Source organism: Theobroma cacao, chromosome 4, assembly GCF_053813885.1.
Source record: "Theobroma cacao isolate CCN51 chromosome 4, ASM5381388v1, whole genome shotgun sequence".
NCBI classification, from domain to species: Eukaryota; Viridiplantae; Streptophyta; class Magnoliopsida; order Malvales; family Malvaceae; genus Theobroma; species Theobroma cacao.
This window is the reverse complement of record NC_142642.1, coordinates 19,153,153-19,225,241: the sequence shown is the minus strand read 5'-3', so window position 1 is coordinate 19,225,241 and position 72,089 is coordinate 19,153,153. Positions and strand designations below refer to the sequence as shown.

At 33.9% G+C, this 72,089-nt stretch overlaps 2 protein-coding genes, 3 long non-coding RNA genes and 1 pseudogene across 6 annotated transcripts; 3 read left to right on the top strand and 3 right to left on the bottom strand.

The window, feature by feature from the left end:
- Nucleotides 1-19,471: 19,471 nt before the first annotated feature.
- LOC148763147 (uncharacterized) lies at nucleotides 19,472-21,467 on the top strand. The gene is made up of 3 exons (XR_016026020.1): nucleotides 19,472-19,595; nucleotides 20,242-20,326; nucleotides 21,197-21,467. It is a non-coding gene; the product is annotated as an uncharacterized LOC148763147 (long non-coding RNA).
- Nucleotides 21,468-31,284: 9,817 nt separating this feature from the next.
- Nucleotides 31,285-33,141, bottom strand: LOC148763146 (uncharacterized). The gene is made up of 3 exons (XR_016025719.1): nucleotides 33,044-33,141; nucleotides 32,305-32,390; nucleotides 31,285-31,465 (listed from the first exon to the last, which is right to left on the bottom strand). It is a non-coding gene; the product is annotated as an uncharacterized LOC148763146 (long non-coding RNA).
- Nucleotides 33,142-42,194: 9,053 nt separating this feature from the next.
- Nucleotides 42,195-56,826, bottom strand: LOC148763145 (uncharacterized; annotated as a pseudogene).
- A 39-nt stretch (nucleotides 56,827-56,865) lies between these two features.
- On the bottom strand, nucleotides 56,866-59,486 carry LOC148763144 (uncharacterized). Of its 2 annotated transcripts, none has more exons than XR_016025870.1 (3): nucleotides 58,834-59,486; nucleotides 58,579-58,683; nucleotides 56,866-57,098 (listed from the first exon to the last, which is right to left on the bottom strand). It is a non-coding gene; the product is annotated as an uncharacterized LOC148763144 (long non-coding RNA). The 2 variants fall into 2 exon arrangements; XR_016025869.1 differs by having other exon boundaries at nucleotides 58,579-58,678.
- Nucleotides 59,487-61,420: 1,934 nt separating this feature from the next.
- LOC18601365 (putative prolyl 4-hydroxylase 7) lies at nucleotides 61,421-64,407 on the top strand. The gene is made up of 7 exons (XM_007032288.3): nucleotides 61,421-61,749; nucleotides 61,844-61,901; nucleotides 62,000-62,104; nucleotides 62,991-63,048; nucleotides 63,142-63,317; nucleotides 63,461-63,521; nucleotides 63,941-64,407. Exons 1-7 carry the CDS (start codon nucleotides 61,592-61,594, stop codon nucleotides 64,246-64,248), a joined length of 924 nt encoding a protein of 307 aa, XP_007032350.2. The 5' UTR covers nucleotides 61,421-61,591; the 3' UTR covers nucleotides 64,249-64,407.
- A 750-nt stretch (nucleotides 64,408-65,157) lies between these two features.
- Nucleotides 65,158-66,929, top strand: TDF1 (Duplicated homeodomain-like superfamily protein). The gene is made up of 3 exons (XM_088805544.1): nucleotides 65,158-65,290; nucleotides 65,388-65,517; nucleotides 66,086-66,929. Exons 1-3 carry the CDS (start codon nucleotides 65,158-65,160, stop codon nucleotides 66,927-66,929), a joined length of 1,107 nt encoding a protein of 368 aa, XP_088661670.1.
- Nucleotides 66,930-72,089: the final 5,160 nt, after the last annotated feature.

Sequence of the window (72,089 nt, the reverse complement as noted above, 5' to 3'; positions counted from 1 at the left end):
CATTAAACCTCCACACTCTAAATTTAGATAATCGCAAAGTTATAGCTACTTTAATGAATGCTAAATATTTTAACTCAAAACCACATGTAAGCTCTATTAAAGCTCAAAAAAGAAAAATACCAAAATGTAAAGAAATACTGTTGTCAGCTAGAGAAAACCTCCACGCAAACAATGGCTGTAGGAAAAAATGTACAAAAGAAAAAACCAAAACAAAATTGACAAATTTAATACATGAAAAAAATAAAAAAAACATGCATAAAAAGAAAAGAGTAAAATTAGGTGGAAGAGATTGAGAATATAGAAAGCAGAATCAATTAAGAAGAGCATTGCTGGTGAGAGAATGTGGATAGTAGAAACAAAGAGAACACAACAAAGAGAAGGTAGAATAACCCAGGATACCAACAGTTGTGAGAAAACGTTGAAAGGGAAAAGAAAAACCAAACAAAGAAGCGTATGCAGCTGATAACTTTATTATATAGAGTTATTTTGACACATTTTGTGAGATTAAGTAGTTAGATCTTTGCGATTTTAGATTTAGATTTTAGCATTTTAAATAGTTTTTTAGTTTTAGTTAGACTGCATGTTAAGTAGTTAAATTAATTTATTTTATTTTAATTTTACTTCGTTTATGTTTAAATTTACTTTAACAATAGTTACTGTTCATTTCTCTCATTGTTTTTGTAGGATATTTGATGAGAAAGGTTCATTTAGTTTAAAACCACACGAGTATGATGATGGCTTTATTCATAAATGCTATAGTATTTCAATGATAACTTGAGCTACCAAAATCTAATTGATGAGATTCTTGATCCATTGGAAAGTTAAGAGAACGGGCTACAATTTTTATGTTTACCACTTTGCTTAGTTCAGATCCGATCAAGGTGAAAATCGCATTGAAAAATGCTAGATGGCTATAGTTCTACTCAAGGCAGTATGTTAATCGGAGGTTGCGACCTTGAGTTACTCAAGATTGTAGCATTGAGGTAGTTAAGGTTGTAGCATTGGGAAGAGCATGGCCATAGCGATGGACATGTTGAGTGCACCATACAAATTCTCGAGATGCGGAAGCCGTGGAGCTAATGAAGTAACGTTGCAACGCCAAAAAAAAACTACAGCGTCTCGATGCCAAAGAGGATGAGGCCATTATTAGTATATGCTCTTGAGCCAATTGGATTGGTCAAGGATGCATATTTAATCACATAATTATATGTGATAGAGGTTTTCCTTCACGTGGGTGCAATAATAAGGAGTTATTAAGTACTAATTGGATGAAGCCCATGGAACATAAAAGCCTTGTGAGAGAATTGTAAAGTTGTTACAATTATGAGATCACTATGCATCAAAGCCATGTTCCTAAAATTGTTCCTAGTCATTGTATTGTCAATACAGGGCATTGACAATGCTCAAAGACTAATACATGTTAAGCCTCCTTACTTGGGAAGTAAACAATCGATCTCATCTATTGAAGTATATGGGATACTTGAGGATAACATGCAGGTGCCTGTTAAAGAACAAGTTCACTGAACATTACCTGATATGAGAACTCCATTTGGTATTTCACTCAAGTGTCTATGGAAAATGTTCTCATGTGATAGTCATGCAAATTGTCCTTGGACTTGAGACATTAAGTCATCTTGTATGGGAAATGACATACTTTGATTTCACCCCTATGGGTTTGGAAACGACCAGATGCCTAAACAGGGTGTTTTTGGATATGCCATAAAGCATACGAAGGTGAATGAGTGGTCAAGAGAGGATTCATCACCCAAGTGATATGAGGGGATGTATCTCACTTGTTCTCAATTCTTGATTAACTGTATAAAGTCTTTGGCCAAAGCATGATGAATTTGAGGAAAGTTAGTTTTTTAAATTCATAAAGTTAGTCATGAATTATGAGAACTAATATGAAACGTTATAAGTAGATATCGAGCCATGCTTTATGACATATCCGGGATATTTGATGAAAGGATCGTATTGCACTACGAGGCTTATCACTGAAAGGCTTTGTCAAATTCTTTAATTGGCTCTCTAACATATTGGTGGTCATGATGTATTGCTAGATATAGCTCATGACTTATAAATATAAATCAATTATCAAATTGATATTTGATTAGGATTTATATTTATTGCCAACATGTTAGAAGCCTAATGGGTCACATACATTAAGTGACATGATTGGGATTAAATAAGGATAATTAATTAAGTTGGACTCAATTGAAAAAAACCAAAATAAAGTGAAAATTAATTTAGTTCACAAAGACTTAATTAAATGAAAATACAATTGTTGTATTTAGGGTTACAAATTAGTTTGGCTATATAAATATGTTATGTTAGCAAACTAAAACTTCAAGCCTCCAGCCACTTATCAACCGTTTCATAAAATAAGAAAAGAAAAATAGTTTTCTTTGTCTGACAAAAATAAGGTTTGACAAGAATTTTTGATCTTTTATTTTAGAAACAACACTTTCTAGCACAATTAAAATCCTACCTTTGAGAAAGTCTTATTCAGTCATTGTGTGGATTACTGTTGAGGCCAAACACTTGGGTGACTGAAGATTTGATAAATCCTAAAGGTGAAGATGTAAAACCCGACCCTATAAATACATGTCATGACATACATGCATTGAGTAGCATGTTATTACGCTAGAAAAGCACCTAAGAATAGACGAAACATGATATTGTACCTAACGGTACACTTAAATTGATTTAACCTCGAACTAGTTCAAATAGGAATTGTAGGATGAAATTTAATATTTTATAGTCCAGGAATGACTAAAAATTATTGTTCGGAGTTCGAGGGTTCATTTGGGGTAAAATTGGAAATTTTGATATTCAAGGGTAAAATCGTCATTTTGCCACCTAAGATAATAATTTGATCATGGAGTGAATTTTTTTTACCAAGATTAACTATTTGGAGTATAATTTAATGATAGGAAGTGAAAAAGTTTAATTCTAGTGATTTCTGGAGTGTAGGGGCAAAATCGTAATTTTACCATCCACGGACAAAATTTGAGATTTTGAGAGAATTTAGATCAAATTTGACAAATTGGAGAATGGTATGAGTATAAGGGATGAAAAATATGTCTATGGGCAATTTTTCAATTTTTGGGGCAAAAATGTAATTTTTGACTTTTACGGGGGCAAAAGTGTAAATTTTAAAAATTACTCCACCGAGACTTTGGATAAGTCTGAGAATTTTATCTAAGCTATGGATATGTGGGACAAGTGTATGGTGAAAATTTGGAAACAAATGGATGACATTTTAAAAATGGGCCAATGGGAAAGTGACACGTGGCATTTTTTTAATGAAATAATATTATTTTAATGAAAAGTCAGCCCATTTAAACCCAAATTTTGAGTGCTGGCCGGCCATAAGGAAGAACAAGAGAGGAAATAGAGAGGAAAGGAAGAAAAAAATAAAAACCAAAGAGAAACAAGAAAATTCAAAGGGAAATTCGCGTTTTTCGCCCATTTACGCATCTAACGGTAAGATTTTTCGATTTTACCTTGATTTCTACCTTTCCTATGCCTTTATTTCCATTTAGCATGCTTGAGGAGAGAGATCAAAAAGTGATATCAAGGTCTGGACGAAATTCTAGGGGAGAGAAATTGAAATTTTTAGGTTTTGATTTTTAGTTAAATTGATAGTTTTAGTTAGTTAAATGTGTGTAGAAATTAAATTGGGCAAGAAATCATTAAATTTTCACAGTACCCACTCTTGGCTGGATGCTCAATGCTGTACAATGATGATGAATTGATTTTATTCTAAGGGAAATGAAGAGAAAATGATGAAAAACGATTAAACGTGATAGAAAAACAAAGTAGAAAATTAACCGAGTTAATGTCCCATTTTTGGCCAAATTTTCCAAAGAAGGGAGTGAGCTGATTTTGTTGTTTTTAGAAGGTTATTGGCTGATATTTAATGGTTAGAAATGTTGGAGAGAGAATGGGATGATTTAGAGCTAAAATGGAGCGCGTTAGCAATTTATCGGGCAAAGTGCCAAAAATAGGTTAATACCGCGTTTAAGCCATTTTAGGCTATTGCATTTCATACCATGCATTAGTATAGGATTTAAGTTAATTATATAGTGATTTAGCATCAATGTGATGAATTGTGTAAATTTTTGTAATGTGTCTAGGAGGAAAGCCTTCTGAAAAAGGCAAAGAAGTCGTACCCGACGAGTAGTGATCGGGGCGCTTAGAAAGCTTTTAGTTTGTACAAACGGTGAGTAAACTTATTATTATTGTAAATTATCTAGAGTTTATTTTTAAATGCCCTTTATGTATTTTATGAAATGAGAACGAGATTAAAACGGGATTTTTAATGTTTTAGGAATAAATGTGACAAATAAAAATATATTGTATTGATTATGAAATTGAGTAATTGGAGGCTGCAAATTGACTTGAAAAATATATATTTTCCTAGGAATGGCTTATGAGAAATGAGTATATGTGGCTATATTTTGTGAGTGCATTTGGAAAAGTTATGTAAGTTGATTTTACTATGCAGGCTGGATAAATAAATAAAAGCCATGTTATATTGTCAAAATTTTATTAAAATTGGTGGGTTAGTCACTGCAGTGACGGGTTTCCGTGGACTGCCTATTAGAGAGGCACGGTAAACCCAGTTATATAGTTACTCCAGTTGTAGAGGCGAGGAGGGTAACTCCTGGGGTAGTATTAGAGCTCACTTCACGTCGAACCCCCACGTGAATGTGTAACTCGGCCAACGCCAAGGAACGGCTGGTTTTTAAAAATAAAAATGTGTTTCACGTGTGAATATTTTAACACCCTTGGCAGACTCAGTTAGATGCCTCGGCCAAGGTATCCCCGAGGATTAGTTTTGGCTTGGGCCTTGTTTTAATAAAAGACATAAGCCTTAACAATTGTTTTGGTAAATTATAAATATTTTATGGTTTAAGAAATAAATTGAAAACATTATGAAATGGGTTGAAATTTATTGTTTAAACTTGCCTCCATTTTACTCGCCTTTAGATATTTATGATAATGTCTGTTTACTCATTGGGATTGCAAAATCTCACCCAACTCCTTTCCACCCATTTCAGGTTCAGTATAGACTGTAGATAGCTGATCTCATCGACGACTACCATTGGATCTGCATTTTCCAAATCGTAGGTTCACAGTCCTCTTTACTTTTGTTTATTCGGGGGCCCTCTTGTTATTGTAAATTAAATTAAATATTTTGGCTTACTGTATTTCAGTATGTATAAATTTATTTAGCTTTTACGCTATAAAAATTATTCACGTATAACTCTACAAATATTGTTTTATAAGAAAATAAAATATTTTCCTTAATATTTCTTTTATTTTTTTATTATATTCAAATAACCGTAATTTCGTTTTAAATGAAGATTTTAGACTTTTAAACTCATTTTGAATATGAATTATGTGTTTTGTACTTGTATATTACGTTTTAGCCAGTTTCGAAATTTTTGAGAAAAAAATGACCAAAATACCCCTGTGTGGCAAAAATTTTATTTTGATTGTTTTTTATCTAAAATAGTATATATTCTCTAAAAACTCGATATTTAACAATGATTACTCACAGGAAAGGAAAGAAACTGATATGTAAGCCTTACGGAGTTCCGGTTGGCATTCCGAATAATGAGTGTCAATCGGGACGTCGCGGCGATTGTCATGGGCCTGAGGGAGGTTCCGGGTCGTGACAGAAGAAGCAAAGATTTTGTAATTAATTGGCTCTTGATTACGATATCTAGAGCAAGGTATGTAACTCTTAAACTTATGAGTGTTCATAATTAATTTGAAAGTTACATGAAAAACTCAAACATTGATCTTGTAAGATTCTATTGTTTCTCTGATTAAATGTTAGTTTATTTTTTGCTGTGTTATATTTTTAATTTATTGATTATTTTCATATTTGAGCATGAGGTCGAATCCCAACATTGGTATCAGAGCCTTTATTTGATTTTTTCATGTAATTTGCATGCTTGATTCTTGGTGATAATCAATAGGATTGATTTGTGTGTTGATTTAGTATATATCAATTTTAAAGGCTTTTTTTAAAATTTGTTTTTCTATTTTAATTTAAATCTGGGTAGCATGTAATTAATTCATTAAAACATGTTTTAAAAGGTTTAAAATCATGTTTAAGTGAATAATTAATGAATGGATTAAAAGGCTTGCGAAGCCAAGTTAAAACTGAATAGTTTTGAGGTGTTTTGAGGACTAATGTGTTGATAATTTTTTACTAACATTGGGTAAATGTTATGAGCAGTTTTTAATTGTTAAAAATTAGTTTTATTAAATTAAATTACTGCATGTTTCGACTAGACTTGATTTAGTATGAAAAGAATCATAAAATCATGTTTTCGGGTTCTAAAAACAACAAAGATTCAAAGCAAAAAATTTTGGGCAACTATGATCAGTTTTGGTGGCTTAATTCTTCATGAATTTTTTGTTTAATTATTAAACACACTTGCTGGAAATTTCTAGCAGCTTTTTCATGAGTTTGACTCATGATTTATGAAGTTTTAAGAGCATTTAAATACCATCTATTTTAATTTTGGGTAATTCATAAAAATAATTAGAAAATTGTTTTCTACTTGAAAAGCAATTCCTAAAATTAAGGATAGAATTTTAATTTTGAGTGATTTATAAAAAATAAAAAATTGTTTCCCACTTTAAAAGAAATTCCTAAAATTAAGGATAGTATTTTAATTTGAGAAATTCATAGGACATAGTTTCCTACTTTACAAGAAATTCCTAAAGTTATGTGATAGCATTGAACTTTCCTTAAAATCTTGGTTTGACTAGAAGTTTCCAAAATTTGTTAAGTCACCATTTAGGTAACTTGAACAACATACAATTTAGGAAACTAATCCATGTTTTAAATGTTAGAAATTAAAATGTTGTTTTAGATATATTTTAGGAAGTTTACCTAAAATAAAAAGGTTTCCAATATTAAATGGAGTTTTAATTATGGAAGGAATTAAAAGGAAAGTCTTAAAAAGGAAAGATTTTATTTCAATAAATTTCTAAAATGAAATACAGAGTAAAATGTTTACTTTAAGTGTTTTGAAAATGAGAATATCTTAACCACTAAATTGAAATAAAGCAATATCAAGTAATTTGAGTCTAGCACTTTAAGTGAATTAATTGATGCTTTTCTCAAATAACACACAAGATCACCAAGTGATATTGAGCTTGCATTTATTTCTATGCTTTTGATTATGATTATAAAGCATGAGGATGATTATGGACTTAGACCTTAGAAGATTAGGTCATGGATGGTTAAATTTATTTCTTATTGTATTTATTTTAAAATAGGGTCTGCGCACCTTACCTTATCTCTATTTTCTCTGGGTTGTAAAATTCTTTTCTCACCTAGCTCCCCTCGAATGTAACTCGAGGTTTCTTGATTATAAAGTGTAATTAGTTATATCAAAGTGTAAAACTAGGGTTAGATAGAAAAATTTTTGTAACTTGAAGATGAAGATCAAAAGAAGCCATGGAGATTCAAGGAGATTACAAGCAAAGCTTGAAGACGATGTTTGTGTAAATCCCCTAGGAATTTGACTAATTGATTTCCTTAATGGCTCAAGGAAATTAAAATTAGTAAAGTCCATAATCATCCTAGTAGTTGGGATGAGATAGATTTATTTTTTAATATATATATATATATATATATATATATATATATATGTGAAATGCGATAAATGTATGTATGTCAACAATGCCAAATCAATGAGATCTTAATTACTGAATTAATAAATAAAAATCCCTCATTAATATATTGAGTCAAAAAGTTGCCTTCCACTATACAACAAGATAACCAGGCTGCTCTTTTAATTGGAGGCTTGTTGAGTCACTCAAGACCAAACTTTTACATGAGTACGTTTGAGTTATTGGTGGGTCTTACTCAACTAGTACCATGTGGTTCGGATGTGTCACACATGACCGCATAGTATTAGAGGCATAGTTAGGCAAAATGTATATCATACATTTAGACAAGGAGTTGTCACCTAACTGATCTAGGAGTTGTATAAGATATAATTGGTAAGCTAAGTTACCTACTTAATTAGTTTCATTATGGCTTGTTGAGTCACTCAAGGTCATGGTGGGATGAAAAGGTTCCTAGCTCAATAAAAAGTTTAAAGGTTAAATTTCTCGAAATAATAAAAGAGGGCTATTATTTTGATAAAATATTGAAAATAATCATATAAGATTCTAAAACCTTTTCTTTATGATTATATAATTTGCGTTAATGACTAATAATCATATATGTTGGTTTATATAGGATATAAATCTATTATGGTGAATAGTTTGTCGCTTAAAAGCATACTTGATGCAAACAAGTTGACAGGCCCAAATTTCATTGACTGCTTTGGCAATATCAAGATTATCTTGAAACAAGAGAAAAAGGCTTATGTCCTAGATGGTCTTGTTCCCAAGGAACCTAGTGATGATGCTACAAATGAGGAAAAAAAGGTTTGTAGAATTTATATGGATGATCTCGATCAAGCCACATGTGTGATGTTGGCTAGTATGGCTCTAGATCTTCAAAAGCCACATGAGCTATGAATGCTCTAGATATTATCCTAAACCTTAGAGAAATGTTTGATAAGGAAAGTCACATAAAGAGATTTAACATTTCAAGGGAATTGTTTCAATGTAAGATGTCTGAGGGAAGCCTAGTAATGTGCTTAAAATGATAGGATATATCATTCAACTTGAGCAGTTGGGTTAGGTTATGGATCATGATTTGAGCATAGACCTTATAGTTTTTTCATTACCAGAAAGCTATTTATAGTTTGTGTTGAACTTCAACATGAACAAGATTGAGGTAACCTTTTTAGTCTTATTGAATATGCCCACACAAGCTGAGAACACCATTGTGAAAGAGAAGCCTTCAGTTCATTTTGTCTCTTTTAAGAAAAATAAAAATAAGAAAAGAAAATTTTCTAAGAAAGACAAGGATGAAAATGCATCAACTTCAAAAGGTATAAAGCCTACTCGAGGGGTGAAGAAGGACAAGGACAATGACAAATGCTATTTCTGCGACAAACTAGGGCATTGGAGGTGCAATTGCAAGGATTATCTTGAATCCATCAAAGGGAATAAACAAAAGTAAGCTTCCACATCAGGTATGAATCATATGATGATTTATTTTTCACCATTTGGTATATGATACCTTACTCTTTATTAATGGTTTTAATATGTATGACATATTGAAGGAACTAATGACAAGGAGCAGTGAAGAATAGGATCATGAAGGGACAACCTTAGTTGATGTGATTAAACTTGTCGACCTAGATTAAATTGTGGAACAATAAATAATTTTAGAAAGTGAAGAAGAGGGAGGGGAGAACCTCCCCTTTATGTGTTGCATTTTAATGGTATTTTTTAGCATGTTAGTTAATTCATTCTTTTTTTTAATTTATATATACATGGTTGATTAATTAATAGAAAATTTAAAAATCAATATGATGGTTAAAAATTTGTAACACTTCGTACTCTCATTTAACCGTCAATAAGACCCTATCAATAAAACGAAGAGTCACTTGATGTAAATTAAGGGTCGAAAAGCGATTACAGGTGAAAAGAATATTTTGAAATAAAATATTATTTTATGAATAAAATAATATTAAAATAATAATATTTTATTTATTATAGGAATTAGTCATGAAAAATGATTATATGACTAATCTAAGTGGGGGAGAAGAAATAAGAAAGAATTTTGAAGAAAAACGACGATAATTGTGCCCACGTTATTTTATTAAATCGAGTTAGCGTGGGTAAGTAAATATTTAAAATATCATGGTGACACTGCGTTGGAGTGAAATTTCGATATTCTGGTTGTACGCGTGTAAAGGAAGAGAGATAGATGGAAATTAGAATTTTTAAATGCATCAAAAAGATCGAATTTTAAAATACGAAAGTTGAAGGGTTGTGTAGTAAATAAAATGAAATTGAGGATTTACATGTAAATTTTAATAATTAAAGGGAATAAAATAAATACTAACAATAAAAAAAATTATTATAAAAGATCACATGGGCAGCTGCCCATGTGTGGATAAGGAGGCCAAAATATAATTTTTTTTAAGTTAAATGATGGTAGGGGCCGGCTTAAGGACACAAGGGAGAAAGAACAAAAAAAAAAGAGAGGTCGGTTAAGTGATATACAAGAGATGAAAGAGAGAAAGGCAAAGAAAAGTCAAAACCATTTAAACGAGGAGTAGCCAGACTTTAGAGAGAAAGAAAAAAGAAGAAAGGAAAAACGAGTGGGGGAACATTGACAAGAAACTTGTCATTGTCGGCCCCACCATGAAGCCATATCAAGTATAACCTTTCTTTGTCTCTTTCATTTTATCATCAACCATTTTGAAAAAAAAACAACAAAGAAAGGGAAAAAGAGCCAAAATGTGAGAGAGAAAGGAGGAGGTATCGCTGGTTGAGGGGAGAAGTTTTTGGGTGGTTGCAGCCGGTTTGAGGAGAGAATTCCTTGGATGGTTGCAGCCGTTTTTGAGGGGAGAAATAGAGAAGAGAGGAAGCCATTTATGGAGCAAAATAAAAGGAGGAAAGGAGCTTATTTTTGATAGAGGAACGAGAGGCCTTGTACTATCGATTTTTGAGAGGAAAGAGAGACCTTGTGCTGTTGGATTTTTAGGAAGGAAAAAAGAGAGTAAGCTGGGCTGTTACGGTGATCGACGGTGAGAGTGAAAGTAGAGAGCTTGTTACTAGTGTTGGGAGTGAAAGAGGAAGGAGGAAGGATGAAGGCTGTAGCAAAAAGGGTGAGAAAGAGATCAGGTGAAGGAAAGGTAATGGGGGCATAAAAAGAAATATATATATATATATAATAAAATAAAATAATATATATTTAGTGGGTTTCAATATTTAAGAGAAATAAGTAAAGGTGGTACATTATGGTGGCAGGCCGAAGGAAATAACGAGCGACCGGTAAAAAGGAATAAATAGATACGTCTTCGAATTAATAGCGATGTAGTGTCCCACTATTTTGAGGTGAGTAAGGGGTGCCAATTTTAAAATTCCCATAATAGTGTAAATGTACGTATATTTTATTTTAGATGCAAAATTGTGGATAGCATGTGTTGGTAGAAATTTTAAGGAATTGTGAATGCAAATTATTTTCAAAAATTGTTTTGAATATATATGTATAAATTATATGTAAAGTGTTTTAAAAATCGGGAAACAAGCCTTTCGCATTGTTGTGCCTCAAAATCTGTGCCTTATATTTGTGCAGTGTGCATTCATGGTTATATTTCTATTCGCCATGCAAATTATTGTTTTGAAATTCATGCATAAATATATTTTGAGAAAATGATAGATTTTATCATACCCTATGTTGAATACTTTGGAAAATAATTTTGAGATGAGCTTTTAAGAAGATAACACAATTTCAAAATAGTTTTACAAACCGAGAGATTCGAGAGTAGGCCGGTTGTCACTTTGGTTAAGTGTGACCCTCGTGCATAAGTGAGCTCTAGTTAGAGGACCTTTGGGTCACCGACGAACGGTTAGGTATGGTAGGGACCACGGCCTAAGATATATGTATGCGTGGCTAGGCCACAAGATGATTATGCGGTTGCGAACGCTTGATTCTCCGATGTTGGCCAACATTGTTGAGACTGCCATGGCATGTGGGATTCGGTGAAGCGAAGCTCCCGGAGGTTATTACATGGTATCGGGAACACAAATTTTATTTGATTTCCTACTCGAGACAAAAATCTCTTTGAGTTTTCAGACTCTTATTCCTTGCATGGTGAAAACGAAATTATGCGGTTTCCTACAGCTCCTCCTAGTTTTACTGTTATATGAATTTTACCCTCGAGTGCGAGGCGATTTGCGAATTGTGTATAAACTTGGTTACTATTTGGTTTCACGAAAGCTTACCCAACTTTATTGATTTGATTTGAGTATTACAAGAGATAATTTTGATTGTAGAGATCTTTTACAAACACGAGGTTTAAAATGATATTTTACAGATTTAGTTTGAAAATGGTTATTAACCTTCTCGCTGCACAAAAGTTTACTTACTTGATTTGATATACATTATGGTTGATTACGACTTACAAGAGATTCTCGATATTTTCTTATATATATATAAGGCACAAATCTCCGTTTGAATTAAATATTTTTATCTACTCTTGCAAGTTTTATTATTCAAAATCTCAACCTTATTGCTTGTTTCCCATCTATCCCCTGCTCATGAAGCCGATGATCACTGAGTCTGTGAGACTCACACCTCTTTTTTTCTCCTTTTTACAGATAGAGATTGGCCTAACATGTAATCATCAGTGTATATGGTCCACCGCAAATAGGTAAAGGCATCTCATAGCATTTATCCTAAGTCGCTCCGCTATTAGTGTGAGACCTTGACTTTTATAGACTCATAGTTAGTAATATACGCGATATCCCTGATTAGGGGTAATTTCATCATTTCCTTAGTAAGCCCATAAAAGTAAGATTTTAAACAATATTATGGCCTAAGTAGGCCTAAGGCATAAATGAATGATGAAATTAGGGGTAAAATGACAAGAAAACAAAAATTTTGATGATTTTCACGATAAGGGCAAAATGGTCATTTTTCACCTCAGGTTAGAATTTTTAAGTTTTCATGAACCTGAGCATTTCTAAAGCATTATGGACCTTGTCCCAGTGTCAAAAAAGTAAAAAAATTGCATAAAAAGATTGGAGGAGAATAAGCTAATATTGTGGAGGGGCATTTTGGTAATTTAATGGGAGTGGATAAGCTTTGGTTATAAATATCTTCTCCTTCCAGCAGCCTCTTGAATTTCCAATAGCTTCTTTTTCTTGTTCTCTTCGCATCCCACATTGCTTCCGTCCTCCATGGAAGCTTGATATGGAGCTTGCATAATTTTTTCTCTCTCTAGCTTTAATTTTCATACCTTGGTACCTTTTTGACTAGAATCTTTGTATTCTTTCACTCTTTCACTTTAAAACCCTTGATAAATCTTAATTTTATACTTTCTCTCACTAATTGGGCATTCTAGAAAGAGAAAGAGAGAATTACCCCATTTGTTTGGAAGCTATTGGAAGAGAATTCAACTACAAAGAAATCCTAGGGTGAGTGATGAACTAAGCTTGGTTTGTTAGTTGTGGATAATAGCTAGTAATTGGGATTATGAGCTCTTTTATTGTTGAGGATGTTCATTCATTTTATAGTGATTAAGATAGTGAACATAGATAGCCATTTAAAGTAGCAATTGAAAGCTTGCTAAGGGATAGCTTTTAGAGTTTATAAGTATGAATTGACACTAAGGTAATGTTAATTTGATGGTAGGTTCTAACGAAGCCTCATCACCCCAATTGAATCATTAGGGGAATTAGAGTCAGCTAAAGGCTCAACAATATATCAGTGAGTGAATTGCCTTCAAAACTTGTTTTGGGGAATATAATGTATTTGCCACACATTTGAATGAATTATCAAGTTTTTCATAAAAACAAGTGCCTTGGGAACAAGCTTTTGCTAAATGGTTTTATGTTGTGATATGTGATTGCTATGGATTCATGCACTATTGCATTATAATGATATATATATATGTGTGTGTGTTGTGCATGATGATTGGTATTGTGTATGATGACTATAACCGTGTGTGTGCATGATGTGGGGGATGCACATGCCAGTGATGATGGTGGCATGAGAGATGGATGATGATAGTGCTCGTGTGCACGATGTGGGGGGATGTACACGATGGCACTGATTATGCACGATGTAAGGGCATGCACACGATGGCACCGGCTATGTGCACAATGTGGGGGGATGTACATGAGCCGGGTGTGATTATGATGATATTGATGTTTATCTATATAATTACGTATATCTATACTTATGAAATGAAAGTTCATGAATATGATATATGATTGACATATATGTGAAATTTGATACATTGCACTTTGGGAATTTTCATGTGTTTTATGTTGATTTTGTTGGTTTGGCAGGATGACCTTTTATTGAGTGAAGGGAAACCTTTTTCTTGGTGCTCTGTTTCTTGCTGCAGCAAGATTTATTTTCGCTGTAGCAAGAAACTCTTGAGTTTTTGGAGGGTGGCTGGCCGAAACTTGCTGCAGCAAGAAAATACTATAGCATTCTTGCTGCAGTGAGAAAGTTTCTGTCTTGGGGTAAAAATTTTGCTACAGCGAAAAACTTTTTGTTTTATCTCACATTTTGATCAATTGTTGCCCTATTTTTCACTTCTTTGCTACCATATTTGAGCATGGATTTCCAACATTAAGGAATAAATGAATTAAGCTTAGTATGTGGAGGTTTGGTGAGAAACTTTTGGCTAGTCAAGAAACCCTCGATTAATTGATAATTTAAATCAAGTGTCGCTGCAGCAAAATTCATTCTCGCTATAGCTAAGCTGCAGCGAGAATGCCTTTCCGTTGCAGCGAAGACCCGTCGTTTATTTGACTTGATTCGCATGAATGCTATTAAAGTTTTCACTCTCCAAATCTTTTGTTGAACATGGACCATTTCATAAAGTGATTTACTCATGTGGGGTTTACATGAAGGGTTTTAATAATAACAAAAACAAATTGCATTGTTTTGAAAAAGAATGCATCATGATTTCGTTAAACATTCCTTATGGTATGCTTGTTCCCTTTCTTGTTCACTCATTGGGTTTATACTCACCGTTTTCAACTTCATGCTTTCAGATCACGAGACTGTTGGTAACTAGGTCGAGGTGCCCTTGTAGACTCGACTATTGGTAGGTGTCTCGGCATTCAGTAGCTGTACATTCGTCGAGTTTCTCCGCTGGACATCGAGTCTCCTTTTGATATGTATAGACAAACTTAATGTAAATTATTAGAATACATGTTGTAGACAATGTATGTATATTTTAAATGAGTATGCCAGTATGAGGTGGCAATGTTTAGTATTATTTTGATCCTAAGTTATGAAATGTGACTTAGCAGTTTATGATGGAATGATGAACTCGTCAGATTAGTAGGCTTGCTTGGGCTTAGTGGACTACGTCCATTGGGCCCACGTGTCAGTCATGGCCCGAAATTTGGGTCATGACAATTAGAGGTCGAGTCGTAGCACTTTATTTATTAAGTTGTAACAGATATTGATTTTGTTATAAGTAAATAATTGAAGAATGTGAATTTCGATGTATATACTTGTGATTAAATGGTTTAAAGCTTGAATCGATTGTTATGTTTATGGTTTAAATCATGGTATGAGAGTATATTGTTTTTAGTATCAATATGGAATGAGATCGTATATAGTGAACTAACGGGCATTTTGAGTAAGGCTTGTTTGAGACTTGGCGGGATCTTTCTCGGAGGTCTAGAATGCCGGTAGCTACCGAGGAGGGGTCGTTACGAAGGTGGTATCAGAGCTTTAGTTTGAGTCAAGTCCTAGGAATTCTCATGTCAGTCAGCGAAGTTGTAGGAGTTAATGTAGAGTCTTGTTTATGGTTTGTGACTACAGCACAAGTCATGGATAGTAGGCTATATAAACTCTTGTTCCTTGCAACCTACCCTTCTTCTAATGTCATGAAAAATTCATAAGTGGTGTCGTTGTCCGGGTTTGAGATCCCACCCGGGACACAAGCTGTTGTTGGAAAGATTTTAAGCAAATGTTCCTAATGAAAGGTTGATGTAATGATATACTCCTCCAACTGAGGGTGAAGGAAAGTGGAGCTGGACTAATAGGTCCGTAATAACTCATTCATTTTGTGGAGTTAAAATTTGAGCCATGATTGTCAATGGGAAGAAATTTGATGATTATGGGTGATATTTGAGGTTAATATAAAGGAGAACATACGATAATGGTAATAAGAAGCATATTTTGACTAGAATAAATAGTGATTGTTGAGATTCATTTGAGGTATATAAATCTAAGTATTAAGGGAGGTGTAAATTGATACTCACATACACAGAGGTAAGTGCATTATGTTAATTGAGTTTGCTCTGCCTATATATAAATGGTGTTGGGCTTCCGAAATCTTTAGTATGCGAATTTGTGTGGAATATGTGTATGACAACTTAGATGGAGCTGGTTTGGATTTTAATCAAGTGATTGCGAGATTCCAAGGTTTAATTTGAAAATATTGACTTTGCCTATTATATGTGATAAACACAAGATAATATAAATGGTTATGGAAATTGTGACGTAAGCTTGGAGGAAAACCAAACAGTTGAGGATGATCAATGTAGTAACCTTAAATGCGGCCGAATAGCGTTGGTCAAGTAAACTCTAACTGCCACCGCGCCGCAGAACTAGGAACACCTCATGTCTAGGACGCATGAATGAGATATGAAAAATGTGAAGTTAAACTTACGAGCTGAATTATGGTCATTGGACTTGATGTTAAGCTTCGTTAATTGGATTTTTAAGATCTTGGAAAGTCTTTATACGAATGAATAGAGAAGTTTCTAAATTGCTATGTGAAATATTAAGATTATCATTACGTAGATTAAAGTCAAGTCCTAAGAATTAAGGGAGACGAGAGATTAAGCCTTGTTAAAAAGCTAAGGAAAGAGTGAATGAAAAGTAAGATGAATGATGGGAGAAATGTGAGACCCTGTCAAGCTCGATTAAAAGACGGTATTGTATCGAGTGGTACAACTAAGTTAAATCGAGCCTTGAACTAGTTCAAATAGAAATTCTAAGAGGAATTTGAAAATTTTAAAACCAACAGAATGGCTTAGAATAGTGATTTGGAGTTCAAGGTCCAGTTTGCAGTCCATCAGAAAATTGACCAATTAAGGACAAAACGGTCATTTTACCATTTGATGATAAAATGGAGATTTTTAGCAAAGATTTGATCACATTTGACCAAGAATAATTATATGAAATATAATTATGATTATTGGAGTATAAAATGATGTTTAGTAGTGAAAAATTGTGATTCCCGGTATTTATGGAGCAGAAGGGTAAAATGGTAATTTTGCCACTAGAGGACTAAACGAAAATTTTTTTAAACAATTTTTGCCCCATTTGGTTAATATTGATCAATATTAGTGTTATTTTAGGTTGAAAAGTAGAAATAATGAGATTCCGATACATTTCAGAGTATAAGGGCAAAATCGTAATTTTTTTGTCTCGGGGGCAAATTAGTAAAATTTTCGGCCCAGCACTTGTCAAGACCAAGGGATTTTAATTGTGGTAGGATTTGATAAATACCAGAATATTTGTGGTGGAAAATTAAGAAGAAAAAGTCAAAAAGTTAAAAATTGGGCCAATAAGCATGTGACACATGGCATGCTTGATTATTTTATTATTTTCTATAGAAATCAGCCCATTAAATCCCCAATTCCCTCACCATATTCGGCCTAGACATCCAGCAACAAGAAAAAAGGAAGAACAACAGGAAAAACAAGAAAACCTAGGTGGAAATTCAAAGAAAAAGTGAAGAAATCAAGGAAACAAGCTAGGTAAGTTAAAATTTCTTTAATTCTCCTTGATACCTAGCTTACCCATGCTTTTGTTCTTGATTTCTATGGTTGAATATTGAGTTATCATGATGAATTCAATTCTGAAAAATGGGTATGGAAGAGGAATTGTTGTTGGAATAATTTGATTTTAGACTATGTTAGTGTTTAGGGATAGTTAAGCATGGTTATGAACAAAAACACAAAAGAAATATTCAATTTCTCTAGGGTTCCTTGTTGGCCGAACCATGAGGGCTGAATATCAATGGGGGATTGTTTTTATTTCTAGGAAAATGGCATGGAAAATGATGAATTAAAGTGAAACGGTTATGTAGAAAAAAATTCGATGCTAGTGCACCAAATGACCAAATTTTTCTATAAGGAACTGTGAGGGTTCTAATGTTGAATTTGGCTTTATTTAAATGAATGTGGTAAATTAAGGTATTAGAGGAGAAATGAATTAATTTGGAGGTGATTTGGACACAATCGCTAATTAATCGGGTGATCGGTCGAACTTAATCGATACCGTGATTAAACGATAATCGGACATATTTTTGCATTTACATATCAAGCATTAGTAATTAAAATTAATTTATATCAATTTAGGGACAATATAGTAAATTCCTCGACTTTGTTATTTGTCAAGGTGGTGAGACGTCCGGAAAAGGCAAAGGAATTACGCCTGAGGACTATTAGTCAGAGTTCACCCGGAATCTGAATTTTCGACACCTGTGAGTGGACTGCCTATTAAAATTGTTTTAGGAATATGACTGTTTTGAACAAAGTGTTTGAATGATTTTATAAAAAAATTTTTATGAAAATGAATGCCTTGGGAACAAGCTTTTGAGAAAAAGTTTATGTTATGAAATGTGGTTATTATGGATTTCTATGTGGTTGTATTATGTTGATATACATATACACTTGAATATAATGTTGTGTAATTATGTTGACTCGACTATGTGTGAAATACCCCATACTTTGATATGGTGATAAATAAAATTGATTAAATGCAAATTGAGGTCAATTAAAATGTTTAGAAGTGATAAAAGACGAAAGGAGTAGTTTAGGATAAAGTATTTCGCAAGTGAGAAAATAATAATAAAATAATAATAATTTTATCGAAAGAGAATTGATGAGATAAAAGGCGATTCGGAAGTCAAGTGAGACATAATAAGGTATTTCAGGTACCAAGGAGACAAGATAAAATTTTTAAAATATTAATATTTAGTCGGATGTCGAAATCAGTCATGAACAAAGATCATATGGTTGATCCAAGTGGGGGAGAAGATGACAAGCCCGACTCTATAAAAATATTTGTCATGACATACATGTGATGAATAGCATGTTTGCATTCTAAAAGAGTCCCGAAAAAAAAAAATTACAAAAGTCGGTATTGTATCTAAAGGTACAACAAAGTTGAGTTAAACCTCGAACTAAATCAAATAGAGAATTTATGATGAAATTAAGAATTTTAAAGTCCTAGAATGGTTTAATATGGTGATTCGGAGTTCAAAGATGAATTTGGAGTCAAACCAAATTTTCGTTATCTAGGGGTAAAATGGTCATTTGCCACCTGGGGACAAAATGGAAATTTTTAGAAAAGATTTTTGGCCCCATTTGACTTATTGGAGTAAGATTTGAAGTTTAGAAGTGAAAAATTTTAATTTCAGTATAATTTAGAGTAAAAGGGTAAAATGGTAATTTTACCATCTGGAATCGAAAATTTAATTTTTGAAAGAATTTTGATCAAATTTAATTATTTGGAGTGTGAAATGAGTATGAGGAGTGCAAATTATGCATTATAGCAAATTTTCAATTTTTGGGGCAAAAATGTAATTTTTGAAAAGTTCAGGGGTAAAAGTGTAATTTTGAAGAATTTGCTCCACCAAAACTTTGGAAAAATCTGGAAATTTCACTTAAGACTTGGATAAGTCAAAGGGAATGCATGGTGGAAAAATTAGGACAAGTGGATGGCTAGAAAAAAAAATGAATTAATAAAATATTCAAAATATGAATAAAATAATATTATTTCATTAAACAATAAAAAGGCATAAAAAAATCAGCCCACCCATTCTTCTTCTTCAACATTCGGCCAAGCAAGAAACAAGAGAGAGAAAGGAGAAAATAAAACCCTAGCCAAGAAATTTAAAGGGAAAATAGGTGGAAATTCAAAAATCAAGTGAAAAAAGGTAACATTTCTTAAATTTGTCTTGTGCTTTACCTTTCCCATGCATTTCCCATCATTTTCCATGGTTGAATCATGTGATTTGAAGATGATTTCAATTCTGGTCATATGGGTTTAGAGAGAGAAAGTTGTTAGATAAATTTGATTTTGAGCTATGTTAGTGTTTAGTGTTAGTGTAGCATGTTTATGAGTAAAACAACAAGAAAAATATTTATCTTCTCCATGAATTTCCCTAGGCCAAATCTACCCAATAGTATGTGAGGATGAGGTTGACTTTATTTTAAGAGAATTGGGTGGAAAAATGATGAATTATGAGGTTGGAAATTAAATGGGAATTTTCGGTGCAATAAATTGAAATTTTTACCCACTAGGGGTAAAAGCGTAATTTTATAGTCCGAACTGATAAATTGGACCAAATTCACAGTCATTGAGGTATTGTGGATATAATTGGATAATTGAAATTGAAATGGATGGAATTGGAGTCGAATTGGGGATTTTAGGACTTTACACCGTGTATAGGCGAGTTAGGTCGAACACCGCAATTAAGCGATTGTTTAAACATTTCAAATCCTATCTAGTGCATACGCATGGATAAGAGCCTGAAATAATTTATGATAAATTGACACAATTTATTGAATTTTGTGTCATAGATTATGGATAGGTGGTGAGTCAATTGTTTCGGGTAAGAGACTGCACCCGAGGGCGGAAGATAGGAGTATTTCTACTCCTAATACTGTGAGTAAACTTATTATCGTCTTAATTATCTAGAGTAGTTTTATCCAACTGTGTGATTTTATGGAAAATGGGTTTAAATGGTAAATTGCTATGTTTTAAGAGAAATTGTAATTTTATAAAATGATTTTATAAATTTTCTAGAAAATCGAATATTGGTTTTGAAAATAGAGTAATTGGAGACTGCTAGTTTGTGTTTCAAATTTATGGTTTTGAATTGAATGGCTTATGATAATAAATGAGCATGAATGGCTAAACTGATTTTGGTGTTAAAATTATTTATACTGTGTTTTCAGCCTTGAGAGGCTAGATTGCGATAAATTGCCATGTCATGCTAGAATGAATTTTATTAAATTGGTGGAGTATATATTAATTATTTACTGCAGAGGGGGTTCCGTGGACCAGCCTATTAGAGGGGCACGGTAAATTCCATTATATTATTACCTCGAACGGAGAGGCGCGTAGGGTATCTCCTGGGGTAAAGCTTAGGGTTCACTTCACGCCAAACCACCACGTGAAGGGGAACTCAGCCAACGCCAAGGAACGGCTGTATTTTTCTCAAACTAAAAATATATTTTAAGTGTATACAAAATTTTAACAGCCTTGGAGGACTCGGTTGGATGCCCTGCGCAAGGTATCACCGAGTATGAGTTTTGGCACGAGCCAAAGTTTTAAGAAATTCATAAGCCAAGTTGATTACTCGATTTATATGGATTTATTTTATTTGGTTGAAATGAACTGAAAGGTAATGAAATTACAGTATGATGACTTATTTTAATTGTCTCCATTTACTCGGCTTTAGATGCTTTAAATGGTATCTGTTTACTCACTGGGATTATAAAATCTCACCCCTTCTTCCTATACATTTTTCAGGCTCAGGACAGTTTGTAGATAGTCGAGTAAGACGAGAACTAAGCTCGGAACTGCATTATAGAAAGTAAGAGTTCACAGTCTTACATCCTCTTGGTCAATTGGAGCCCACGTGTCATTGCAGATCAAAACTTATATTTTGGTTATCTGTATTTCTATTCATACAATTTTTACTTTACTTTCATGTGCGAAAAATTATTTACGAATATTTTTATAAAAATTTATTTTATGAGAAAATAGAATATTTTATTTATTATTTTTGAATAGTACTAGTTGTCAACAATTTGCTTTCAAATGAATGTTTTAGATACTTAATTGTTTTTAAATTATTAAATATATATTTTCTGCTTACCTACTACATTTTTAGCAAGTTTTGAGATTTTTGACGAAAAATTACGAAAATACCCCTGTGAGCCAGAAAATAATATTTTATTGTTCTTATTTAAAAATTACTTAAGATTTTTTTGAAATGCGAGATTTAATAACTGTTGCTCACCGGGGAGATGCGAAAGTTGATGCTAAGCCTTGCGGGGTTTCAATCGACATTCGGGGTGAAGAATGTCTGTCGAGGCCTCGCGGCGGTTGTCACGTGCCCGATGGGGAGTTCCGGGTCGTGACAATTTTATTGGTATCAGAGCATGGTTTAAAGATCAGATATTTTGATTTTAAAGCTTTGGATTTAAAAGTTTTTGGTTTTAAAGTTGTTTTAAGGAATCTACACTGACACTGCGTGGCCCCAAGTCCAGTTAAGTTAAGATAAGTTAAGTTAAGTTAAGTTAGGTTAGATTGAATAGAATGTATGCATCTACATATAGAAATCTACCTACTTTTGAGATGCATAAATAATTAAACAATTACTATTTGATTGCATATAGGTTTTGAGGTGCGCTGGTGACACATACACCATGTCTAGGAGAGACGGTAGTCCCGATGCCTCTCATAGTATTAGCGAGGGATCGCTAGATTCTACTGCTAGGAGCCAATGGCAGTCCGAATCGAGTAGTCCAAAAAGTGCAGATAGTGATAATATTAATGTTAGCATGAGAGGTTCCCTTTTGAGAGAATCTAAGGAACATGTTAAAGAAATGGGGAAATAAATGATAGCCGAAAGAGGTATTCGTTCTAGGAAGAGCGTGATAGTAGTTCGACACTTTCCACCAGGCTGTGGGAGAAATGTAAGGGAACAACCAGAAAAGGATAAGGAGAAAGTAACAGTGGCAAGTAAACCCCTTAGAAAAGTGTCAGGTGTACGACATTTTCCTCCCGGTTGTGGAAGAAATGCTGCACTGGTGAGTGATGAAGAATATAGGAGAATACAACAAGCCTGGATTGAGGAGCAAAGGAAAAAATCTCAGGAGGAGGAAAACCCGAAAGAGGATCTTTAGGAGGACTCGGAGTAGAATCTTTCGATAAGATCAGATTAAGATGATGATCCCAAGGACATGTAATATTTTCGTAGGATTTTACACTACCTTAACTCTAAGTAGATGTTGTGTAAAAGAGATAATAATTATCTATACAAAGAAGTAAAAATAGTTTGGCTTTTAAAGTATAAGACTAGAATGTATTATAAAATGGTTGTTTAAGTAACTGAAGGTATATGGGAATCTTTAGTATGATAGAGATAAATTGGTAATATAATTATTGAGGAAGGTTATAGAAGGAAGCAATAAGGTTATAAATGACATTCGGAATGGATAATGTGATTACGTTAATGATTGTAATTTAAGCATGAAGGGGATTATTCAGTGATGTTATGACACAATGAGATAATAGTTGGGCACAAATATAAACCAATGAAGTTAAATTATGGAATATGGGGAATATAAAATTTTGATTCAGTAAGGATTGCGAGAATAAAGTGAGGAGGAAGCCAGGCTATTTTCATAGTTAATTATACCGAAAGTCAATAAGATTATTGGAGTATAAGACAAAGAAGATAATTGGATAGGGATGATAATAAATTTGAGGAAAGTTGTAGATAGTAAACAACTTATGTGTAGAGTGGTATATGTATCATGAATTTATTACACTGTATGGAAAGAATGTTATGAGGTGAAATTTTATGAATGTTGATAAAAGTCAAAAGATGACATGAGATGAAAGTATTAATCTGGCTTAGTGTGTATGACAAGAAAATAGAAGGTACCTATACTTATGGAACTCATGATATATATCTAGAAGGGAAACCACTGGTTGAGAATGATTGATGTGGTGACTTTGAATGCAGACAAATAGCTTTGATGAGAAAATTTCCAATAGCTACAGTACTTCAGCATTGACTGTTCAATGTTATACTGCTCCGAATACCTCACGCCTATGATGCATGAGTAAGATGGGAGTGACACGATAATGAGCTTACAAATTGAATTTTGGTTGTTGGTCGTTGTGTTTTGTTATCTAGGAGTCTTAAATATTTTGGAGAATGTTTACCCAAATGAATTGAAAAACTTCTTTATTGCCTTGTATATAGGCATATAATTAAAAGAAAAAAATTTAAAAGATTCTTGAGATGACTATATTGAGATGAGATACCAAGTAATGAAAGTGTGAAGGAAGAATTACGAGACTGGTATAGAAAATCAGTTTATATAGAATATCATTATGAGAATTTGTAATATCTGTTTTGATACAGTAAAATGACAAGGGTTAGTAAAAACATGAGGCTAATTGTGTGGCACCCTAGAAACCTATGAAGATTAGTTAGGGATTGAATGGATGAGTACGTATTTATATATCTTTAAGATTAAGTGTTTTAGGAATACATAAACATCTTTGAGAAGAGATTATAATTATACACAGCAAGTATGAAACATAAAATTTTTTAAAACTTGCTGAGAAGCCTAACGGCTAAATCACAAGTTAAGGGATCATATGCTGTGAGACATAAGTTTAAGATAGATATTCCCAAGGAAAAACTCAAGAGAAGTTTTACTTTAGATCTCGTTAAAGCAAGCACTAAGTTATGTGTTTATAAAAAGGACGCTGTAAGCTGAGAGTGATATTAGTATTAATATTGAAAAATACTTAAGGAGAATCTAGTTTTAAGTTTTACAATTTCAAGTACAATTTATAAATTGGTTAAGGAAGAATGATGTTATGTTCATACGAAGGAGTGGAACAAAGGATAATAGAAGTTGACCCTGAAAATGAAGTTAGATAATGAAACTTTCCCAATATATTATGGAAATTGGAATTCGAAAATGCTTAAGGCATACATGATTCAAATGGGTTTGAGTCTTAAGTGACAAATCAATATCGTAATGCAAGAAATATACAAGGTAATATAGAGGCATGAAAGATGATTAAGGACAAAAGGATGACTCTTAGGAATTGTGGTATTGCATGAGATCCAATGATCAAGTTGAGATAAATCTTTGAGGCATCAATGGGATTATAAAGCATATACGCATAATGGATTATAATTCAATGGAGATGACATTGTGATGAATGATATATAGTATAAGGAAACTCAAACATATGGTTGGAAATGATATGAATGATATGAAGTTATACACAAGTATAATAAAAAGGTTGACATGCACTATAAGAGTTATTATATTGAAACTAGGATTGGGATACGGATGAATAAAGGGGGAATGTAGTCCAAGGCATGTGAACACATGGATTCCTATATATAAAGAGAGATGTTGACATTTGAAAATGCATGTATCTATGTATATATGAAATTGATAATTTTACTAACTAAAGTGAAGAATGGTTCTCAGTAATTGGGAGATTTTGAAATAGTGTCCAGAGAGGTCAGTGAGCTAAAGTGTTAACGAACATGCAATGAACGATTAAAGTTATGAATGACTTTGAAGGTAAACCTTGGATTGTTTAAGTTCTTAATGGAACTCTATTAAAGGAAGTGTATAGACCAGTATAAGATGGATGAATCAAGATTGAGAAATTTGGTACGGAGCGAATTAATAAAATGATGATTAGGTATACATAAGTAAGTATGATATGTGATCGAAATCAGTATAATTGAGGTGAAGTTATGGTTCAAATTTAATAATGGTGATAAAGGCATGCTTAGTGTCTCGATATAAGAGATCATGGTTATGAAAAGTATTACTGATCCAGTTCCAAAGGATGATAAGTGCCATAAATAAAGCATTTAATTGAACTGAAGGTGAACGAGGTGAATAAATTGAATGTCCCTATAGAAGAAACAAGGAGTAGGATCATAGAAGGAGATTGATAACGCAACATCGACGGAAATTCGAGGACGAATTCTATTTAAGTGGGGGAGATTGAAATACCCCATACTTTGATATGCTGATAAATAAAATTGATTGAATGCAAATTGAGGTCAATTAAAATGTTTAGAAGTGATAAAAGACGAAAGGAGTAGTTTAGGATAAAGTATTTCGCAAGTGAGAAAATAATAATAAAATAATAATAATTTTATCGAAAGAGAATTGGTGAGATAAAAAGCGATTCGGAAGTCAAGTGAGACATAATAAGGTATTTCAGGTACCAAGGAGACAAGATAAAATTTTTAAAATATTAATATTTAGTCGGATGTCGAAATCAATCATGAACAAAGATCATATGGTTGATCCAAGTGGGGGAGAAGATGACAAGCCCGACTCTATAAAAATATTTGTCATGACATACATGTGATGGATAGCATGTTTGCATTCTAAAAGAGTCCCGAAAAAAAAAATTTACAAAAGTCGGTATTGTATCTAAAGGTACAACAAAGTTGAGTTAAACCTCGAACTAAATCAAATAGAGAATTTATGATGAAATTAAGAATTTTAAAGTCCCAGAATGGTTTAATATGGTGATTCGGAGTTCAAAGATGAATTTGGAGTCAAACCAAAATTTTCGTTTTCTAGGGGTAAAATGGTCATTTGCCACCTGGGGACAAAATGGAAATTTTTAGAAAAGATTTTTGGCCCCATTTGACTTATTGGAGTAAGATTTGAAGTTTAGAAGTGAAAAATTTTAATTTCAGTATAATTTAGAGTAAAAGGGTAAAATGGTAATTTTGCCATCTGGAATCGAAAATTTAATTTTTGAAAGAATTTTGATCAAATTTAATTATTTGAAGTGTGAAATGAGTATGAGGAGTGCAAATTATGCATTATGGCAAATTTTCAATTTTTAGGGCAAAAATGTAATTTTTGAAAAGTTCGGGGGCAAAAGTGTAATTTTGAAGAATTTGCTCCACCAAAACTTTGGAAAAATCTGGAAATTTCACTTAAGACTTGGATAAGTCAAAGGGAATGCATGGTGGAAAAATTAGGACAAGTGGATGGCTAGAAAAAAAAAATGAATTAATAAAATATTCAAAATATGAATAAAATAATATTATTTCATTAAACAATAAAAAGGCATAAAAAAATCAGCCCACCCATTCTTCTTCTTCAACATTCGGCCAAGCAAGAAACAAGAGAGAGAAAGGAGAAAATAAAACCCTAGCCAAGAAATTTAAAGGGAAAATAGGTGGAAATTCAAAAATCAAGTGAAAAAAGGTAACATTTCTTAAATTTGTCTTGTGCTTTACCTTTCCCATGCATTTCCCATCATTTTCCATGGTTGAATCATGTGATTTGAAGATGATTTCAATTCTGGTCATATGGATTTAGAGAGAGAAAGTTGTTAGATAAATTTGATTTTGAGCTATGTTAGTGTTTAGTGTTAGTGTAGCATGTTTATGAGTAAAACAACAAGAAAAATATTTATCTTCTCCATGAATTTCCCTAGGCCGAATCTAGCCAATAGTATGTGAGGATGAGGTTGACTTTATTTTAAGAGAATTGGGTGGAAAAATGATGAATTATGAGGTTGGAAATTAAATGGGAATTTTCGGTGCAATAAATTGAAATTTTTACCCACTAGGGGTAAAAGCGTAATTTATAGTCCGAACTGATAAATTGTACCAAATTCACAGTCATTGAGGTATTGTGGATATAATTGGATAATTGAAATTGAAATGGATGGAATTGGAGTCGAATTGGGGATTTTAGGACTTTACACCGTGTATAGGCGAGTTAGGTCGAACACCGCAATTAAGCGATTGTTTAAACATTTCAAATCCTATCTAGTGCATACGCATGGATAAGAGCCTGAAATAATTTATGATAAATTGACACAATTTATTGAATTTTGTGTCATAGATTATGGATAGGTGGTGAGTCAATTATTTCGGGTAAGAGACTGCACCCGAGGGCGGAAGATAGGAGTATTTCTACTCCTAATACTGTGAGTAAACTTATTATCGTCTTAATTATCTAGAGTAGTTTTATACAACTGTGTGATTTTATGGAAAATGGGTTTAAATGGTAAATTGCTATGTTTTAAGAGAAATTGTAATTTTATAAAATGATTTTATAAATTTTCTAGAAAATCAAATATTGGTTTTGAAAATAGAGTAATTGGAGACTGCTAGTTTGTGTTTCAAATTTATGGTTTTGAATTGAATGGCTTATGATAATAAATGAGCATGAATGGCTAAACTGATTTTGGTGTTAAAATTATTTATACTGTGTTTTCAGCCTTGAGAGGCTAGATTGCGATAAATTGCCATGTCATGCTAGAATGAATTTTATTAAATTTGTGGAGTATATATTAATTATTTACTGCAGAGGGGGTTCCGTGGACCAGCCTATTAGAGGGGCACGGTAAATTCCATTATATTATTACCTCGAACGGAGAGGCGCGTAGGGTATCTCCTGGGGTAAAGCTTAGGGTTCACTTCACGCCAAACCACCACGTGAAGGGGAACTCAGCCAACGCCAAGGAACGGCTGTATTTTTCTCAAACTAAAAATATATTTTAAGTGTATACAAAATTTTAACAGCCTTGGAGGACTCGGTTGGATGCCCTGCGCAAGGTATCACCGAGTATGAGTTTTGGCACGAGCCAAAGTTTTAAGAAATTCATAAGCCAAGTTGATTACTCGATTTATATGGATTTATTTTATTTGGTTGAAATGAACTGAAAGGTAATGAAATTACAGTATGATGACTTATTTTAATTGTCTCCATTTACTCGGCTTTAGATACTTTAAATGGTATCTGTTTACTCACTGGGATTATAAAATCTCACCCCTTCTTCCTATACATTTTTCAGGCTCAGGACAGTTTGTAGATAGTCGAGTAAGACGAGAACTAAGCTCGAAACTGCATTATAGAAAGTAAGAGTTCACAGTCTTACATCCTCTTGGTCAATTGAAGCCCACGTGTCATTGCAGATCAAAACTTATATTTTGGTTATCTGTATTTCTATTCATACAATTTTTACTTGACTTTCATGTGCGAAAAATTATTTACGAATATTTTTATAAAAATTTATTTTATGAAAAAATAGAATATTTTATTTATTGTTTTTGAATAGTACTAGTTGTCAACAATTTGCTTTCAAATGAACGTTTTAGATACTTAATTGTTTTTAAATCATTAAATATATATTTTCTGCTTACCTACTACATTTTTAGCAAGTTTTGAGATTTTTGACGAAAAATTACGAAAATACCCCTGTGAGCCAGAAAATAATATTTTATTGTTCTTATTTAAAAATGACTTAAGATTTTTTTGAAATGCGAGATTTAATAACTGTTGCTCACCGGGGAGATGTGAAAGTTGATGCTAAGCCTTGTGGGGTTTCAATCGACATTCGGGGTGAAGAATGTCTGTCGAGGCCTCGCGGCGGTTGTCACGGGCCCGATAGGGAGTTCCGGGTCGTGACAATGTGCGAGTAGGGAGTGCGCATAAGCCGAGGATGACCAGGTTATGTGCGAGTAGGGAGTGCGCATAACCCGGTGATGACCCAGCCATGTGCGAGTAGGGAGTGCGCATGAGCTGGTGATGATGATGATGAGTTGGTGATGATGATGGGTTGGTGAGATGATGATGATGGGTATATATATATATATATATATATATATATATACCTATGTAAATATGTGTGATATAGCAAATGGATGGACAATGATTTATGGATGTGATGTACATGAAAGTTGAGACATTATACTTTGAGAATTTTCATGAATGTTAAGTTGATTTTATTAGTTTAGCAGGATGGCTTTTTGTTGAGTGAGGAAAAATGTTTCTTTTGTTGCTTTGTTTTCACTGCATCGAAATTTATGCTCGATGTAGCGAAAAACTCTGGGGTTTGGAGGGGTCTTAAATAGGAATGAACTAAATTGCATTGTTTTGAAACAAGTGCATCATGATTTTAAATTTTTCCTAATTGTTGCTTGTTCCCTTCCTTGTTCACTCACTGGGTTTATACTCACCATTTTCAAATTCATGTTTTCAGATCACGAGGTAGCCGATAATTAGGACGAGGTGTCCTTGTAGATCTGTGTACATCTTTTGGTAGGTGTCTCGGCATTCGGTAGCTGTATATCCATCCGAATCACTCCGCTGGAGGTCGAGTATTATTTTGTTATGTATAGATGAACTTAATGTAAATTTTAAAAGAGTAATGCCAGTACGAGTTGGCAATGTATATCACTATTTTGACTCAAAGTCATGAAATAGGACTTAGTGATAATAAATAGAATCATAAGTAAGATAAATAATAGGCTTGCCTGGGTTTAGTGGATTACGTCCATTTGACCCATGCGCCGGTCATGACCCGGAATTTGGGTCGTGACAAGAAATATAGATGTTGTTACGTCGCGCATAAGAAGCTTAAGAATAATCAATGTAATCTTGCTAAGTTAGTTCTATATAGTCAAGTTGGAGTTTGTGACTGGTATGTCACATAAGTACAAAGATGTGTTGCAAATATAAGGATGTCTGAAAATGTGGGTTTAAGGCAATGATTATCTTACCATTATGTAGACTTGATGAGGTTACAGTCTCAATATAATTGTAAACGTAAGGCATAAATTGTGAAACGAGCTACTCCCCCCACAAGTTCAATTTATTTTTGAGTAATTATCAAGGCAAAGTACCTGATAAGGGTAGGCAAAGGCTGAATTGTGTTACGAATATTTAGAGAACGAGGGTGATATGGTTTGATTAAATGATACTACCCTTAGTAAAGGAATAGAAATACGCTACGGGAATTGTAGAGATTCACTTAGAAAGAGCTGACGATTTAAGATTTTGAGTATTTATATAAGAGAAAAAACTTTGGTAATGAGCTATGACTTAAAGGCATGACACAAGAATATGAATTTAGCTAAAAAAAAAATCGACTTTTAAGACACATGGTGTTTTAGAGGTGGTGCCAATTAGTGATTAGCACTAGTATGAGTATAGAACACATAAACCGGTTTTAAGTATTCCCCACAGAATGGTGAGCATGATCTGATTAAATGTGAGAGGAAATGATTTTAAACTAAAATTGACGGTTATTTTAATATTACAAGAGATTCATTGAACTTGCTATGCCTAAGATTACTTGAAGTCAAAATTTTTGGAAATATATATAGGAATATATATGTTGCAAATTGGTACAAAAATTCAAACGGAGTTAGTTATAATTTGACTCAATGATGATGTTTTGTCAGTGGTTATAGCACTAGATAATGACTAAGATAATCTATTGATGATCTTGGTAGTGAACAAGTTGATTATAATGCTATCAACTTAAAGGTAAGTGTTTATACTTCTGGTATGAACTCAAAATTCTATCATACTGCGATCAGCTTGGTGTTTTTGACATAGTCTGAGAGGCTTTGTCACGACCCGGAACCTCCCTCAGGCCCATGACAATCGCCACGACGTCCCGATTGACACTCATTATCTGGAATGCCAACCGGAACCCCGCAAGGCTTACATATCAGTTTCTTTCCTTTCCTGTGAGCAATCATTGTTAAATATCGAGTTTTTAGAGAATATTTACTATTTTAGATCAAAAACAATCAAAATAAAATTTTCGCCACACAGGGGTATTTTGGTCATTTTTTCTCAAAAATTTCAAAACTGGCTAAAACGTAATATACAAGTACAAAATACATAATTCATATTCAAAATGAGTTTAAAAGTCAAAAATCTTCATTTAAAACGAAATTACGGTTATTTGAATATAATAAGAAAATAAAAGAAATATTAAGGGAAATATTCTATTTTCTTATAAAACAATATTTATAGAGTTATACGTGAATAATTTTTATAGCGTAAAAGCTAAATAAATTTATACATACTGAAATACAGTAAGCCAAAATATTTAATTTAATTTACAATAACAAGAAGGCCCCCGAATAAACAAAAGTAAAGAGGACTGTGAACCTACGATTTGGAAAATGCAGATCCAATGGTAGTCCTCGATGAGATCAGCTATCTACAGTCTATACTGAACCTGAAATGGGTGGAAAGGAGTTGTGTGAGATTTTGCAATCCCAATGAGTAAACAGACATTATCATAAATATCTAAAGGCGAGTAAAATGGAGGCAAGTTTAAACAACAAATTTCAACCCATTTCATAATGTTTTCAATTTGTTTCTTAAACCATAAAATATTTGTAATTTACCAAAACAGTTGTTAAGGCTTATGTCTTTTATTAAAACAAGGCTCAAGCCAAAACTAATCCTCGGGGATACCTTGGCCGAGGCATTTAACCGAGTCCGCCAAGGGTGTTAAAATATTCACACGTGAAACACATTTTTATTTTTAAAAACCAGCCGTTCCTTGGCGTTGGCCGAGTTACACATTCACGTGGGGGTTCGACGTGAAGTGAGCTCTAATACTACCCCAGGAGTTACCCTCCTCGCCTCTACAACCGGAGTAACTATATAACTGGGTTTACCGTGCCCCTCTAATAGGCAGTCCACGGAAACCCGTCACTACAGTGACTAACCCACCAATTTTAATAAAATTTTGACAGTATAACGTGGCTTTTATTTATTTATCCAGCCTGCATAGTAAAAACAACTTACATAAATTTCCCAATGCACTCACAAAATATAGCCACATATACTCATTTCTCATAAGCCATTCCTAGGAAAATATATATTTTTCAAGTCAATTTGCAGCCTCCAATTACTCAATTTCATAATCAATACAATATATTTTTATTTGTCACATTTATTCCTAAAACATCAAAAATCCCGTTTAAATCTCGTTCGCATTTCATAAAATACATAAAGGTTATTTAAAATAAACTCTAGATAATTTACAATAATAATAAGTTTACTCACCGTTTGTACAAACTAAAAGCTTTCTAAGCGCCCCGATCACTACTTGTCGGGTACGACTTCTTTGCCTTTTTCGGAAGGCTCTCCTCCTAGACACATTACAAAAATTTACACAATTCATCACATTGATGCTAAATCACTATATAATTAACTTAAATCCTATACTAATGCATGGTATGAAATGCAATAGCCTAAAACGGCTTAAATGCGGTATTAACCTATTTTTTGCACTTTGCCCGATAAATTGCTAACGCGCTCCATTTTAGCTCTAAATCATCCCATTCTCTCTCCAACATTTCTAACCATTAAATATCAGCCAATAACCTTCTAAAAACAACAAAATCAGCTCACTCCCTTCCTTGGAAAATTCGGCCAAAAATGGGACATTAAGTCGGTTAATTTTCTACTTTGTTTTTCTATCACGTTTAATCGTTTTTCATCATTTTCTCTTCATTTTCCTTAGAATAAAATCAATTCATCATCATTGTACAGCATTGAGCATCCAGCCAAGAGTGGGTATTGTGAAAATTTACTGATTTCTTGCCCAATTTAATTTCTAAACACATTTAACTAACTAAAACTATCAATTTAACTAAAAATCAAAACCTAAAAATTTCAATTTCTCTCTCCTAGAATTTCGTCCAGCCCTTGATATCACTTTTTGATCTCTCTCCTCAAGCATGCTAAATAGAAATAAAGGCATAGGAAAGGTAGAAATCAAGCTAAAATCGAAAAATCTTACCGTTAGACGCGTAAACGGTCGAAAACCGCGAATTTCCCTTTGAATTTTCTTGTTTCTCTTTGGTTTTTCTTTTTTTCTTCCTTTCCTCTCTATTTCCTCTCTTGTTCTTCCTTATGGCCGGCCAGCACTCAAAATTTGGGTTTAAATGGCTGACTTTTCATTAAAATAATATTATTTCATTAAAAAATGCCATGTGTCACTTTCCCATTGGCCCATTTTTAAAATTTCATCCATTTGTTTCCAAATTTTCACCATACACTTGTCCCACATATCCATAGCTTAGATAAAATTCTCAGACTTATCCAAAGTCTCGGTGGAGTAATTTTTTGAAATTTACACTTTTTCCCCCGTAAAAGTCAAAAATTACATTTTTACCCCAAAAATTGAAAAATTGCCCATAGACATATTTTTCATCCCTTATACTCATACCATTCTCCAATTTGTCAAATTTGATCTAAATTCTCTCAAAATCTCAAATTTTGTCCGTGGGTGGCAAAATTACGATTTTGCCCCTACACTCTAAAAATCACCAGAATTAAACTTTTTCACTTCCTATCATTAAATTATACTCCAAATAGTTAATCTTGGTAAAAAATTTCACTCCATGATCAAATTATTATCTTAGGTGGCAAAATGACGATTTTCCCCTTGAACATCAAAATTTCCAATTTTACCCCAAATGAACCCTCGAACTCCGAACAATCATTTTTTTCATTCCTGGACTATAAAATATTAAATTTCATCCTACAATTCCTATTTGAACTAGTTCGAGGTTAAATCAACTCAAGTGTACCGTTAGGTACGATATCGGGTTTCGTCTTTTCTTATGTGCTTTCCTAGCATAATAACATGCTACTCAGTGCATGTATGTCATGACATGTATTTATAGGGTTGGGTTTTACAGGCTTGGCATATGAACTAGCTTAATTGTAAGCTAGACTTTGTTAGGCTATTATGAAGTATACAAATAGAAAAGTATGCCATGAATTTAGTGTCCTAAAAGGCAATGGAAAACAATGTATGAGTTTTTGTACAACTCCAATATATAGTTTTCATATATGAAGATTTGGGGAAAAATTTATAACTTATGCATGAGAGTTGTGCATTTGAATTCATGTAAGAAAAGTTTAAAATCTACTTGTTTGGCATAAAGCCCATGATGGAGAATGAATAATTATGGATTTAATTTTTGAGGTAATAGGACTAAAAGAAGTTAATTTCGGAAAGGTCTTAGTAAATGATTCCTTGATTTTAAGGTGCACTTAAGGAAAGATAAATGCCTAATTCCATCTTTAGATTGATCAATTAATGAAGCCATGAGATTTGGCATTTGGAGTAAATTTGAGGGATTTCAAGTTAGATATGTTGTATGTGGCTGATGACGAACAAATTAGCTATGACATTGGAGATATAAAGATGATTAGTAAGACGAGATTTGGAAAAGAACTTTAAAGGAAAATTTTGAGCAATTTAATTTTTAAGTGGTTGAGCTATTGATTAAAGAGATTGATTAAGACTATAAAGATATATATACAAGAATATCGTTAATTATTGAAATGCCTTGTGGTATAAGTTGACATTATCTAGTGAGCACTCGATCATGAAAGTACTGGAGTTTTGTTTTTGGGAATATGGTTACTAATGGTTATTAGATTTGAATCATCCATGATGTTCAATATATCTGAAATAAATAAAGCATGTCTTGATCCTTACGTATTATGAAATGCTCGAATGGAAATTGTATGGAAGTATGTAAACTGAAATAGAGATTGGTTGACAAGTTAGACCCGTAGTCAATGGTTGAATAAATGCTCGAATGTCGGAAGGTTTGATAAAAGATCAAAGTAGAGGAATTATGGATGGTTATGTAAACATGCATAATCGATGATTTAAGAATGATTTGATTGAGATGTGACTGGGATTAATGATATATTTAATTTCTCTTTATAAGATGAATAATAATATTGATTTAATTCAAGCAGTGTGGTATTTATAATTAAATGTATTATGACATTGTCGAGTTTTCTATAAAGATTGGAAATTGATAAAATTCATAAACCGAGATCCTATATAAAGAATATCTGACAAAAGTGATGTAGAAGAATTTTAGAATTCTGATTATTCACCGTACGTTGAATTGAATTCGAGGACAAATTCATTTTAAGTGGGGGAGATTGTAACACTCCGTACTCTCATTTAACCATCAATAAGACCCTATCGATAAAACGAAGAGTCACTTGATGTAAATTAAGAGTCAAAAAATGGTTACAGGTGAAAAGAATATTTTGAAATAAAATATTATTTTATGAATAAAATAATAATAAAATATTAATATTTTATCTATTATTGGAATTAGTCATGAAAAGGATTATATGACTAATCTAAGTGGGGGAGAAGAAATAAGAAAGAATTTCGAAAAAAAATGACGATAATTGTGCCCACGTGATTTTATTAAATCGAGTTAGCTTGGGTAAGTAAATATTTAAAATATTATGGTGACACTACGTTGAAGCGCAATTTTGATATTCTGGTTGTACGCGTGTAAAAAAAGAGAGATAGATAGAAATTAGAATTTTTAAATGCATAAGAAAGATCGAATTTTAAAGTACGAAAGTTGAAGGGTTGTGTAGTAAATAAAATGAAATTGAGGATTTACATGTAAATTTTAATAATTAAAGGGAATAAAATAAATATTAACAATAATAATAAAAAATTATTATAAGAGATCACATGGGCAGCCGCCCATGTGTCAGATACGGAGGCCAAAATAAAATATTTTTTTAAGTTAAATGATGGTAGGGGCCGGCTTAAGGACACAAAGGAGAAGGAACAAAAAAAAAGAGGGGCCGGTTAAGTGATATACAAGAGATGAAAGAGAGAAAATCAAAGCCATTTAAAGGAAGAGTAGCCAAACTTTAAAAAGAAAGAAAGAAGAAAAAAGGAAAAATGAGTGGGGGAACATTGACAAGAAACTTATCATTGTCGGCCCCACCATGAAGCCATATCAAGTATAACCTTTCTTTGTCTTTTTCATTTTATCATCAGCCATTTAAAAAAAAAACAACAAAGAAAGGGAGAAAGAGCCAAAATGTGAGAGAAAAAGGAGGAGGTGTCGCTAGTTGAAGGGAGAAGTTTTTGGGTGGTTGCAGCCAATTTGAGGAGAGAATTCCTTGGATGGTTGTAGCCGGTTTTGAGGGGAGAAATAGAGAAAAGAGGAAGCCATTTATGGAGCAAAATAAAAGGAGGAAAGGAGCTGATTTTTGAGAGAGGAACGAGAGGCCTTGTGCTATCGATTTTTTAGAGGAAAGAGAGACCTTGTGCTGCTGGATTTTTGGGAAGGAAAAAAGAGAGGAAGCTAGGCTGTTATGGTGACTGATGGTGAGAGTGAAAGTAAAAAGCTTGCTGTCGGCATTGGGAGTTAAGGAGGAAGGAGGAAGGATGAGGGCTGCAGCAAAAAAGGTGAGAAAGAGATCGGTTGAAGGAAAGGTAATTGGGGTATAAAAAGAAAATATATATATAATAATAAAATAAAATAATATATATATTAAGTGGGTTTCAATATTTAAGAGAAATAAGTAAAGGTGGTACATTGTAGTGGCAGGCTGAAGGAAATAACGGGCGACCAGTAAGAAGGAACAAGTAGATACATCTTCGAATTAATGGCGATGTAATGTCCCGTTATTCTGAGGTGAGTAGGGGGTGCCAATTTTAAAATTCCCATAATAGTGTAAATGCACGTATATTTTATTTTAGATGCAAAATTGTGGATAGCATGTGCTGGTAGAAATTTTAAGAAATTGTGAATGCAAATTATTTTTAAAAATTGTTTTGAATATATATATATAAATTATATGTAAAGTGTTTTGAAAATCAGGAAACAACCCCTTCGCACTGTTGTGCCTCAAAATCTATGCCTTATATTTGTGCAGTGTGCATTCATGGTTATATTTCTTATTCGCCATGCAAATTATTGTTTTGAAATTCATGTATAAATATATTTTGAGAAAATGATAGATTTTATCATACCCTGTGTTGAATGCTTTGGAAAATAATTTTGAGACGAGCTTTTAAGGACATAACGCAATTTCAAAATAGTTTTAAAAATCGAGAGATTCGAGAGTAGGCCGGTTGTCACTTCGGTTAAGTGTGACCCTCGTGCAGAAGTGAGCTCTAGCTAGAGGACCTTTGGGTCACTGACAGGCAGTTAGGCATGGCGAGGACCACGACTTGTGATATATGTATGTGTGGCCAGGCCACCAGATGATTATACGGTTGCGATCGCTTGATTCTCTGATGTCGGCCAACATCGTTAAGACTGCCATGGCATGTGAGATCCGGTGGAGCGAGGCTCCGAGAGGTTATTACATGGTATCAGGACCACAGATTTTATTTGATTTCCTACTAGAGATAAAAATCTCTTTGGGTTTTCAGACTCTTATTCCTTGCATGGTGAAAACTAAATTATGCGATTTCCTGCAGCTCCCCCTAGTTTTACTATTATATGAATTTTACCCTTGCGTGAGAGGCAATTTGCGAACTATGTATAAACCTGGTTACTATTTGATTTCGTGGGAGCTTACCCAACTTTATTGATTTGATTTGAGTATTACATGGGATAATTTTGACTGCAAAAATCTTTTACGAACATGAGGTTTAAAATGATATTTTACTAATTTAGTTTGAAAATGGTTATTAACCTTCTCGCTGCACAAAAGTTTACTTACTTGATTTGATATACATTATGGTTGATTACGACTTACAAGAGATTCTTGATATTTTCTTATATATATATAAGGCACAAATCTCCGTTTGAATTAAATATTTTTATCTACTCTTGCAAGTTTTATTATTCAAAATCTCAACCTTATTGTTTGTTTCCCATCTATCCCTTGCTCACGGAGCCGATGATCACTGAGTCTGTGAGACTCACACTCCTCTTTTTTTTTCCCTTTTGCAGACAGAGATAAGCCTAACGTGTAATCATCGACGTATATGGTCCACTGCAAATAGGTAAAGGCATCTCATAGCATTTTATCCTGAGTCGCTCCGCTGTTAGAGGTCGAGTCGTAGCACTTTATTATTAAGTTGTAAACGGATATTGATTTTGTTATAAGTAAATAATTGAAGAATGTGAATTTAGATGTATATACTTGTGATTAAATGGTTTAAAGCTTGAATTGATTATTATGTTTATGGTTTAAATCATGGTATGAGAGTATATTGTTTTTAGTATCAATATGGAATGGGATCGTCTATAGTGAACTAACGAGCATTTTGAGTAATGCTTGTTTGGGACTTGGGAGGTCTTTCCTAGAGGTCTCGGACGTTGGTAGCGACCGAGGAGGGGTCGTTACAAAATTAATCATAAATGGAAATGTTATTGGAATTACCAATGATGGGATGTCCATTCAAAACGCGAGAAGTCATAATTGCAAATGAATTTCCTTAGGTTAGGGATTTTGATTAAGACCCCACCCATATGATCGGAAGGTCTTAATTTTAAGTCTCGATGTTTCTAATCCTAAACAAATGAAAATTGTATTAACGTAATTACTAACCAAACAAAACACAAAAACAAAGGAAACAAAATAATAATAATAATATAATAATAATGACAATAATAAATACAAGAAGGAATAAATGAAATGTATTGTTTTAAAATATATAGGGCTATGAAAAGTGATGTTATTCATAATGATAAATAAATAGTAAAAATAAAATTTTCAAAAATAGTAAACTCATATTAATACTGAATATAACTAAAATATAAAAAGGAAATGTATATAATGAATATAATTAATAATGAATAGAACAATTTTGAGGTGTAGACTTCCATTACACATATTTTGGTATTTCAATAATAACTCTTTCTACAAAGCTCCAAATGAGAGGATTCTTATATTGCTGGAAATCTAAGAGAAAAAGCTACAACTTTCATGTTTACCACTTTTCCCTGTTCAGTATATAAGGTGGTCAAAAAATTTTTCTAAACTGAGGCATTGCAACAGTCCTAGGGCAATTACAATTTCTACTAATTAATTGATTGAGGTCGCGGCCTTGGTGGAAGTAGGCCACGCCTTAAATAGTTTGATAAGGAATTCCTAGTTGGAACTGATTTATTTCTTCACCTAACTTGGCCTAACTTCAAAACCCTATAAAAATAACCTTTTAGAGGACTTTTAGTAAGGAACGAAACATCAGAATGAGAGTTGAAAATCAAGCCACAAAATCATTAAAGAAAAGTCTCATTAGAGCTAAAGAAGAAATTGAAAAATTCAAGAAGATTTGGTGATCAAGATATCAACTCTTAGGTTCCTTTTATCTTTTTGTTGTTATTTTATTTTCTTGGTTTTGGTTTTGATGATTAAACTTAATTTGATAATGATGTATGACTTGATGAGAAACTAAATTATTTATCTAAGATTATGATTGAACTTAATATGCAGTCTAATTTATTTATCTCTCTTTTGCTTATGTCTGATGGATTTAAGTTGGTTATTCTATTTTTTTTCTTAATGTTTCTAGTTGATTGGCCATTAACTAGATTAAATTGAAAATCTAAGTTAAACTTTGACGAATGAGATTTAGGTAGACCTTAAATAGAATAGTGTACGATCGAATGCACTTAGTTGATTAAGTGGTTTCATTTGCATATAGGGTAGACATATACCTATAAGCCATACGTAGCCAAGATTAAAGCACAAACTTAATAAGTCTTTCTTGAATTTAATTTGCATAGGCATATAGCAAGTTAATTGGGAGAGATATATTTATGAGAAACTCAAAAGAGACTTGTAAATAATTTAGGACTCTAGGTGAGCAACTTAATCCATTAAACTAAGTTAAAAGAGAGAGACAATAATCAAATGAAGTATTGAAGGATATCATAATCTTAGGTCTGGTAGTCACTCGAATTTTATAAAGTAATTTTGTTGATAAATTTTAGATTAGTTTTAGTTATTAGTTTTAATTCTTCTTTTTAATAATTAGGTTGTTTGGATAAGATTAAGGTGTTATAATTTTAGTAGATAGCAAGTAGGAATTAATTCAATTTTCCATGGGAACGAATTCTATTTTCTACTATATTACTTGTTAACGATACGTGCACATACGTGAGAAATCAACAATAAACCCCAATATGTTGTAACCATCGTATTAGTTGAACACACACAACTTGCGCATGCAAAGGCCATAGAGTAATTGCGAAAGTGGCTTAGATGATAAAGAAAGTGACAATCCATGCAACCCCTCAAAAGAAAACAAAAAGAGATAGTGATAGTCTAACTATTTCTACTATTCAAATACTTAAAATAAACTTTTTAATCAAATACGCAGAGATTTTGTTCTATTATAAATACCTATGTAAATCTTTCCATTATATAATAATTTAGCTTTAATTACAATGACAATTGATAAAAGCATATGTAAAATCTTACACACATTTTCATATTAGCAATTAGTGTGGAAGAATCGACAGCAGCAAACATTGACAGAAGCAACTGTAAAATCTAACATCAAAGTGGATGGTTACATTTTCAAACTGGTGATACCTGTTGCTATTGAAGTAATCTTTTCTGTGTACAAAGGAGTGATACAAAGAAAACATAAATATTGAAGCAATAAGTCCTATTATCTTTGTTGGCAATTGTAACAACAAAATTCAGACTGTTACCTCTTTTGCCTATATGAAGCTAAAAGATATATTGATATGGTTTTACATATATGGTCTCAACTATGTCAAAAATAAGAAAGTAATGTTAGACCTTTGTCACATAAAGTTCTATATTGTTATGATGAAAACATTTATAATAACAAAACATGAAGAAAGTGATTGGCAGAGGACAATTACAAAATTTTTGAATTAAGAGGAGTTACTAACATTAATGATAAGAAGTACCATCGAAGAAAATTACAAAATTAGAAATTTTGAAAACTATGTCCATAACAACGTTGACGAAGAATATGAAATAATATTATGATATAGTCAGAAAGTACACGTGTACAAAATTCTAGAAAAGATAATTATTGGAATAATAAAAGAATAATGAATATAATAAAAATCTATTTAGGATAAACAATGTAAAATCTCTTTCTAAACAACATTTTGAGTATAATCAATAGCAAAATTATTTTTAGTTTGTATCAATATTTCTAATCCTTGTCTGCTTGTCGCCTTGGATAAAGCAACATATCGTTATGATGAAAACATTTATAGTAACAAAACTTGCAGAAAGTGATTAACAGAGGACAATTATAAAATTTTTGAATCAAGAAGAGTCACTGACATTAATGATAAAAAGTACCATAGAAAAAAAGTACAAAATTAGAAAATTTGAAAACTATGTCCATAACAATGTTGACAAAGAATATGAAATAATATTATGATATAGTTAGAAGGTACATATGTGTACAAAATTCTGGAAAAGATAATTATTAGAATAATAAAAGAATAATGAATATAATAAAAATCTATTTAGGATAAACAATGTAAAATCTCTTTGTAAACAACATTTTGAGTATAGTCAAGAGCAAAATTATTTTCAGTTTGTATCAATATTTTTAATCCTTGTTTGCTTGTCACCCTGGATAAAGCAACATATAATTGAGCATGAGTAAATATTGGTTTTAATAAAAATAAGCTGACTGTGTCAAGGATTTGTCCTTGAACTTTATTTATTGCCATTGCATAACACAATCTAATAGGGAGTTGTTTCCTTGTGATCACAAATGGCCATTTGTTATTCTTGGCAATCATATTTATTCTAGCAACAAAGACCTTGTCACTCACATTGTTCTGAGTCATGATTTCAACCTGGATTACACGGGGATGCTAAATGCGTCACAATCAATCTTGTTCCATTAAATAGCCCTAATGTTTGGTTTATATTTCTTAATAACATGATTGCAGCACCGACATTTAATTCAAGCTTATGATTTGGAATCCCATTTAATGAAATAGAATTCAAAAATTTAGTAAGATATAAAAAATTCTCATCTTCAATGCTAGCTGAACTTTTTGAGATTGAGTCATAGCTTAAGTTTTGATATCTCCTGGTAGTTGGGAAAGCATGTATTGATTAATGATATCGATTGTGTCATTGTGTGGAGTGACTACCGCTTTGTGTTGTAGATATGATATATCTTTGAAATTTCAATCAAAATCAATATACATAGCAGAGCAAGTAGCCTTGATTAGATCATCCATCGAAGAGATTAATAGATCATTCAGGATTTTCATAATCGTTGTGTCCTCATCAACATCAAGCTGAACCCCTTCAATAGAACCGTCACCGATATTTAAAATCCATTCAACAAATTCCTGGATTTCAACAGTCAAAGTTTAACCAGGTCTTAGGCTCAATAATCTCATTTTGTTCGAAGAGTGTAGATTACACAATGTTCCCAAATAGGTGATTTACATATCGAAGCAATGATGATATCATGCTTAGTCTCATATGGGATAAGAGGCAGAATTTGTCTCAAATCACCTTTAAGAAGAATTATTTTCCCTCCAAATGCTCTGTCTTCTTCACTTTTGTCCTTGTTACACATGATATCTTAAAAACTTTTGTGCAATGCTTCTAAACAATTCCTATATATCATCGACACTTCATCCTAAAGAATGAGATCAACCTTTTGAAGCAATTTAGCAAGTTGCGTGCCTTTCTTGATTTCACATGTAGATAAAGAATCAACATCAATTGGCATTTTGAATCTTGAGTGAGTAGTTCAACCTCTGAGCGCACATATAATAGTTTTCCATCGAAAAGTTTTTCCCGTATTGCCATGTCCGTATACAAAGAAAAAAGTTCATTCTGAGTAACAAATTACAAAACTGCATGGTAAATCTCTCTTTGTTCATCATTTAGCTTACTAAACAATGTTGCGTGCTTAGTATGGAGTTCTTTAGTATTATAATCTAATTCCTCCATCAACAACTTGTCGATTGATTGATTGTTGATAGTCATTGTTAGAGTTCAAAGACTATATTATGCTAATGAAGCACAATTATTGTTGAACAATAAATCTAAAGCACTCAATGTATAATCTTGGATCTGATCGTTTGGTATATAATGTAATTTTGCAATCGGAATGTTGCTTGAAATTGATGTCTAATATCTTCTAACATCGCTTCCCAATGCTTTAACTTAAGCTGTCTCAAATTTGTAACTAGGCAGAAGAGTATTATAGTTGTGAAAAGCTATCTCAATTGGTAAGGCATAGCCCACAAAAATGCTTGAGTTAAAGCATCGTCCCATTCTTTATCATCACCAAGTAAGCTTAATGCAGCACAAGTTGCTTGAAATGAGTCATATATAATTCCATCCACTGTTTGCAGTTCCTAAAAACTACGAGTCCTCTAGCAACATCAATCAACATTCTTAGAAAGAATAGCTCCTCTACTGCTAGATGTATATAACTAATTCTGCCAATAGATTTACCTACTTCTCTCATTTTCCATTCTTTTAAGTTATCTTTCCATACCCATTTCGTAGGGAACTCTGCATAAGTCAAGTATCGTGCATTTTTATACAATTGGTTAGCTTCCATCCATTTCATGAATTTTGTATCATGAATGTGAGGTATGCCCAACACTCATGACAAATTGTCATCATCTCGAAAAGAAATCCTCTGTTGGTTAAGAAAAAAAATGGGCAACCTTTCAACAGATGGGCCTCTATACTATAACTTAAAACCAAACAATCTCCAACATGCTTCATGTGCAGTAACGTATCTACAATCTAAATAGTTCTTGATCTCGTCAACTAATCTGAAACTTATTTGCACATTCACTGCATCTGTTGCATTACAGGTTTGAATAGCAATTTTCATCCTATCAAAGCCTTCGCTCAAGTACTTAAATAGATATTTGATGGATCTCGCTTTGTTATATATCTCAACATTGATGTGAGCCTAGTATTTCACTAATAAATTTTGACAGTAAGGAATAATATAGCGATTTTCAATTTGAAATCCAATTCTAGCTTCGAGCAAAATACTATTTGCTTCATCTTTTCTTTTATAAGAAGGAACTCTATCTTCAGGTAGAATCGTCTGAAGTTGAAACTTCTTCGAATAATGTTTACTACATTAATTCTTTACCATACACACAACACTTGGTTTGATAATGCCGCATGGCCTATGTATCATAAAGTCAACAACAGTTTTGTAATCCAATGGATCAAATTCCGAATGATGAGGCATCTTAGCATAAATAATTTTGTCAACATCTTGCAAACTTAAACATCTATGGTCTGGGTGCAACCACAACAATATACGTGCATGTGAAAGTTCTCTTTTTTGAAACTATATGGTGTAAACAACTGCCACAACAAAAGAACGTAAAAGAAGTGATTATACTATTGCACAACAATAGTATATGCATAAACTTAAAAACAAAGCAATCATATATCTATATCATCATTGTCAAATGTTAAAAAAAATTAGAAAACTAACCTGCCACCACTTTTCCAAAATGTTTATAATGAACTAAATCTTTTAGCAAAGACCATAATCTAATTTTGAAAACACGAGAAATAATGTCTGGTTTATCCTCAACTCGTTATCCATCGATGAACTTGAGCACTTCAATTATTTTTGGCCATTTACTATTCCATGTAAAAGTGATGAACAAATCAAGATAGCCATAATATGTACATAAAGCCATTGCATCTTGATAATTTTGCATGTAATAATGCGATTCTCTTGTAAAACTTGTCGACAATATTATTCGTTTTCTAATGGCATTTCCATCTGTATCACCTTTTGTCAAAGCATCAACAATTCCTTGGAACACTTCAGTCTTATATTTTTTTTATATTTTTGAGATTATAATCTATTCTCATACCTTTAACATTGGTGAATTTATCAGTTATATATTGCTAAAATAACTTTCCACCCTTGAACAATGTCAGTCCTTGACTTAAACGAAACATAAGCATATTCACATAGAACTCTCTAGTGGTGATTTTGCCTCATTTTGTCTAAGTTGTGTGATCCCATTTCTTGTATGGAATACCAAGACTAAATCCATATTCTCCATAAGGAAACAACAATGGATACTACATAAACATAAATGATGGATGTAAATTGCTTATCCTTTGTAAACCATGACATTTATGTTCCATAATTATATCACGTTTGTCAACTAATTGATCCATATCTCCCACAATTAATGCAACTATTTCTAAAGACACATGATTTGTTATTGTAGACCATCACTTTTTCGTCCAACAAGTAATTTTAATCTGATTGGTAGTTAATTAGACTTTTAAAATCTCTCTTTAGCCATTCGAAAAGCCTTGACAATCTTATTAGTTTGGTCAATAATCTTCATTAATTCTTCCACAATATTTGAATCCATGGTTAATCGATTCAAGTCACATCCCAATGTAGCAATTATGTTAGACGCTTCATTCTCTATGTCATATATGTATAGTTGAGAAAATTTCAGTTTGCAACCATTAATAGGTAATAAAGAACCTATCTTATGATGGTTTTGCCCTCTTATATTAAAGGCTTATAGTCCTGATCTTCTATTAATCCCATTATTTATTTTACCACCTATAGAGGTGAATTGAAACATTGAGTTATAAGCTCGTATGTTATCTCTAAATTTCAAAATAGTTTGACCACTTCCATAATCAAGTAATACAGCTAATAGTGGAAGCAGTTGTTTAGAAGGAGACAAAGACACTTTACCTTCTAAACAACACATAGTTAATCTCAGTTGCTGCTGATTCCTATTCTTATTTGTTCTCTCTTCATACCACATCCGTGCACCGCAAAAGAAACATGTATTTAGACCACCAAAATCTAGAGATAAAGAAGATGGATCTACAAATGGAATGTCTAGAATAGCAAAGAAAAATTAGGAGGAAAAGAAGTGATTCTATATATAAGAAAAAAATTCATGAAGGGGCTAACCTTGATGAAAATGTACTAAATTTGAATTCTTTGCATGAAAATTTGCATTGCTATCATTGTTGAACTCAATAGTTGTTACATCATGAATAGATTATTGATCAAATGATGATGCATTGTTTTCATTAGCGAGATGATAAAATATGGTTGGATCATTGAAAATGATAGAACTATGCCCTAGATTACTGTTGTCACAATGTTGATAGTCAACATCAATAGAAATAGTTTTCTGCCTTTAAGAACGCTAACAATTATATTCAGAGTTTTGAATGTCAAATGAGAAATCAACACCACCATAAGTAAGTCTTCATTTAGAATTTGTATCCATACAATGTATTCTAACATAACTACTATTTACTGATGAACAATGATTTTCAGATGGACTTGGGTGCATGAACCATGAATTATGAATAGTTATATGGTCATATGCACTTGTATTAATAATCGAAGTATTATTCTTAAAAGTTACAGAGAATACTAATGCCTTACCACCCTTACTTGAGTGGGCAATGTTTGCTATAGGTTGCAATTTGTTTGTAACATTTGCTGTAGGGTTTGATTGGTTTTCATCCGTGGATGTCATTATGGCTTTCCCTGTAATCTTCTTTTTAGGTTTCTTTGTGAAGTCTCGCCACTCAAGATAGTCAATGATTTCATAACATCGTTGTTTCAAATGACTTGCTTTACCAAAATGAGTACATACCAAAATGTCAGATTTTCTGGTTGATTGATTGCTTTGATTCTTCGAGGAGCTAAACAATAGTCTTTACCGAGTTTGGTTGGCTAGCATGGTTATGCTCTTAAGATTTGGATGAGACCCTCCCATTATTTATCTTTGTTGATATTCTCTCCTAACATATGCACACGTGCTTTGCAAAATCAAGTTTTGGATCTTTTCTTAATATTTCTCCATAAACCTGATCAAATTCAGAATCAAGTCCACTTAGAAAAATATGGACTTGAAGCCTAGCCATCATAAAATGCAATTGGACTGCACCTTTAATTGTTCATTCTTACGAGATAATCTTGTGATCAATTTTCTGAAAAATAGCCATAAGTTCATTATAGCATGTTGATAATGGTCAACCATTTTGTTTGGTAGAAAAAGATCTCTAGTTCAGTTAAAAAATACAAGTCTTTTTCAATCCATCATAGATGGTTTTCGATGCAGCTTCCCATATCTCCTTTGTCAAGCCCTACTCTATTATATACTTGTCATGTCATTCATGTGCTTGATAGAATGTTTGCATAAGTGAATGTATCAGAAAATCGTTAAAAGTCGGTATTGTACCTAGTGGTACAATTAAGTTGATTAAAGCCTCGAACTAGGCCAAATAAAGATTTTACGATGTATTTGAGAGTTATTGAATCTTAGAATGTCTTAATATGATGATTTGAAATTCGATGATTGATTTGGAGTTAATTCAGGAATTTTCATAACGTAAAGGCAAAATGGTCATTTTGCCACCCAAGGGCAAATTTGGAATGTTGGATGTTATTTTGACTAAATTTGATTAGTTAGAGCATTATTTGAATTTGAGAAGTGAAAAATTTTAATTTCGACATTTTTTCGAACATAGGGGCAAAACGGTCATTTTAAGTGTCCATGAGGGCGAAATTGAAAATTTTGGAATTTTACACCACCATGACACTTGTCAAACCCCTGAATTTCACCCATTATTTTTTTAAGTGAGATTATATGTGGTGGGAATGAAATGCTTAATTATTAAGTTTTAAACATGGACCAATTAAAAGGTGACAAGTGTCAAGCTTTAATATTATTTTAATTGCCTATATAAACTCACTTAAAACCCTCACATTCACACTCTTATGGTCGGCCAAGCAAGGGAACAAAGAGAAAAAGAGAAGAACAAACCCTAGGAAGGAAAAATCCAAGAGAAATTGTTGGATTTCAAGGAATCAAGCAAGTAAAGGTAAGATTTTTTAATTTTAGCTTGTGATCTACCTTTCCCATGCATTCTTTTTCATTCTCCATAGCTAAAATTCAAGTTTTCAAGAGGGAACCTTTGTTGGCAAAACCTAGAGAGAAAAGTTTTGGTGATGAATTTTGCTAGATTTCATAATATCCTAGTGTTTTTAGTCATTTTGTGATGTTTGGAAGGAAAAACAAGCAAGAAAATCACATGTTCTTCAACCACCATCATTTGGCCGAATTTTCTATAGGGCATGTTGATGATGGATTTGGTTGTAATTCATGTTATTTAGCTAGGAATTGATGACTTATGATGTTGGATATCGAAAATGGTTATTGAAAAGTATAGTTCCTTCAGAAAATGGCTTGATGAAAACTGAGAAAATCATAGTAAATGGACTTGGATTTGATTCCTAATGATATATATGGATTTACGAGACTGTGTAGACATTGATTATTATGTTAGTTCGAAATTGGAATGAATTTCGAAAAATGGTGAAGTTAGTCAAAAATCAAGTTCATTGTAATGCTTTGGTGTATTAGATTATTGGAAGTGTAATGAATATATTTGAAGTTGAATCGGATGTTTTGGTTAAATCAATGGTGTATAGTTCGAATAAGGTTGAATACAAATTCCTTCCGATCACAATTGAACCTACGTAGAACACCGTTGTCACCACCCAAATTTTGGGCCATGACCGACGCATGGGCCCAATGGACGTAGTCCACTAAGCCCAAGCCAGCCTATTAATTTGACATGTTCATCATTCCATCACAAACTGCTAAGTCACATTTCATAACTTAGGATCAAAATAATATTAAACATTGCCATCTCATAATGGCATACCAATCAAGTGTACATTGTCTACAACATGTATCTTAATAATTTACATCAAGTTTATCTACACATATCAAAATGAAGACTCGATTTCCAGCGGAGAGACCCGAGTGATGTATGGCTACTGAATGCCGAGATACCTACCAAGGAAACGAATTTACAAGGGCACCTTGACCTAATTACCGGCTGCCTCTTGATCTAAAAACATGAAGTTGAAAACGGTGAGTATAAACCTAGTGAGTGAACAAAAAGGGAACAAGCATATCATAAGGAATGTTTAACGAAATCATCATGCATTCATTTTTCAAAACAATGCAATTTATTTGAGTTCTTATTAAACCCCTCATGTAAACCCCACATGAGAAAAATCACTTATTGAAAAGAGTCCATGCTCAACAAAGGTTTTGGAGAGTGAAAACTTTAATAGCATTCATGCGAATCAAGTCAAATAAACGAAGTGTCTTCGCTGCAGCGAAAAGGCATTCTCCCTGCAGCGACATTGGACTTAAATTATCATCTAGCCGAGGGTTTCTTAACTGGCTGAGGGTTTCTCACCAAACCTCCTCATTTTAAACTTAATTCATTTATTCCTAAATGTTGGAAGTCCATGCTCAATTATGGTACCAAAGGAATGGAAAATAAGGCAACAATTGATCAAAATGTGAGACAAAACAGAAAGATTTTCGCTACAGCGAGAATGAATCTCGCTGCAGTGAAATTTTTGCCCCAAGACAGAAACGTTCTCGCTAGTGTGATTCCGCCACAACACTTTCACTGAGGCTACATCTTTTGATCAGAGCTTTTTGACTTGCCGATCAAGGATAATTACTGGTTGTTCCTTATAGGTTAGATCATCTAGCAATTGAATGGTTTCATACCGTATTACATGTGATGGGTCGGGGTTATATTTTCTAAGTATTGATACATGGAATACGGGGTGAATGTTCGAGAGGTCTGGTGGTAGTGCCAAACGATAAGCCACCGCTCTAACCCTTTTTAAGATCTCGAAGGGTCTTATATACCGAGGGCTTAATTTTTCTTTCTTGCCAAACCTCATTACCCTTTTAGTTGGTGAGGCCTTCAGGAATACGTGATCTCCCACTTGAAACTCCAAGTCTCTCTGTCTATTATCAGCATATGACTTCTATCTACTTTGTGCTGACAACATCCTCTATCGAATCATATATATCTTCTCGGTGGAGTCCTGTACCAACTCAGGCCCCAAAAGTTTCCTTTCTCCCACCTCTAGCCATCTAATAGGTGACTTGCAGCTCTGTCCATATAATGCCTCAAATGGTGCCATTTGGATGCTAGCTTGGAAACTGTTGTTGTAGGCAAATTCCACTAAGGGCAGATATTGATCCCACCTGATCCCAAGGTCTATCACACAGGCCCTCAACATATCTTCCAATGTCTCTATTGTCCATTCAGACTGTCCATCAGTCTGAGGGTGGAAAGTTGTGCTGAAGTCTAACTTAGTGCCTAACGCTTCTTGCAACTTTCCCCAGAACCTACTGGTGAACTGAGCTCTTCTGTCAAATACTATAGAAATGGGGATACCATGCAGCCATACTATCTCATCCATATAAACTCAAGCGTATTGGGAAGCCCCGTAAGTAGTCTTAACCGGAAGAAAATGGGTTGACTTTGTTAACCGATCTACTATGATCCAAATCGAGTCATAACCCCCACTAGTTCGAGGCAAACCCGTTACAAAGTCCATGGCAATATGCTCCCACTTCCACTCGGGTACTGGTAATGGCTGTAGTAGCCCTACAGGCCTCTGATGCTTAGCCTTAACCTGCTGACAAACTAGGCATTTGGAGATGAACTTAGTTACATCTCTTTTAAGTCCTTCCCACCAATATACCTATTTCAAATCTTGATACATCTTTGTAGCCCCTGGATGTACCACATAAGCTGCCATGTGAGCCTCCTCCAATATTTCTCTCCTCAGTCCATCCTTGTCCGGCACATAAAGTCTAGTTCCATACCTCAACACTCCATCTGTGCCTTTCGTAAATGTCTTCCCTTTCCTTCCTTGAAGGTCCTCTAAAGCCTTAATTACAAACTCATCTTTACTTTGTGCTTATTTGATTCGATCCATTAAGGTAGACCACACTCTAAAATGTGCTAGCAATGCATTTGCCTCTGAAACTTCCAAATGCACTCTCATGTTTCCCAAGCTATGAATCTCCCTAATCAAGGATCTCCTATTTGTAGAAATATGTGCCAGACTTCCCATCGATTTTTGACTCAAGGCATTCGCCACTACATTTGCCTTACCGGGATGGTAGAGAATAGTACAATCATAATCCTTTAGTAACTCCATCCACCTACGTTACCGCAAGTTAAGATCCCTTTGCTAAAATATATACTTCAGGCTTTTGTGGTCCGTATACATCTCACAAGTTTCACCATACAAATAATGTCTCCAAATCTTTAAGGCAAACACGATTGTTGCCATTTCCAAATTGTGTGCGGGGTAATTCTGCTCATGCCTTTTAAGTTGCCTTGATGCATACGCAATCACCTTCCCATGTTGCATTAATACACACCCTAAACCAACCCGTGATGCATCACAGAATACCGTATAACCCCCTGTGCCTTGCGGTAGGCTTAACACTGGAGCTGCGGTGAGACATGCCTTAAGCTTCTCAAAGCTATCCTCACAAGCATCAAACCACTCAAATTTTGTATCCTTATGTGTCAGCTTAGTCAGAGGGGTGACTATTTTGAGAAGTCCTTCACAAATCGACGATAATAGCCAACCAAACCCAAAATGCTTCTAATCTCCGTAACTGATGTTGGCCTTGGCCATTTTTCCACTATTTCAACCTTCTTTGAATCAACTTGTACCCCATCCTTAGATACCACATGTCCCAAGAATGCAACGCTTTCCAAAACTCACACTTGGAGAACTTGGCATACAATCGATGTTCTCTCAAAAGTTAGAGCACTATCTTAAGATGCTGCTCATGTTCCTCCCTACTCCTCGAGTAGATCAAGATATCATCAATAAACACTACCACGAACTTATCCAAATAAGGCTTGAACACTCGGTTCATCAAATCCATAAAGGTCGCAAGAGCATTCATGAGCCCAAATGACATCACCAAGAACTCATAGTGCCCATACCTTGTTCGAAATGCGGTCTTGGGTATATTATCATTCTAGATCCTCAACTGATGGTACCCAGATCGCAGATCTATCTTAGAGAAACATTGTGCTCCTTATAGTTGATCAAATAAATCATCTATTCTTGGAAGAGGATACTTATTCTTCACCGTCACTTTATTAAGTTGTCGGTAGTCAATGCACAGCCTAAGTGACCCATCTTTCTTCTTCACAAATAGCACTAGTGCTCCCCATGGGGATACACTAGGACAGATGAAGCCTTTATCCAACAAATCCTCTAATTGATCTTTAAGCTCTTTAAGCTCTGCAATTGCCATTCTATATGGGGGTATGGATATAGGTCTAGTGTCGGGAATTAAATCTATGCAAAATTCAATCTCCCGCTCGGGAGGTAAACTCAGTAATTCCTCAGAAAATACATCCATGAACTCCTTCACCACCGACACTTGACTTACATCTCCAACCTTCCCCTAAGTATCCCTTACCACAGCCCAGTAACCTATACAACCTTGTCATAATAACCTTCGGGTAGACATAACCGATATCAAATTGGTTGGAACATTACTTCTATCCCCCTGAATACTAAATGATGGTTCACCGGGAAAATCAAATCTAACCAATTTATGATAGTAGTCCACACTAGCATGGCAGGGTGATAACTAATCCATCCCCAAGATCACATCAAAGTCTAAGGTGTCTAGCACCACTAGATTCACCAAAGTGTCTTTGTCCTTGACTCTCACTACACAGGACTCATATTCCCATTCGGCCACAAATACCTCCTTTAAAGGAATAGACACCACTAATTGTTCCTCTATCTTAACACGATCTCTACCCAACCGAGATGCAAAACATGGAAAGATAAAAGAGTGGGTAGCACCAGGATCAAATAGTACTTGAGCATTCATATTACAAACTGAAAGAATACTTGAGACCATGACATTGGATGTTTGGGCCTCCTGCTGTGTTAAAGCAAACACCTTTGCTTGGCCCCTACTAGTAGAACTCTAACGTCCGGACCCAGATGGCTTGCCTTGAGAGGAAGTACCAGCACCTCTACCTCTGGATCCACTAGCTTCCCTATCAAATGAGGCGACTACTGAAGGAACAGATAAAGTTGGTTGGGTAGAGCCACGAGCAGAACCTTGCGATTGATGAGTCGTCGGGCAATTCCTCTTAATATGTCCAAGTTGACCGCACCCGAGACAAGCTCTTGTAGTAAGGAAGCATTGTCCACTACGTCGTCTCTCACAAGTATCACAAGGGTGGGTGACTTGACTACCCTGTCTGGAATCTTGTCGCTTCCCAAAACTGAAGGTTCTCTAATCCATCCCAATATTAGCACCAGGCGAGTCACTCCCCCTTTGGGGCAATCATGAGTTCTTTTGTGGACCATGACGACTAGAAGATGACATCTCACTGCTGAAATCTCTACGACCTTGATAACTTTTTGTCTTAGCCCTTTTTACTCTATCCCTTGCAACCCTACTCTCACTGGTTCTCATCTCAATCCGCTGAGCACAATCTACCGCTGCAAAGTAGGTATTGAAATCTCGGGATGCCATAGCCTTAAACAACAGCTCCACTAACCCATCCACAAACCTCTGAATCTTCATCTCCTTAGTAGAAACGAGATAAGGTGCATAGCGAGCTAGCTGCGTGAACTTGATGTCGTACTCGGACACCGTCATACTCAAAGTCTGTACCAAAGTCTCAAACTCCCTAGCTCAGGCATTACGTACACTAAGTAGTAAAAATTGATCTAAAAAGGCTGTACTAAACTCACCCCAAGTCAATGGTGCTGCATCCGTTGGTCTGCCTCTACATAGAGAACTATACCACTATTGCACCACGTCCTCTAATCGGAAGGCGGCTAGCTCAACTGACCAGACATTGGAACATCTCAAAGCCTTACAAATCTTCTCCATCTTATCTAAGAAAACCTAAGGTTTCCCCGATGCATCAGACCCTGAAAATGATGGAGGCTTAAGCTTGAGAAAATCATGAAGAGAAATATCTAGATGTCCCCACTCGACCTCATGATGTGGGTGATCGGCCTATCCTTGGGAGCTAGGGGATTCTTGCATTGTAGGTCTCCCTTTTACTACCCTCTGTATATCCTCCATACGGGTTGCCATCATCTCTACAACCCGATTAACTCCTTGTAGGCCTGCTGCCAAATTCTCAATGGTAATACCTCTAGCTGGGTGTCTATCTACATCACTTGAGGACTGTCCCTCCTTTCGCCTACTCATAGGTGTATCCGCCCTCACCAGCCTAGTGGCCCTACCACATCTACCTCAGCCCTTCAAGGTGGATGCCCGTGGCCTATCTGCCATCGTAGTAGAAGCATCTTGCTCCCCCATCCATCTTAAGGCGACTCTTGTCTTAGGCGACATTCTTACCTAGATAAGAGCAAACACTTGTTATTAAACACATTTTATAATCATACTTAAGGCAAAAGGTGGTTTTTAAGATAGAGAATCTATGCGGTCCCTTGGTCGTAAAATGTGCCGCGGTTCACACTTCACAACCATAGTTCCCACATAAAAACTCGACTCTCCACTGGACCAACAAAAGGAAGTTCTAGGACTTAGACAAACCTAGGGCTTTGATACCAACATTGTCACGACCCAAATTCTAGGCCATGCTCTTGTCATGACCCGAAATTTGGGTTGTGACAACCGTCTTTAAGTGACTATCCGAACATTTCTCATTCAACTTCATGCATTCATATAGAGTTTGAAATAGTTTTATAACAATTTGACACCAATGTATTGAATTACGTATCGTGTATTATGGATAGGTGTTGAACCCCTCGATAAGGGCAAAGATATCGTGCCAGAGGACCAAGAATAGGAGTACTCCTACCACTCCAAAATCCCATTATAGTGAGTAATCAGATGTTCATCTTAATTATCTAAAGTGGTTTATACTTGTTTTAAGATTTTAAAGAATAAGGCACTTAATTTGCAAATTATTATGTTTTACATTTTAAATGTTGGTTAAATGAATGAGATTTATAAATTATTCTGAACCTAAATATTGATTTTCGAAATAGAGTAAGTGGAGGCTATACATTTGTATTGTATATATATATACATGATTTGAATTGATGGTTTATGAAATTGTGGTAGCATGAATGGTTGAAATTGTGGTTTTGTAAATTATATAAATTGTTTTATCTTACATTGACAAGTTGGATAGTACTATATTAGCTATGTTATGCTGCCGAAATTTTATTGATTTGGTGGGTTATGTATTTAGCTTACTGCAGTGGGCGAGTTTCCGTGGACCAGCCTATTTGAGGGGCACGGTAAACCCCGCTATATTTTACCTTAGTATGAAAGGCGCGGAGGGTATCTCCTAAGGTAAGTTTAGAGTTCACTTCACGCCGAACCACCACGTGAGGATGAAACTCAGCCAACGCCAAGGAATGGCTATATTTTAAAAGTAAAAACATGTTTTATGGGTATATGTCATTTTAACATCCTTGGCGGATTCGGTTGGATGTCGGGGCCAAGGTGTCACAAAGTATGAGTTTTGGCACAAGCCAAGTTTTTAAGAGAATCATAAGCCTTGTTGATTATTTTGATGAAATGTAATTGTTTTATAGGAATTGAAATGAGTTTTGAATGTTATGAACTATATTATGATGGGATGATTTAACTATCTCAATTTACTCGACTTTAGATGTTATAGATGAATTTTGCTTACTCACAGGGTTTCTAAAAACTCACCCTCTTTTTTTACCCATTTCAGGCTCAAGATAGTATGTAGACAGCCGATTTTGTGAAGGGTTGCTTTTGGATTTGCATCCTTAGAAATCGAAGGTCTACATCTTGTATATTTGTGGTTATTTTGGGACCCACATGTCATTATAGAATATTTTCGTATACCTTGTTTAGTGTGTTATTATATATATGAATTTATTTTGCTCTTATGCTACAAAAATTGCTTATACAGGATTCTATAAATATTGTTTTATAAGAAAATGAAATATTTTATTTAATATTTTTATTTAGTTTGATAAGCCAAAATTTTATTTTAAATGGATGATTTAGATTACTAAAATTATTTTTAGATAAGAAATGTATATTTTTCGATCGTATGTTGTATTTTCACCAGGTTTCAAAATTTTCGGATAAAAATGACCAAAATACTCCTGTGTGGTAGAAATTACTTTTGTTTGTTTTTAATTTAAAGATAGTTTATATTCCCTTAAAACATGATATTTAGTAACTGTTGCTCACAGGGGAGACGTAAAAATTGATGCAAGAGCCTTGTGAGATTTCGGTTGACATTCCGGGTAATGAATGTCTATCGAGACATCGCGGTGGTTGTCACGGGCTCGAAGGGAGTACCGGGTCATGACATCCTTGGTTGTGGGAAGACAAATAAATCGTTGCATCAGTGATAGACTTATTAAGTCAATAACCCAGCTTTTCACTTTGTGATCTCCAGTAAGTCATGTTCCAAGATTAGGATCTCTGGGTGCATGTTTTTTTGCTTCTTCAATGAGATATTTAGCTTTGTTGTGAGCACCAATACGCATCTCCATGATTTAAGACCATAATGAGTAATTTGTTTCATGTAGTGTAATATTGATAAGAAATACAGGATTGTCTTAGTGGACAATAATTACTGATATTGGGTTGCCTAGTATGGTTGGAACCATGGAATTGCTTGGTTCGGTTGGAACAATGGAATTGGTTTCTGCCATATAGTTTCAAAAGAATAGAAAAAAAAGGTGATGGTGATTTTTCGAGTATGAGCTTCAGAATTCGAGATTCGCGTTAGAGAGTTCTTTTAAGATTAGAACTGCTCTAATACCATGCAACGACCTCTCCCCGGTCACTACCGGCGTCCAAGACTTTCGAAAAAGACCCTCCAAGTCTCAAACAAGCCTATCTAGAATTTGCTCATTAATCCACTACATTCAATCACCATATAATATTGATACTTTCATATACTAAATTGAATCATAAATATAAAAATCAATACAAACTTTTTCCTTTTATTCGTAAGTATATGCATTAAAATCTATAATCTCCAAATTAATGCTTATATAAAAATTTAGAATTCGTTTACAACTTAATAAATAATATGCCACGACTTGACCTTTAACAGCGGAGCGACTCGGCATAAAATGCTAGGAGATGTCTTTACTTATTCACGATGGACCGAACGCGTCACTGACTACACGCTAAGCTGATTCCTATCTGCAAAAGGAGAAATAAAGGGGTGTGAGTCTCATAGACTCAGTGATAATCATCGACTTAGCGAGTAGGGCGTAGATGGGAAAACAAGCAAACGACATATCAGTTGAATATAAAAATGCAAAATTATAAAAGCAATTCGTTTCAAATGAGGGTTTGTGCCTTATATAGAAATCGAGAATTTCTTGTAAAGTATAAATAATTGAGGTAATAAAATTTTTCGCATCAAAATATATTAATAATCATTTTCGAATCAAATCAATAAAATTTAGCAAGCTTCCACGAAACCAAATAATATTTAAAATCATGCACAAATCATAACTCGCCCCATATGCGAGGAATTACAGATTCATTTCACAAATAAACAAATAGGGGAGCTGCGAAAAACCGTTTAATTCCATTTTCACCATGCAGAGAAATATAATTCATAATATTAAAACTTATTTCAACTCATATAAAACCATTACATTTTTGTCAAAAATAAACAACATGGCTTATGACTTTCTTAAAAACTTGGCTTGTGCCAAAATCATTCTCATACTCAGTTGTTAGGGATACCTTGGCCTGAGGCTATCCCAACTGAATTCGCCAAGGCTGTTAAAAAGTCATGTACGCATAAATCATGTTTTTATTTTGAAAACATAGCTGTTCCTTGACGTTGGCTGAGTTCACCCTCAAGTGGTGATTTGGCGTGAAGTGAACTCTAAAGTTATACTTCAGGAGTTACCCTACACGCCTCTCGTACTGAGGTAAGAATATACCTAGATTCTGTGCCCTTTAAAAAGGCTGGTCCACAGAACCCACCCATGCAGCAAGCTAAATCCACCATACAATAAAATTTGCAATAGCATGACATGGCAATTATTTTATTTTACAGCCTTTCAAGGCAAATCAACAGTTCATACATTTTCAACATATTTACCAATCCAGCCAATCATGCCCACATTATCATAAGCCATTCGATTCAAAATACAATTTATAACTCAACAAGTAGCAGTCTCCAATTACTCTTGAATTTCTTGGTTAAAATGAAATCACCTTTTAAAAGAATTCAAATTTGATCTTCAAGGGGATATTTTAAATCTTTCTCAAGATATCGATCCCCACATCACGTTAAAACTCTCTTTTCGTAAAATGTTCATTGTAAATATTTGCATGATATTTTGTATCAAAATAACATGGTAAATATGTAATAAATTTCGTGAATGCACACCACACAAACAATAAGGCACAATTTCCTTTGATGTAAATCTTTTCGAAAAGCTTGTTTCCCGGTTTAAAACACTTTACGTATAATATATATATATATATATATATATATATATATATATATATATTCCAAATGATTTCTAAAAATAACTTACACCCACAATTCCTTAAAATTCTATCAACGCATGCTTTTCATAAATTTTGCACTTCACGTAAAATATACGTACATGTATATATTTATATAAAATTTTTAAAATTAACACCCCCTACTCACCTCATAATAGTGAGATATTACTTCACTATTGATTCGTACGCGTACATAATTATTCCTATTTGTCGGTCACATACTTCGTTCGGCACGCCTCCACGACAAACTTTCCTAGCAACAATTTAAACTCAGTATACTTAATCACACATTTGTATAGGTAGCAACTTAATTAAAAATTTCTTAAGCAACTTGCATATTTTTCATCCAAAATATGCACAATATTAAACTACCCATAAACCTTAAAATATAACATTAACTTACCATTGGGTCCTCTTCATGGGCTTCTCCATTTTTCCTATTTGGGCTAAGCCCATTTATTTTTATTTCCTATTGGGCCATGCCCACTTATTTTCTATTTCTTTTCTTTTCTTTTTCTTTCTTTTTCTCTCTTCCATGTTTCTTCTTTTTTTTTTCTTTCCAGCTCGTCACTCCTTTCACCATCGTGGCTTCCTCTCTTCCTTTCCTCTCAAAATCGATCACCAAAAGCCTCGTTTTCTCACCCTTTTTGCTGACATTTTTTGCTCTAAAATCAGTAGATTTCCAACTCAAATTTCCAGCAACAAAACTTCTCAATTTTGGCAGCACAAAGTTGTCCAATTTTCCTATACAAACTACTAGCAAACAGCTCAAATTTTCAGCAATCAAAGTTGTCTTTCAATGACAGCAAAAATCTCCAAAAATTTCCAGCAACATAACCTCAAAATTTAGCAGCAAAAACCTTGAATTTTCAACACCCAAATCCCTCCAAAAAGCATCAAATTTTCTCTCTTAAAGTGCAACAAAAATCAGCTTCTTACCTCACAAATTTTCAGCTTTTTTCTTCCTCTAAAAATTATGACAAAAGCTCTTTTTTTCCTTCCTCTCTCACGATTCTTCTTTCCTTTCTTTTGCTCGGCTTTTGGTTCTTTCCTTTACTTTTCTTCTCCCACTCTCAACCGACTTTCTCTCCTTTTTCTCTTTTATCTCTTTTTCATTTCTTTCATCTCACATGGCCGACCCCACCATCATTTCTACATTCTTCTCTTTTGTTTTCTTTGCTTTTTTTTTTTTTGTCTTTCTTCACCACCATCATTTCTACATTCTTCTCTTTTGTTTTCTTTGCTTTTTTTTTTTTGTCTTTCTTCATTTCTTTCTTTTATTCTTGTGGCCGGCTCCCCCATTCCATCTTTATTCCTTTCTTTCGTTTTTGTCCTTATTTCATTCTTGACTCATGTGGCCACTCATGTACATATAAAAATATTGTTTGACTTTTCAACATCTGTTCTTCATTATTTTATCATCCATTTTATTTTCATTTTATTTTTATTTCTTCAAAATAATAAAATTTACATATTATGCCTTAACTTCATTATATTTAACACACCTCCCTCAATTTTTCATATTTTAAAATTAATTCTTCCGACATGTGTAAAAATTCTAATTTCCTTCTATCTTCCTTTTCTTATACGTGTATAATCAAAATATCGAGATCGCATTTCAACGCTGTGTCACCATAATATTTAAATATTTACTTACCCGCGTTAGCTAGATTTAATAAAATCACGCTGACATGATTATCGTCGTTTTCCTTCAAAATTTTTCTTTACTTCTTCTCCCCCACTTAAATTAGTCATATTCCATTTTTCATGACTAATTCCGACAACATATAAAATATTAATATTTTAATATTATTTTATTGAATAAAATATTATTTTATTTCAAAATTTTTCACTTGCCTTCTTTGGTCCCGAAACACATCATTACACTCAGTTTACTTCCGAATCATCCTTTAGCTTACTAATTCTTCTCTAATGAAAATATTATTATTTAATTATTATTTTTGCACGCGCGAAGCATTTTATTCTTGAACGTTCTTTTTATCATTTGTCGCTTTTTAGCACGTCAATTCACATCAAACGATCATTCGTTTGATCAATAAGGTCTTATTTGTGTCCAACGAGGGTGCGAGGTATTACATACCATGTAGAAAATATTCAAGATCTAAGCAAAGAACTAAACTGCTTGATAAAAAATAAAGAACTATACAAGGGGCTATTTATAATAGCCAACTAAACCTAAACTTACTTGGTGTACAAGTGAAGTAATTAGCAAATAAGGAAGTATTCTAATCCTATACTTTCTTAGAGTACAAGCAAGATAAAAAGAAAATAAGAAAATATTTTTTTCAAGATATTTTTCAAATTAATAATTATAACTCATGCTGGCAAACACAAAATTTAAAATTATTTATTCATTTGTTTTCTTTTAGTTTCCCAGAGATCAAATAGAAACCACTCACCTTTTGAGTAAGGCTTGAGCATTTAACCTAAATTGTAATTGAAACCGGGTTTACCAAGTGAAACTCTGAGTTCAATCCATTTTTGCAAGGAAACAGGGTTGACAAAACTAAAAAATAGAAAACAAAAAGAACAGAGATGCGAAAAGCCCAAAATGATCTTTATAATGGAATCAAAAGATAAATATAGATGTTTAACCATCTACACATCAGATTCATTGTATTAAGATTTCAATAAAATGATTGAACTAAATGCAAAAGTGACAAATATGAATCTATTTACTCTATTACATATATTTATATATTGTAGTAAAATACTAAACTAACCCTATCTAAACATCCAAATTGCCACATGTCACGTGTTAAATAGTAAGTAACTTGATTTTTAGAAAACAAATAAATAAATAAACAAATAGATATAGTGACCTTCGTTCTGGGTAGACAATCCATTGGCTGGAAAGTGGTAAACGCATCGTTTTAATTTTTGTTCTTTTTCTGCCAGGGAAGAAGCTTCCGGAACGTAACATTTGTCCCCTTGACTTTTCCAGGTTACAGCAAATAAAACCTTCCACAAAACCCATGGGCGCCCATTAATTTCCATCTTAAATCAAAAAGGGAGGAGGAATAAACCCCAAAGTAAAAGTCTTCCAAGTTCTCTCCTTTAAAATTTCTTCAATTCAAATAGACGAGGCTCTCTCTCTCTCTAATTCCATTACGGATTGGAGCCAAACAAGGAATTTTTTCATGGATTCTCGGTTTTTTCTTGGATTTTTTCTACTTATTTTCCTTCATTCCTCTTTCGCGTCGGCTGAGATTAATGGATCGCTGCTTAAAATGAAAAGGGGAACTTCTTCTGTTCTATTTGATCCATCTCGTGTAACTCAACTCTCATGGCACCCTAGGTAACTTTAATTTCTCCCTAACCATTTTTTATTTTTTTTCAGTTTAATTTAGTCAAGATTGTGAAATTTATGGGGGTTTTTTTTTTTTTTGCAGGGCTTTTATTTACAAAGGATTTTTATCGGCTGAGGAATGTGATCACCTTATTACTCTGGTAAGCAACAATTTTTTGTTTATTTTTTTCTTAATCTTTTGAAGAATTTTGATTTAATGATTTCATTTTTGAAAATATTGTGTTAATTATATTCTTAGGCTAAGGATAAGTTGGAGAAGTCAATGGTGGCAGATAATGAGTCAGGTCAAAGTTTAGAAAGCGAAGTTCGAACCAGCTCTGGCATGTTTCTTCAGAAAGCTCAGGTATAAATAAATTGCCTCTTTTTATTGTTTAGTTGAAATTCTGTTAAGGTAAGAGAGGAATGCTGTTAGTTTGTTTACCGTGTCCGCATTTGAATGTTGAACTTATGAGTAGAATTATTGAATTTAGAAGTAGAAGGAATGATCTCCCACCTGATTTCGTTTTCTATGTCTTTTGGCTAAATTGACTGTATGTAATTATATGCAATCAAATTTTATTTGTAGTTTCTGTAGAAAGGATGAAGTATCTGGGTTTACAGAATCATGTCATAATAACGGATTAGTATACTAAAGTGTTCCTTTTTTTCTTCCATGAGATACCATAAAATCAGTTCACAATGATTTGAGTATGCTCTGTATCTTTTTTCCTGATATTGACAGATTTGATCCTATTAACCAAAAGTTGTGGAGTACTTATGAGTTATGAACCACTTAATTGCAGAATTGCCAGGCATTCTTTATTGATGTTCTGTTGGAAGGTGTATTCAAAAATGTTTGTACAGAAAGCAGTTTTTCTGTATTCTTCATAAATAACAAATTTTTTGGGTGGTAGTTCGTGCAGATTATGCATTGTGTGATTGTGCTCTTCCCCTCATTATTCATTCAAACTTAATCTCAGGGTTCTATACCAAAACAATCTGTTTCCTCATCGAATGAATATCTGAAAAGCTGATTAGTTTGACTTAGTCAAATTTGGTTCTGGATGATACAAGCCTTTTCAAATCCCTGCCATAAAATTATGTGTTTCATTAAGTTAGTCCCTTGTTGACTTTATGCTTATGGTGATGTTAGGATTATTTTCATTTATGGACCCTATCTAGAAAGCATTGTATGTGCTGATTCTTGAACTTTAAAGACTTACATGGTGTCCATTGTTTCTCATGTGAAGGATGAAGTCATTGCTGATATTGAAGCCAGGATTGCTGCATGGACCTTCCTTCCAGTAGGTATATTTGTTACTGCTTGTTGCCATCCTATAATTTCTTATCCGTATGGAAGGATTTTTTTCTCATCTTCTTTGAATATGTTGTTGTAAACAGAGAATGGAGAGTCCATGCAAATACTACACTATGAGCAGGGTCAGAAGTATGAACCTCATTTTGATTATTTTCACGACAAGGCTAACCAAGAGCTGGGTGGTCACCGTATTGCCACTGTACTGATGTATTTGTCTGATGTTGAGAGTGGTGGGGAAACTGTCTTTCCAAATTCAGAGGTAAGGGGATTTGCCATGAATCCAATTTTCTAGTGGTCTTTGATTTTCTTTTATATGTGTTTTACTTTGATCCTGTTTTATCATTGTTACATTCCCATGGTCTTTGTTTGTTTAGTTCATCACTCATCATTTGTCTTCTGTAGGGAAAACTTGCTCAGCCCAAGGATGACAGTTGGTCAGCTTGTGCTAAAAATGGATATGCAGGTATTATCCTTTTGAGATTTTGGGTGAAAACCACTGTACTTTTATTACTTTCTCAGATTTAATATGCTAGATCTTATATAAACCTGTGCATGGAACTTTTTATTTCTTTATATTCTCAATAAGAGAATATCCATTATAGAGGGAACAAGTATACATCGAAAATTAGTTAATTAAAAGTGCATTTTGGTCTTGATCCTCTTGGACACAGCAGCGGAATTTTGACATGTGCAATATCTTAACGATATATATTCACACTTCTAGGACTGACAAGTAATCTGTCATTTCGATGAATTCTGTGGATATTACCACAAAACAGGCATATCAATTTTTCATTTAGTTGTTCTCTGACAAATTGTAGCATTAGAAATCCCACCATATAGTCTTTGGCATCTGACACAACTGTCTGCATATACCTGCAGTGAAACCCAGAAAAGGCGATGCATTACTGTTCTTCAGTCTTCATCCTGATGCGACTACAGATACAAACAGTTTGCACGGGAGTTGCCCAGTGATAAAGGGTGAGAAATGGTCTGGAACAAAGTGGATCCATGTCAGGTCATTTGATAAACTAGAGAGGCGCTCTGAAAATGGGGATTGCGTTGATGAAAGTGAGAACTGCCCTGTCTGGGCTAAGGCCGGTGAGTGTGAAAAGAACCCTACGTACATGGTGGGTTCTGAAGAGTCATACGGATTCTGTAGGAAGAGTTGTAAGGTGTGCTCCTCCTAGAAAGTTCTTTGGGGCCGCATCTGGGTTCTTTAAAGGGTGACGGTCAAACCCAGTTAATAGTTGTACAGACTGATATTTGAGTTATGCTCAATGGGCACACATTTTGTAGGACTCGAAAATCTTTTTATTGCGAAATGTCATATATTCAAGATTTTCCCACGTTGATTACTATCCGAATTTAAACAGAATGATTTAACTATTAGTTAGACTCCTTCCAATTTCTCTAATGAACATGCTAAGTGGCTGCCCTTTGAAGCCAAGCGACAGAAAATTGCAACATATTTGTATCCAAATAGACGAGTCATCATCAGTTAACTCGAATTGTCCACTGCTTAGACTCACCAAGCAAAAGGGTCTAATTTGATAAAAACTATAAATGTAGAAGTAGGTAATGCTAGTTTTTCATCTTGCAACTACATAAAACTTTGTGCAATATTATGATCCCTAAATTACCAATTTCTCAGTTTAATATGCTGATTTAAGTCACATCAGTTGTTTAAGTTTACTGGTCTTAAAACTTTCACACAAGGTTTTAATTGCATGATATATGAAATCCCAAAAGCCCAATTAATATTTTCAATAATATATTTGAGTTTTGAAAACTACAAAGATATTCAAAATTGATAATAAAATTTGGCTTACCACCAAAATTTTGAAATAGAAACCATAATTGGCAAAAATTACCTTCCAAGTGAACATTTATCATGAATACTTGGCAATGCTATAAGTTATATGTACAATCATGCAAAATTTGCTGTTTGGAATCGGGAGCCATTTGCATGCTTTTCTTGCCTCCTCTGATCACTTGTTTTTTCTTCTCTTAAATATAATCTCTCTCAAAGGTTCAAAATTGCATCACCATTACATAATAGTCACCTTGCTTTCAATACATCTCACCATTATCATTCAATGGGAAGACCTCCTTGCTGTGATAAATCCAACGTTAAGAGGGGTCTTTGGACTGCTGAGGAAGATGCCAGGATTCTTGCTTATGTTTCCAACTACGGAATTGGCAACTGGACTTTAGTTCCAAAGAAAGCAGGTTTCTTCTTCTTTCCATGCTTCAAAAATCCATGCCTGGGAGATTATTATTATAATAATGCATATATAACTTGATTTGCTCATGATTTTTTCTACAGGATTAAACAGATGTGGGAAAAGCTGCAGGCTTAGGTGGACCAATTACTTGAGGCCTGATCTTAAACATGAGAGCTTCACACCTCAAGAGGAAGAAGTCATAATCAATCTGCATAAACATATTGGCAGCAGGTTATCAACTTCTCTTGTTTTCTCATTATTTTTCTCTTTATATCTTTGAATCCTATTAATTTAAGCAAGTATTCCTATCTTTCTTGTTTTTCTCATGCCAGAAGTGATGGATTCCTAGCTCTAGTTTTGCTTAAAGTTTGTTTTTCAAGGATTTTAATTGTTCATAATGTGCTGACCACAATTTTGGAATAAGCCTTTCCTGAATAGATTTAAAACTGTTAGATTTGCTTTAACTTGTAGCACTGGCCATAAACTTCACCACTCCCACTCCTTTACTTTCCCAAGAAAATGTTTATGAGAGAAGAATAGAAACTTTTCGCTGTCAGGAATTTTTAGATTAAATGCTGAATTTTCTATTTGCCAGCATTTTACTATGTGACTGAGAAGCTGGGAGGCCTTTTTGTCATAAACAAACGAACTTCTTTCTGGATATACAACTGTCTCAAGTCTTAACAGCCTGTTATTTTCTGTTAATAATGCAAATTTAATGATTCCTCTCTCTCTCATACAAAAGGACAGAGAGAGAACAAAAACAAAAGGGGGCTCATCGCTTAATTTGATAGTGCAGATGGTCATTAATTGCAAAGCATCTTCCTGGAAGAACAGACAATGATGTGAAGAACTATTGGAACACTAAGCTGCGAAAGAAGCTTTCCAAGATGGGAATTGATCCTATAACTCATAAGCCAATTTCTCAGGTTCTTTCTGATTATGGAAACATCAACAGCCTCCCAAACACTGAAAATCTCTTTGGGTCCTTTGGCAAGAATTTTAGAAACACGTTAATGCCCAAGAATGAGCCATCTTCGATACCCATTGGGCTTCCAAATAACTGTATGGTCATGAAGCCAGTGATAGAGCAAGTCCAAGATAATTCATCTGCTGCAAATAACCTTTCATGGGACATTTTGGCTCAGGGTCAAGTCAACAACCGAGGATCTATCCAACCTAACTTCTTCAGTGAAGTTAACTCTTCTTGTTCATCTTCTTCGTCAACTGCTTTCTCGCAATTGAGTTCACCTCAATCCTCGTCTTTCCAGGCATCTCAGTCTGAAATTACACCAACATCTCCCTTCAATTGGAGTGATTTTCTCCTCAGTGACCCTCTCTTCCATGACAATTCTCAGCAAAAACAAGAGCACAAGTTCCCTGGACCAAGAAGATCCTCAACTATGACACAGAAAGAAATATCCCAGTTCAAAGCCAATGGTGGAAGTGACCATAGCTTTAACAGAATTGAACTTCAGGGATTTGGAGCATATGATTACAGCTCTTCCACAATGAATCAAGTTAACATAAAAACTGACGCTTCTTCATTGTCTGCAAGTTCTTTCGTTGATGCCATTTTGGATAGGGACAGTGAGATACGTTCGCAATTTCCTGAAATTTTAGATGGTTCTTTTGATTACTGAGTTATATTTTAAGGCACTGATTTTAACATATTTATCGAGAGTCTGTGAGAACTTGGTACTAAGTTTCTTCTAATAACTATGATACTCTGACTAATAATTTCTTTTTACTGTATTTGTGTTGAGCACATAATCTCCATGTGAGTTTGTGTTGTGATTTTAATGTTGTTTGCACCGATTGATCATGCATTAATGAGAACTGAAGCCATGCAGTAAGTAAGAACCTGTAAAACTGAAACAATTAGAACAATGAAGAAGAAGAAGAAGAAGAAGAAGAAGAAGAAGGCTACTGTGTAGAGTTTTGAACAAAAGAAAAACTCGAAACAAGAAAAAAACAGAGAAAACAGGCAGTGAGAGATGAAGAACCAGTATAGAGAAAAAGATATTTGTCGCTTGCTATTATTTAAGTATTTAACACAGTCGAATAATTAAAATATAAAAAAAAAGGACATGAGGCACATAACGCCTTTTGTCTTCTATTTAGTACCCTATTTAGCTTATTTTACAGTAATACAGTTCTATACTAAAGAACAAGACAGAAAATAAGGTGGCTTGCTATCGAGTCATGTGTAGCAAGGCACGAGTCTTCTTCAAATATGAATTCTTTTTGGCGCCAACGGAAACCTCAAGCCTGATTCCAACTTCAACACACCTCCTTGGGACCAACCTTGAACACTCCTAATTTTGAGCTCAGAAAAATAAAATTTTCTTTACTCAGACTCTTAGTATATTAGCAAGCTGCTAAACTGTGCTGCAATATTTCTATTTAATCTCACAATTTTTAATAGCCTCTCTTATAGCATGAAACTTAAACCGAATATGTTTGGTTTTTAATGTTGCACTAGGTTCTTGGCTATGACGATAACAGACAGGTTGTCAAGCCTCAGAACTGTCCCGTTTGATTGCTCAAACTAATCCTAAATCACAAGGAACTTTCCTCAACCACAAAGCGCGGTTTGTTGCACATGTAGCTGCAATGTACTTAGCTTCGGTTAAGGATTGTGCCACCACCTCTTGCTTCTTGGAGTTTCTGGTGAAAACTACACTTTCAAATGAAAAACAAAAACCTCCAATGCTTCAAGAGTCATCTAGGCAACATGGCTAATCACTGTCGCCCAATCACTATCACTATAGCATTGAAACGCTTTGTTCTTTTCTGTTTGCAGAATTTGAGACCATAACTTAAGGTCCCTTTGAGGTATCTAAGCCCCGCTTGGCTATTGTGAGATGAATTTCAGACGCTGCTTGCATATAGCTTGAAAGCACATTGTTAGTGTGCATAATGTTAGGCCTTGAAGCTGTCAGATTGTCATGGTTCTGAGGGTCCATGACTAGCACAAGGACCTAGACGAGTTTAGCTCGTTACACCTAAGCAAGTCTCTTACATTCATACATAAACTAAACAATCATATATAAAGCATTAAACATTCATTTCATATATCACATAAACTGTCTGAAGTCACCATTGCACCGTTATGGAATTTTGCCTCATAACGTGTGGAAACGCTCACATGCATATATTATAGTATTTCAAAACATAGTTTAGAAATCATCACTTAAACAAAAGTATGCACCTTGGTGCTAATCTGGACCTTTGGCCATGAAAGCATAATTCAGTAAAATATGAACAATGTCGTGAAAGGCTACAAATCCATAACATGTTCAACATCCATAACGTAAACATAAATAAAGATTGACTAGTCAATGAAACATGACTCGACCTTTAAGCTGCAAGTGATTGCTAGATCACCTACCAAAAAAAGGAAAAGATCACATCTTTGTGACACAAATGACTAGAGAGAGAGTTATCACTGATCTGCAACAAAAATATGAAAAACTAAAGTGTAAATCACAAAGATTGTATGAGTGAATAAAAGAAAGGGACAAGTAAAGGGTTTAGAGCTTTTACACAAATACAACCTTTGAATAACCATCCATGTGTGATTTTTTAAATGCTTATTTATAAACTTTGAAAATTAATATAATTCAAGCCTTTGTACTCATAGTAAACCCATTTGAATAAAATATCTAATTATCAAATTATTGGAAATAGATTTAAATCAAACTTTTGAATGTCTTTCAAAGCCTTTAGAAGTCGTATAAACCTTTGGAATAAAGCCTAAGTATAAAACCATTTAGAACACATCAAAAAGGGCTAACAATTTCATTTTATGCCTAATGTCTCGATACCTTCAAGGAAGTATCGAGACTCTTGGGTGAGGTCTTGATACCTCCTCTAAAGGTATCAAGACTTCTTCACAGAATGCTTTATAAGCAGTGATAGAAGTCATATCAACCAAATAACTCATCAAATCATGCTTTTAGCTTTACATACTAAAATAGTTTACAAATGGTGTATGCACTCACTTTTTTAAGAGCGTATCGAACCTTTTTTAAGCTTTGAACAAGTACTTGATTTCTCCAAAATCACAAGCGTTTTCTACCGTGCCTAACAACATTTAAACAAAGTATCAATAACATTCCTGGCATCATAAATCGTATTCTAACCAAACCTTGAGTATAAATCTTCAGCTAGACTTTGTCTATTCTCTATTTAAGTTAGTTATTTATATTCTAACCATAGTTTAGTCTCAAAAACATTTTTTTAAAGGCATTGGTGAGCCCACTATGTTGGAAAATGCTTGAAACCTAACATTAAGAGTTAAAAATCAAAACTTTAAGGATTTGATAGAACTTTTGGAGTAAAACCCATAAATTTAAATGTTGGAAAATCATATCCTTACCTCTAAAAATGTTGAAAAACAAGTTTAATGGCTGGAAATCAAGTTGTTCTTGAAATAAATGAATTTGAAGCTTGGAAGAAAGTTGAGAGAGTTGAGAGGATTTAGAGAAAGGTGGTTGGTGGTTGAGTATTCAAAAAACATGATTAGGTCTAGAAATTTGTGATGTATTTATAGTATGGAAGTAAAAAGACATGTTTAACCTTTTTTGTTTTAAGTCTGGTGCTAACGTGTAGATACTTTGAGCCTAAGTCTCGATACTTTTGAAAACAATTCTATTTTAGAAGGTTTTTTGACCTAACTTGTTGGTCCCAATTATATGTGCTAAAGGGTGGGTGAATAGCAAAAATCGACTCTTGACAAGATGAGGAACTAATTTCCAGAACAAAGAAAATAAAAACAGAGTAAATAATGCACAGCAATTTAGAGTGGTTTGGTCCAAGACCTACATCCACTAACTTGATTATCCAACCAAGGATTTTCCAAACAATTCCACTCAGAACCGGTGAAATTCACAAGCATTCACTAAGCTTTACAATGGCTTTTCAAGGCTTAGTCAAAACCTTTTACACTAGTTTTTCACAAGCTAAACTAAAACCTAAAGTGGTTTTTCTAAGGCTCAACCACAACCTACAATAATCAAGCTATCCCAAGCTTGAACAACCCCTTAGAGTGACTTCCTCACTCTAAGAATACAAGAAGAGTAGTAAAAGAAAGTACTTATGATCACTGGTTGATCTGATTGGTACAAGATTGAGTGCAAAATACAAATGCAAATAGTAGGCGTTTAAGTGCAGACAAGTGCAGTGAAGATTTTCTGGTTTTTCAACTCTCTATAACTCAAATCTCATTCAAGGCTTCTAAAAAACTTGTTTCTAATTATTAGAAGACCCTTTTATACTTGGAGATGCAACTCTGATGGTAGTTTGATAGTTTTATGTCCGTTGGAAATAGTTGATGATGAGTTCTAGCCGTTAATCTGTCTTGTAGTGCTCTGGTTCAATTTGCAAACAGAGAGTTCTTAGTCGACTGACTTGGTCGACTAAGTTGGTTTTGTTACAGGTTACAGATTCTAGGAAAGAGCACTTAGTCGACTGACTTGGTCGACTAAGTTGGTTCTGTTTCTCAAACTGTTTAGCCCGCCATTCCTCCAATTTGAAACTTGGTCAACCAATATTCTTCCTTATTTCACCAATAAGCTTCTTCCTTATCAGACAGTTACATCTTGTTATTTTTATCCCTCGTTTTCTTTTGATATACTCTTTGAAGAGTTAAATAATTAATTTCATATATTAATTTTCCTGCACACTCAAGTAAAGATATTAGACACAAATAAATGGAAATGTTTTATTATCATAAAAAACTAATGGAGCCAACAATCTCCCCATTTTTGATGATGACAAAACATTCTTTGATTAACAGCATAATTTTTTTTACTCTTTTTAGTTTTCTGTAGAAAATGAGAATTGCTCCCCCTAAGTATATGGTCCCTCTTAGTGTGTGCATATTTTGGTTACTTTATTCCAGCAAATTTTATTCTTGTCATATACAGAGAATGACATTGTACACTTAGATTATATATGTGTATATATATGTACAGAAATCTGGAATGATTTACAGCAATGGATGTTGATAGATTTTCATAAAGAATTCAGCAGAGTTCTGTCAACAACATGCAATCATCAGATTTTATCTATTCCCTTCATGATTCAATTGACATTCTATACACAGTATCTATATCTATTTATAAACAAAAGTTATTCTCAATGCCATATTGAAAATCATTTATTAGCGTGTAAATCAATCTCAGTATAGCATCAGCAAATTTTGTTCATGACAGTAAAAATACCAGGATAGCAAAATATCACCAGACTTCAATTTGTAGTTGTTAAACAACATAGGCATATCAACATTCACATTTCACACACAACCGTATAAACAACAGAATTAAACTTAAGTGTTCAAGTGCCACCATGGCACAAATAGCAGTTCATCAAAAAATATTTCGAAATTGCCCTTGGACTATTTTGCTTCCTATATCTTATTTTCTAAGTTCCTGCTCCTAGTTCTGCTTTCTTTTCTTTCCTAGGTTCTTGGTTCCTCCACCCTAACATTTTTTTTAAAATTTATTCTTTGGTTCTGCCATTATACTCCCCCTTTTTGTCAACATCAAAGGAAAGGGCTTTTATTCATTCGATGTGTCAGAGGGTGAGGATTCACTGCCATAGAAAGGGTTTAGAGGAAAAGGAAAGGGCTATCGGAGAGGTGATGACTTTCTAGGGGAAGGTTATAGTGAGGACTTGTTTGAGACAGGGATTAGACTTTGAGGAGAAGGCTGAAACTGGTCTGGATCTCTCTGCCAACCTGGAAGACTTTCTTCTCTTGAGAAAAGCTATCTTGGTGGCCATAGTTTTCTTTCCTT

Coding starts and splice junctions, on each gene's coding strand:
- LOC18601365 (XM_007032288.3), top strand. CDS start 61,592: ATGGATTCTCGGTTTTTTCTTGGATTTTTTCTACTTATTTTCCTTCAT. Junction 61,750..61,843: donor CAACTCTCATGGCACCCTAG/GTAACTTTAATT, acceptor TTTTTTTTGCAG/GGCTTTTATTTACAAAGGAT. Junction 62,105..62,990: donor TGTTTCTTCAGAAAGCTCAG/GTATAAATAAAT, acceptor TCTCATGTGAAG/GATGAAGTCATTGCTGATAT.
- TDF1 (XM_088805544.1), top strand. CDS start 65,158: ATGGGAAGACCTCCTTGCTGTGATAAATCCAACGTTAAGAGGGGTCTT. Junction 65,291..65,387: donor TTTAGTTCCAAAGAAAGCAG/GTTTCTTCTTCT, acceptor TTTTTTCTACAG/GATTAAACAGATGTGGGAAA. Junction 65,518..66,085: donor CATAAACATATTGGCAGCAG/GTTATCAACTTC, acceptor TTGATAGTGCAG/ATGGTCATTAATTGCAAAGC.